The sequence below is a fragment of the Saccopteryx bilineata genome, chromosome 6, assembly GCF_036850765.1.
Source record: "Saccopteryx bilineata isolate mSacBil1 chromosome 6, mSacBil1_pri_phased_curated, whole genome shotgun sequence".
Classification (NCBI taxonomy): Eukaryota; Metazoa; Chordata; class Mammalia; order Chiroptera; family Emballonuridae; genus Saccopteryx; species Saccopteryx bilineata.
The window spans coordinates 167,009,555-167,081,249 of NC_089495.1; the positions used below are offsets into that span (position 1 = coordinate 167,009,555).

General features: G+C 46.8%; 1 protein-coding gene and 1 pseudogene across 1 annotated transcript; one reads left to right on the forward strand and one right to left on the reverse strand.

The window, feature by feature from the left end:
• Positions 1–29,324: 29,324 nt before the first annotated feature.
• Positions 29,325–30,244, reverse strand: LOC136309419 (protein KPLCE-like; annotated as a pseudogene).
• A 23,678-nt stretch (positions 30,245–53,922) lies between these two features.
• NKX2-2 (NK2 homeobox 2) lies at positions 53,923–56,522 on the forward strand. The gene is made up of 2 exons (XM_066235712.1): positions 53,923–54,226; positions 55,136–56,522. The coding sequence occupies exons 1-2, from the start codon at positions 53,968–53,970 to the stop codon at positions 55,696–55,698; spliced, it is 822 nt and encodes a 273-aa protein (XP_066091809.1). The 5' UTR covers positions 53,923–53,967; the 3' UTR covers positions 55,699–56,522.
• The last annotated feature ends 15,173 nt before the right edge of the window (positions 56,523–71,695 follow it).

Genomic DNA, 71,695 nt, shown 5'->3' on the forward strand with positions numbered 1-71,695 from the left:
GGAAGCATTAATTCTTCAAGGTGTTTGTGGATGTTTGAATGGACACTACCTTATAATCAAGTTATTTTTCTTTTTCTTTTGTTTTACTGCAGGCCATCTCATAGCCTTTAATGTACTGTTTTGCATTAAGGTTCACTGTGACGGGCATCACTATACACAGCACTTTTATGAAAAGATCCCCAACCTCCCCTACTGCTTTTTAAAATTCAGAACACCCCATTACTAGTGTTGGATTCGTGTTTCATGGAAGGCAGGTGGGGAAAGTATACATGTGACAATTCTATGTCAGTGTGTCTCTTTAGCATCTGAAATTGAGCATGGTGTCATCCCCAGAGGCACTCTGGATCCCAAATCATCAGGTTCCCCAGTTTCCCCAAGGTCTCCCCCACCCCAGCCAGCTCCCCAACCTTAAAAAGCTGGTCTGTAACAATTTTTAATTTTAAATGGTTGTTCTGAGAGGTGCCTTAAATCTTTTCTTCCTTCCTTCTTTTCCCAGGGGAAATACCCAAGAAAACCCCCCTCTGCCTCTAGTCGGGGTCCCCTGGCCCTCTGCTTTGTTTCCTGACCTCCAGCCTCTGCTTAAACCCAGTCTCACATACCTCAGCTTGTCACCATCCTGTCCTGGGGCTGCCTGCCTGCCTAAATTAAGTCAAATTTAAAACTCTTTTTCTGGACTTGATCAACTTATTAATTCACCTGCCTTCTTGCACCTCAATCCTAGCCAACTCACTGTTTCCTCTCATTTTCCAGATGAAATCCCTTCTCCAGATATATGTTTGTAGTTCTCCACAAAGTTTGGCCCTTCTGAAGCAACAGACATTCTGAAATCCTATGCTAAACCAATATATTACCTGTTTGGTTTTTGGTGTTTTAGTGATTGTTTCAACCTCATCGTGAGCCCATCATAGCGGTGCGCCCTGCCTCTGCTTTGGATTTAAAGGTGATGGGTCTGAGATCTTTCCCATCATGCAAATAAGGAAACTAAGGCTTAGGGAGGTTAGTGCTTCTCCAAGCTAGCATAATAGTGGCTTTTCACTTGCAAGTCTTCTGAACCCACATTCGAAGTTCTTGCCACCACACCAGGAACATTCAGCGAAACACAGGATAATTTTAACTGGTCCCCAAAAGATCTATTCATGGTAGTTCTATCCTTAGTTAATGTGTATTAGAAAAGCAACAAAATGACCGTGTCCAATCTTATTTCTAAGAGACCATTGTTTAGAATAATAGCTGTCAAAATACAGCCTCAACACCAGCAGCAGCAGCAGCATCAACTGGGAAATTGATAGAAATGAAAATTATCATCCCCTTCCCGCACCTACTGAACCCTGAGGCTGGGGCAGCAATCTGTGTTTTAACAAGACCTTCAGGTGATTCTGATGCACACCTAACTTTGAGAACCACTGGCTATAGTAAGGTAAATAAAAAATTGATTTAAATTCTATTAATGAAAAAACATAAAGTATATACAGGCGATCTGTGAATATAGCAAACATTTAGTAAGTTGTGCAGGAGTGATTGAATTTGAGAGAGTATCATTCTATCTCGCAGAAGCGTCCATGTAGGTAGAAAGGCCTGTCCAACCCCAGGCAGATTAATCCCACCCCTAAACATTGCAAGAACTCCCTGTGCTCTAAGGGGGCCTCTATCATTTTAGTTTGTTTGGCTTAGAGACAGAGTTTAAATGTTCAACTCTGGTCTCTTAGCTCTCATTATTTGGACAACTACAAAAGTGTCCTCTCTTGTAAAGTGATCTATGCAGACAACTTCGAACTTGCCTATTATCATAAAGAAATATCCAAAGATGTGGATATTTTTCAATGAAGAACAGCTGCTGTGGGTTATATAAACCCAACTCACCTTGAGCATGCAAGAGCTGTGGCTTCCCCTGATCACGTGTGAAGGGTGGGCTTGAAAGAGCCTTCACAATCACAGAGCATCCATCTGACCTTGAACACGGATGCTTAAGAACCACCGGGGACTCACGTGGTTTCCTTGATAATGAGAGAGCGGATTTCACACGGGGGCCCTCAGAATGCTTAAACCCAGCTTGCCATAGGCCTCACTTGGGTCTTGGAGAAGTCTGATATATCTGCTCACAATAACCTTGACCCACATCTGCGAAAAATACGTTGCCACCATTGGACCCACCTTCCCACCGAAACGGTAAGAAGAATGCTTTGTTCAACCCCCTTCTCTAAGGATATATCTGTGCATTTTTTAACCAGGTCTAGTGGAATTCTCTGACATTTACAAGCCAGCATACTTGCATTTAATTAATGATGATAGCATGTAACATCTCTGTGTAACCTTCAGTTCCAAATGTAAAATGTTACTTGGGAGCATAAAAGCTCTAAGGAAACTTCAGCCACTGATGAGCACAGTGTAAAAAGCACCCTAAGGTGCTATCTCCAGATGAGGTTCATCTGCTTTTAGCAGTGAAGACACAATGATTTTTTTTTTTTTGCATTGGGAGGTATTTCAGATATTGCATAATTGGTAGAAAAATTATGAAATGCATTTTCTTGTTCCTTCATCTTCTATTTCTTTTTGTTGTTTTTATTTTCCATTTTTTAATTGTGGTCAAATACATATAACATACATTTTAACATCTTAACCATATTTCAGTGTGCAGTTCAGTGATATTAATTATATTTTTATTGTTGTGCAACCATCATCACCATTTATTCGCATTAACTCTTTTCATCTTGCAAAACTTAAGCTCTATATCCATTAAACACTAACTCGCCATTCCTCCTCCCCTGGGTCCCTGGTAACCATCACCCTACCAACAGTTTCTATGAATTTGATTCTGTTTCTGAGTGTAACATTTATATGACTCATTGTTGGGTAAATCCTGATGAGAGTAAAAATGTCTCACCCATTTGGATTTTTGGATTCCAGTGTCTCTGGGATTCTTAGTCTGACCGTAAAGAAAAATTCACAAAATGGGGCCACAGGTGGCATTTTCTGTTTCCCAGTTTGTGCTCCTGGTTTGTTTATTGGAGTTTCCCTGATATAGTGGCAAGAACATTAGATTTCAATTCAGAAGACTTGGTTTGAATACCTAATACTGTGATGCCTTAGAGAAGCCACATAATCTCCCTAACTCTCTTAAACTGGGTCATATTTTAAAAAATCAATATCCTGTATAAAAATGTCAATTTCTGAATTCTCTTGGAAAATTCCAAAGAACTGGCATCAAAACAAACAGTACAATTTTTAAAAATGGGTTAAAGATTTGAGTAATTGCCAATTACAATATGCAAATAGCCTGACCAGGTAGTGACGCAGTGGATAGAGCGTCGGACTGGGATGCGGCAGATCCAGGTTTGAGACCCGAGGTCACCAGCTTGAGCGTAGGCTCATCTGGTTTGAGCAAGGATCACCTCAAGCAAGGGGTTACTCAGTCTGCTGAAGGCCCATGGTCAAGGCACATATTGAGAGAGCAATCAATGAACAACTAGGGTGTCACAACAAAAAACTGATGATTGATGGTTCTCATCTCTCTCCATTCCTGTCTGTCTGTCCCTATCTGTCTCTCTCTCTGTAACTGTAAAAATAAATAAATAAATAAATATATGCAAATATCCAATCGTCTCCTCCAGAAAGATGCTCAACATCATTAGCCATTAGGGAAATGCAAAATAAAACCATAATGAGATACCACTACACATCTATTAGAATGACTAAAGTCAATAAAACTGACAATACTAAGTGCTAACAAGGACACACAACAACTGGAGTTTTATACATAAACGATTTTCAGTTTTTTAAATCAGATTAAACATGCTTTTAACATATGACCCAGTTTCTTTTTCCTGAGTGTTTATCAAATAGTAATGAAAAATTATGTTCACACAAAAACATATACATAGATGTTCATAGTAGTTTTATTCACAATCACTTGGAACCAACCCAAATGTTCTTTCATGAGTAAATGTAGAAACAAACTAGTCCATTCATACCGTGAAAAACTACTCAGCACTTAAAAAGAACAGATTAGTGATATGCCAAATAAGATGGGTGAATCTCAAATGCCTTGTGCTAAGTAAAAGAAGCCAGACTCCAAAGAGCGTGTACTATATGATTCCATTCATATGACATTCTGGAATAGGCCAATCTACAGATCAGTAGTCACCAGGGGTGGTGTGGAGGGAGATTTACTTGAAATGGTCATGAGGAAATTTGGGAAGTGATAGAACTATTCTATACCTTGATTTTTGGTGGTGGTTACATGACTACTGCATGCATTGGTCAAAAACTCATCAAACAGCACACTATAATGAGTGAATTGCACTGTTAATAACTTACACCTCAATAAACCTGCCATATATATACACACACACATCATCCCCAAGCACACCTCTGCAAAGCCACATTGGCCAAGCAGGGTAGAGCTGGGCCCTTGGGCATAGAAGCTCACCTCTCTTCACCTTTCTTAGTTTGAGTTCCCCCTGGCAGGTCCAGAGATCAAGACTTGGGTGCAAGCAGTTTATTTGGGAGGGGATAAAAAATCCCCTTTTTTTTCCAGAAAGCAGGAGTGAGGAAAATGAGACAAGGAGGGAGGAAAGCTGGTAAAATATGGGTTAGTGATCTGGCCCATGTAGACACTGGGGTGGCCCCTTTATAGAGCTAGCTTCCTAATTGTTCATTTGCAGGATTGGAGGACGCTGTATCTATCAGTGTCACTGTCCACGGTATGAACAAACCAATAGCAGTGCTCAGTTAAGTAAAGCTCCCTCTGCTTAGGAGAAAATTGAGGCGTGGCAGCAGGCCAAGCGAGTACAGAAGGGAGCAGGGCATGTAGGGCCAAAATGGGAGATGGTCATCGCAATGTGACAGATGCCACAGAGCATGTGCCGTACCCCCTTCTGGGAGGAGTGCTCATTCTCACTCTCCCGGCTCATTGGTGCCCCGCTCAGCCCGGGAGATTATCGGAGCTCATCACTGCTGCCAGATTAGACGAGACTATTGTTCATAATATTATTTTTATTTATTACGTATATTATTAAATCCTGTATAACAATAAAAAGAGGAGACATAAGGGGAGAACACTAGGCTAAAAATTAGTAAACCTGGTACTACTTCTGCTTCTTCCAACAACCAGTTCTCAGACTTGAGAGAATCACTTCACCAAAATGGGTCTCAGTTTTCTCGTGGGTAAAGTGAAAAACGTTAGATCAGCTTTCCGGAGTCTCTTATCCCTAAAACTCCTGCCATTCCACCCAACTCACAGTGTCTCCCCTTGCAAAGTAATCACTTCAGAAAGTCTAAAGAGAGTCCCAAACTCACTCTGGAAACAATTCCCAAAATGTTTTGAGCCTCCTCTGAAGGCAACACACAGAGAAGTCCTGCCAGACTCCACCTGTGTGGCAAGTCTATTCTGCATGGTTAAAGGATCTCTTTCTCTCTCTCTCTCTCTCTCTCTCTCTCTTTCATACACACATACCACTGCTTTCTGCTGCCTCTTTAAACTTCCCTCTCTCAGTCACCTAAGCCGGTCTGTGACCATTGCCCCTGCATAGAGTAACAAAAAAAATAAAAATAAATAAATAAATAAATAAATAAATAAATAAATAAATAAGGTGATACATCCCTGCTTTTGAGTCTGCAGAGAACAGAAAAGGATCTGGCGGTGGCAGCAGACTTCAGACTGCACACAAGGATGAGCTGAAATAAGCATCCCCTTGGGCAGGGAAGGAGGCAAGTGATTGAGATATTGGATGCCTGAATTGGTCCCTAAGTGTATCCCTGAGCCCTGCCCTCGTCTGAGGGGATGACAGAAACTTCAGAGAGCTTTGGGGGTCCTGGAACAGGAGGCAGACATGCTTTAGTCCTAGGGAGATCCCTTGGAGGTAGCAGTACCTGTGGTCAGTACAGTGGCGGAATTGAAACAGCCTCGCCAGTGTGACATCAAGGCCTCGGAGCCCGCACATGGCTGAGATGGCTGCGAAGACTGCATGCCCGGGTGCCTGCATGGGGACTAGAGGTAAGAAAGAGAGATGGGTGTTGGGTCAGGAGTGGAGAATGGTTAAGTAGTTTCCTCATGGGCAGATGACTGACAGGAAACAATGACACTGCAGAAAGTGACCTCAGGCCGAAGGCTACTTGTAGACCAGCAAATAGACTCTGAAATTAAGCTACTGCCACCCAATGGAATGAGGGCCCAAATACAAAATAAATGCATTATTATAAGAAAGACTTTCTGTTTCTTTCACACTAAGTTTATGGATTGAGTGCCTACTACTGTAAGTCCTACATGTTTGTAAAAAGAACAGTTGGCTGGTGGTTGCACTGGGCCTTCCTTCCCCTAGGCAGTCCGATGCTCACTGAGAAAGTACACCCGGCGATCATAGTGTGCAAGTAGATGACCGCACCAGGGCACAGCAACTCAGCTCTACGACTCTGAATGGTGCATCCACACCCTTCAAGCCTGAGAGGTGCTGGTGACAGATACAAAGATGAGGACGTGTCTATGGCATCTTGGAGGAAGCTTGGAAAGATGCAAGGCAGAATGTCCTAACGTCTGATGAGAGGGGTCTTGACCTTGGGAGAAGAAAGACATTACATTTCATTTGAGGGGAGGACTGGTGCCATGAAAGAGGTGACAACTGAGATGGACTTGGGAGGAGAAAGAAAAATCTCAGGTCAAGGCTACAGATGACAGAACAAAGTAATTCTGACAGAAACAGAAAGCTGAATGTGGTCCTCAGGGCAGCATGGGGGAGGAACCCTGGAAGTAAGACAAGGACCTGGTGCCTGGAGACTTGCGATTGGAAAACAAAGTTTTCCGCGTTCTACTAGTCACTGACATGGGAGCCAGAAAGGGGTTGGGAAGGGGAACAGCACCAGCAAGCCGCCTTTTTAGAAAACTGTTCCTACGTTTTCTGAGAACCCCTGCTTGGGCTTCTCTTGCCTTCACCCCTCCCCCGGGCTGTCTGGATTTCCAGTCCACTCTCTTCATTCATTCCTTTCTGTCTCTGCTTTCCCTCCTCATCTCCTTCCTGCTCTCCCAGGCAGGTGGCTGTGAGAGTTCTGAACTTATTGGGCCTCCAGCCTTTAACTCTCTTTCAACATCAAGCTTGTTGCCTAAGAAAGCCCCTGGGAGTTACTTCCACAGAGAGAAAGGAGAGAGGGCTGGGCTGGCTCAGATGCCGCCATATGTAATGAGTCAAGAGTAAGAAGGATCAGCAAAGGAAAAGGAAAAGTGCTACGGGGTAAGAAAACAAGAATAACACAGGCAGATAAAACTCCTTTGAACTAAGAATGACTTTTCTTTTGGGTTAAAAACATGCAGTTTTAGAAAAATAATGCAGTTTTGTGTAGCTATGCATCTGGGTCAACCCAAAGGTTCTGATTCTTTGATCAGATGGACAGTTTTTTATGGCCTTACGGCCTGTGCTTAATCACAAAGACACCCTACTTTGTGCCGGCGCTGGTCTCCGAGGGCCACGCCGAGTGAACCAGAACAGAGGGACGTCTTCGCATGTTTTTCTCCAGTGAGGGGCAGAAAGTAACATGATCAAAAACTCAAATATCACCTCCTTTCACTCTGTCTCCTCACCCCGAGCCCGCAGTCACAGAAGGAGCCAGACCTCCCACAATGTCTTCCCTGCAGCAAGCTCATTCGCGCTGAAAATCTCAGTTTAAGGTCGAAATCACTTCAGAATTCTGAAGGGCTCCATCTCGAAGGCCCTTCTTCTGAGAGCAAGGGACCCGGGTAGTCAGAAAAGACCCCTCCAACTGTATTGTCCAGCTCTGTCCACCTGCCCTGGTGGCCCAACAGGTCCCAGGCTCAGGAGTGAGCAGAGATTTCTATCTGCCCAAGTGCTGGACCAACACCAGGACTCTGAACAAGTTCTTTGAAGTCAAAGACACCTGGCAGTACCATTGATTACACTGCTGAGACCCCTGCATTCATTTTCTGTGAAAATTATTAAGATATTTGCATCAAAACCACAACAGCATTTGACCTGAGGGAAGAGGAAGGAAAAACAAATATGATGATTTCATTTTATTTTATTCTGCATTTCTCGCATTTTAGAAACCAAGAAAAGAAGCAATCCTCGCTGCAGCTTAAACTTTAAAGATTATACTATTCAAGAAGCAGCCTATCAGGGAAAAATAAATAAGGATAAAACCACACCAGATGAACTTAATGTCAGTGGGATGCTTTTATGGAATCACTGACGTTTGCATTGTTCAGTCTGAATTGCCCATATTTTTGTATTCATTGCAGACAATGAGTTCTTGTGACATTCTGGCATACATTATGATCGGGGGAAAAAACCCAACTAGCTTTATTTGTTCCATTTTCCTCTTTCAGACATAATGGAAATGTTAACATGCTTAACATTCGTGGCCTCTCTTAGAGCCTCACTTCACTTTTCGTAGTTATCTCGAGTCGCGGCGAGGGTAGACCGGGCTGCAGACAAGGGAGAGCGCGCTAATGCGCCCCGGGCCGCCTGTTGTGTCTCCCGCGCCGAGCTAACTCCCTCGCTTCATTCTTTTCAAGACTTTCGCGGCATATAGTCTCCATTATGATGAAAATAGTCTCAACTGTCCTTCAGACAAGAATGTAAGGCTTTTGACTACATGAACCAGTTCAAGGAAAACCGCGCAGGAGTCCAGGATGCAAGGATCACATTGTTGAACCCCTTTTACATGCAATCAATTCCACCTGGCTTTAAAGCCCCTCACTCCTGTCGCTGGATGGATGTCTCTTACATTAATTGATAGTACGCTACGTGTTTAATTTAAAGTTCACACTTTAAATAAGGTAAGAGCCATATAAATAAATTATTTTAGCTCCATGGGGGGGAGGAGGAGACAAAATGACTCATTTTTTTAAACCCTGTGCAGGACCAGAATTTGCAACAGAATGGTCATTCCATCTAGGGAGCTTGTCTTTCCCAAGCTGTGTATGTGAATTATAAAAAAAGAAAACGTGCTTAAACTCTACTTTTTAAAAATAAAAAAAAGGCAATTCCCACTTAGTAATAGATATTTTTCCATTATGGCCACCCTTTTCACCCATATTTGTTATTTCTGTACTGTAACAAACCCCACCACCACCACCCCAGAGAAGAGAGAACCTATTATACAGAGAAGCCATGCAGATTTGGCTTCTGATCTGGCTCAGAGGAAGTACAAGCACACTTCTTGGGCCCACCAAGACTTTCCGGGTGAAGGGATCTGGAAGAAGACCGTGTTCCCTTGGGGACCCAGGAGGCACAGATGTAGAGGAGAGTGATGGAGGTAGAAGGCTACGAAGGTCACACCCCAAGATCTTTTAGGTAGGTTCTCTGGCTTCCCGGCACAACTCAAGCGTGTCCATGAACTTAGAAGGCCTCATAAAGCTCCAAATGGGACCTTAAGAGTAAACAAGAATCTTATTTAGCCTTAAAAAGGAAGAAGAAAGTCCTGATACATGCTGGAATTATGATGAGCCTTGAGGGCATTATGTGGAGTAAAATGAGCCCGTTACAAAAAGACAAATTCTGTGTGGTTCCACTTTCTGAGGGACCTGAAGTCATCAAATTCATAGAGACAGAAAGTGGAAGGTTGGGTGCTGGGGCCTGGAGGAGGGACGAGTCTGGATTTATTGTTTAATTGGACAGAATTTCTGTGTAGGATGATGAATAAGATCCAGAGATAAATGATGGTGAAGGCAGCACAGCACTGTGAACATCCTCAGTGCCACCGCCCTGTACATTTAAAAGTGGCTAAAATGGTCAATTTTATGTTACCACAATTAAAAATATTTTAAAATAATAATAATAATAAACAGGACTGGTAGCCAGCCATGAAAAAGGTATTTTCAGCAGCCTTTACAACGATGTCTGAATTCCAAGCACATCCATTTGTTCCCCTGGGATGACATACAGCTCCAGCCTCAGAAGTCATCCCAGCCTTTAAAAGCAGCCAGAGCCAGCAAATGCCGCCTGCAGGAGGGAGGCTGGGTGCTGCTGCCTCGCGGGATCTCGGGATCTTGCTCTGCCTCCCTTGGCGCCTCTACCGCTCAGCCCCATGGGCCCTTGACTTCCCAGCAGGCTCCTCTGCTACAGACCTGCCAGAGCCTAAGGTTACCTTCTCATCAGTGTACTAGAGTTATTATTTTCCTTCAAGAGGACAAACAAGAAGGGACAATGTTCTTTATTTTTTGCCATAGGGCCTTTTTTATGCAACACTAATTTTATATGATTATAATAGTAAAAAAATATTAAGCATATTTTTAAAATACAGTAACGTTAATAAGAAAATCACTTAAAATTAACATACCAACCTGGCATGAAAATTCTAACTGATCCTCTGTGTTGTCAAGAGTGCAGAAACACTATCGCTCCTCATAAACCATGCTGGGGTAAGACTTCTGGAGGGCGTGACAATATGTGTGAAAAGCCTTAAAAACCTGCACAAACTTTGACCCAATAACTTTATAGGAATAACTTGTAGGAATATATAGTGAGAAAATTATCAGAAATTATTGAGAAATTTATAGACAAGGGTGCTGTGTAAGGTGCTATTTGAAATGGGTTGAATGGAAACAGATTGAAGATCTAAAGCAAGTAATTAGCTAAGTAAATCATGACATGTTCACAGGACTGATTATTTTGCAACCATTATATCATGTGATATTTTCCAGATTAATCACTAATTTTTACCATTACAATCAAAAATCTAAAAGAAGAGTAGTTACATTTTAACTTTAAATTGTATCTGGAACACTAAATGTGAAGAGGAGCTCATATTTTCCTTTAAAGAACAATGCGGAAGAGCTGTCCTATCAAATGTCAAAGCCTACTACAAAGTTACTACAATTAAAAGTGTGGTGCTTCTGCAGGAAAAAATTCATGGGTCAATATAACAGAACTCAGAACAGGCAGGTGACAAAAGGGGGCTTGAACCTAGCTGAAATGCCAGCCAAGCCCAGGCCGGTGGGTGAAACAGAAGGGGAAGTCAGCTAGGGACCTCTGGGGAAAGGGCACACAGTCCTTGACCTTTTCATTTTCTTGCTGTGAAACCTTGTGAAGCTGGAACTAGTGCTGCCGTCTTGCTCCATGAAGCAAAAACAGGACAAAGACACAATCTGAAGGATAAAGTGTGGAAAACCAGAGACGCCTGGAAAATTGATGGCACTGTGAGCCTGAATTTCAGCCCCAACAGCCTCCCTGTGGGATATGGAATTACAGGGGTCCTTGGGTTACGACACAGTTCAGTTCCTACAACAGTGATATAACCTGAATTTTGGTGTAAGTCAAAACACACCCTAGCCTAAGTCACTTACCTATCCTAACACAGTTGTAAAATCATAATCTAGAACATAAAAACACAACTAAGATACAGGAAAAGGAAAAGGACATAAATATACTGTACTGTACACCATACGGTAGTAACAGAAAAAGTGACCAAAAATGAGTGTAAAAAAAATTCTTTACCTTTGTTCCTATGGTTGGCTGGCACACTGGAAGGGGCATTGCAAGGTGGGAGAGAACGACCTATTGGGAGGAGGAAGTTAGAGACGCAGGAAGACCTGCAGAAGGTGAATCAGCATTGCCTAAGAATGGGCAGGAGATGCTGGAGAGGATCCTACCTGTACTACAGGTGTTTCATCTCGAGAAGCAGCTGATGTAGAGGGTACAGGATCTGCTGCAGGCCTCTCTACATTCTTAAGGAATTGTTCTAGACTAATCTGGAAGGTTGATGACTTCTCTTCCAAACTCTGCCTAAAGCATTGCAAGGCATGCATAACAGCTCTGTAGACCTTACTGAATCTGTCATCGCTGGGGTCCTCAGCCTGAAATTTTGTCAACCCATCCTCTACCATAGAGAAACCTTCTGCCAAACCCTTGGTAGTAAATCTCTTGGGTTCTGGGGTTTCTATCTCTTCCTCTTCAATCAGCTGCTTCTCCAGCTGAATGAGGTACTCAGCAGATAGCTCCTCGCCAAACAAAGCAACACAAACCGGACACTTGTGCTTTTAACAGTCCAAAATGGCGTAGGTAAGCACACTGGGGGACACCAACTCCCTCACTCATGCTGTGTTACTGAGTATTTTTCTGCCATGCACAACCAAACTAGTTCGTCCATGTAGTCTATAAGTATGGTGCTAACCATGTAAACCGAAACACTCACATCTCAATTTTTTTAAGTTCTTATGGGAGTGAGCATCATAAACTCAAAAGGTAGTATGTTGAGACTGTTGTAACTCAAGGACCCCTGTACTTACAAGTGACATGATAGACTAGCCTACCAAGCCACCTTTTGTTTTGCTATTCTCCTATTGTTAAAAATTTAAATTGTATCCAAATTTGGTATTACAATTACTGTTTGCATCTCTTTGAACATAAAGTATTGGGCACATCTCTTACTTAGATAAATTCCTAAAAGTTGAAATTGCTGAGTGAAAAATATTTTTTAAAATTTAAGACACGTGTCCATTACTGATCTATAAACATTGAAGTTTATGAGAATGTTGATTTTACTGTTTCCTTGCCAGCATGAGCAATAAATCCATTTTTCATTCATCATTACCAATTTTATATGCACATTTGTTCCTGTGGGAGTTCTTTATGTCTTTAAATAAGGTGATTTTTTATTTACTGGTCTATTGTATTTCCCCTTTTGTGAATCACAAATTAATGTCTTTTCTCATTTTCCTATTAGAAATATACATTTTTTCAATTTTCTCTTTTCTATTGAAAATCCTTAAAAATTCTTTTTTTATTTGTAATGTATTTCTACATATTAAGGCTCTTAACCTTTTGTCTATCATATATTCATATATTTGTATGTCACAAATGTTATTCTTAGATGGCCAATGGCTTTTAATTTATAATATGATGGTGTTTAAGTCATTTCTTTTCTTCCAACTTTCTTTAATAAGGAAATCTGTCCTGTTATGAATATTTTGGTCCATTCAGAAAGGAACTTAGCTGTGATTAGAGAGCTCAAGCTCTGGAGTTGGATAACTGAGTTCAAGCCCTGGCTCTGTCATTTCCTGAGACCTTCAACAAGTCACTTCACTTCCATGGACTTCAGTTTCCTCTTCTCTTCAGGTTCCTCAAAGATAACCATGCCTGCCTCTAGAACAAATGTGTAAAGTTAAATAAAATAATGCTTATTATACCAAATGACACATTGTAGGTCTCAAAAAATATTAGTGTACCAGCCAGGATACTTTCACAATTCAAGTCACAGAAAATCCAACTCAAAATGGCTTCAACAATAAAGAAAATAAATGCTCTCAGCAAATCAAGTGGAAGTAAACTAGGGATTGCTACAAAAAAGAAGACATGTAGGAGAAGGAAGAAAGTCTTCCCCCAAACAACCCAAGCCCACCCACCAAGCCTGCCTGCAGTCTCATTGGCAGGAATGAGGTCACATGCTTATTCTAACCCATTATCTGGCAAATGGGATCAGAAAACCATAATCAGAGTTTACCCATAACCTATGTTGGAGCTTTTTATACTCAAACTGCATCAACTATTTTGCAGTTACATTTTAGTGGTTCAATCACAACTGAGGTGTTTCCATTTTATAAACAAATGAGTACAAATATGGCAAATTTAGCTGAAAAACTAGCCTCCATCTGCTTGTCTACAAAATTCCTCTTCCCAAATATACCCAGAAAACACAGACACCCACCTCTGTTATCTCCACGTGTCCACACCTTTGTCCTCCAAAATGAGCCTCTTGCTCTCAAATCCTGGTCTTAGGAGCTGTTTCTTGGCAAAGGCCTACAAATGCCTGATCAATTCACATAAAGACTGCCCTATCTTTCTTTACTGCTTAAATCTTTAGTTCCCTGTGCATGAGTTACTGCACATGAGATTATTATATAGCATTAACCAAGTACTTTCTTTTCAATAAAGTATAACAGAAAAACTAATTTTTGTATTTTTGGAAAAAAATTCACAGTTTTCAGGATTATGAATAAGCAATAACTTGGCAGTATGGGTCAGAATGGTACAAGAGAATTGACATGTTGACATGGGCTTGCCTCTCTTGTGCTGTGTGTCCAGCACCAAGCCATGTGCCCAGCAAACAGTGTGCTCAAGAATTGTTTGTACAATAAATATTGTTTACAAATTACATAAATATATGTTTATATATCTCATAGCTCTATTAAACGTTGAAAATGGTTTACAGAGGCACATTCATTACCTTTATTATTATAGCAGATATTATTTACCCCCCCCCCAAAATAGCAGCTGCGTAATAAACCACAGTTTTTGAAGCAGTTCCATGTAACTCACCTCCTTCTCTCCTTACAACAACAATGAGACTGTTACCATCCCATTTTAGAGATGGGAAGACTAAGGCCTCAAAGAGATTAAGTGACTGGTGAAATACACTTGAAACTGAAAGGTCCTTAAAATGACTTGTTTATCCAGTGCCAGTCGCCCCGGGCCTCCCCATGGCCTGGGCAGTGGGTTTTGTCCACCTCTTCTTTAAATCAGCTCCAGGTTCCTAAACGAAGCCAGCCAGCACCCGACCACCATTGCAACCTCAGCCACTGCCTGTTAGGAGGCGAGCTAGGCTCCCTGGAGCCAGCCCGTCCACGTGCTCCCGCAAATTCCCTTCCTTTCTGCAGCACGAGTTCACCAGCCTTCCCATTCCCTGGACTTAATTTGAGAATATTTGTTCAATTTGAGTGTGTTTTGACCTGCCAGGTGTCTGTGAAACAAAATAACTCTTACTGATAGCTTCTTATAAAGAGTAATTTAAAACATCCATCACCTACTGCTGAATGTCAAAATAAAGGTTGAGAGAAATTCCTCTTTCCCTAAATATGTTTTCTTTTCATTCTCGTCAGCATCATTGTCAATCCTGAAATTATAGTGTGCCATGGAAGACCTCAGAAATTGAGGCTTCAGAAATTGTTACAATGAGAACATACAAATCAGCTTCTGGTGCCCAAGGCCCTGGGAAAAATCGCCCCAGCAGAATGGCTGAGCTCCCACCTGTGCTACGCAGCTCTGTGGGCTCCAGAGGGCTCATTAGGATCCAGAACAAAATGTGTATCCTGGGGAGGCACGCCCTCCCTGCCACCCTGGTAGAAGTTTAGCACTAAATTAGTGATTCTCGGCCTTTGCCAACATACAGACTATTCTATAACCCTCAGACATTCTGTAACTCTCCTCAGCCTCTGAGTAAGCAGAAAGAGGAAGAAAGGGACATACATACCCATCAAAAAACCCTGCTATTTAAAGAGACCTATGATTTTTATCAAGTGGAAGTTACAGGGTGTGTATTTTTTAGTTCATTGTATCACTACATCAGCTACTGAGTATATCTGGGTGCACCTGCCAACATAGACCTAACAAGAGACGGAAGATAAAGGGTAAGGCATGAGACTAAAGATTCAAGCCATAAGAAGGAACTTACATGAAGTGACGTGACTCTCTCTGCCATCATGAAGAAAAGTCGTGTTCTTATGTTCTAACAGAAGCACTCCCATTTTCCATTGTCAGTGACCAGCCCTGAAATAGTCTAGAATTGTCTTTAGATAAGAGAGGAAAGAAACCCAATTCTTTCAGGAAAATAAATATATATTAAGCACAAACCAAATGCAAAGCCATGCTGTGCCTGAGGGTATATCAAGATATGTAAAATTTCTACTCTGCCTTTAAGAGATATGTCATTGTAAAGGGAACTGTTGGGTGTAGAACCTGGGAAGTGGCTGGTAGACATGGACCGGCAGTTCAAAGAGGCACTTGCAAACTTTCCCTGCCATCAGGGCGGAGCTCCCTCCATTTCTAGCTTATTATATTCTGGTAGGCAGTGGTATGCAGATGGTGTCCATTAAATGAGTGTGTACCACTTTAAGAAGGTGACTGATTGGCTCTGGCTGGTTGGCTCAGAGATAGAGCATCAGCCCAGCTAGTGGAAGTCCCAGGTTCAATTCCCGGTCAGAACACACAGGAGAAGCGACCATCTGCTTCTCCATCCCTCCCCCTGCCCTTCTCTCTTTCTCTCTCTCCTTCCTGCAGCCACGGCTCAAATAATTCCAGCAAGTTGGCTCCAGGCACTGGGGATGGCTCCATGGCCTCACCTCAGGTGCTAAAAGAGCTCGGTTGCCTAGCTACGGAGCAGCAGCCCAGACAGACAGAGCATCACCTGGTAGGGGCTTGCTGGGTGGATCCCTGTCAGGGCGCATGTGGGAATCTGTCTCTGCCTCCTCACCACCCACTTAATAATAATAATTTTTCTTTTAAAGTGGCTGATTGCAGTAGACTCACAGACTGTGAGCCAACCCACTCCAAATGCCCTCTTCTCCCAGCAACTTTGCAGCTAGAGGTGATCATATGACAAGATTCTGGTGCTGTCAAGTGAGATGTCTACAAGGTGGGGCTTCCAGAAAAGTTTTGCATTCCTGATACATACACAAATGTCTGGTATATATCTTTGCCCTTTAGTGAGTCCTTCTTTCTCCCTACCTGGAAAGCAAACAGGAGGCCTGAAAGCGAGGGAGTAGCAGCCATTTAGTTCATAATCCAAAGGTGTTAAAACATAGAAGAGGCCTTGACCAACCTGAACTCCCTCCTCAAGGCTTCTTGCTACGTAGGGGAAATCCCTATTCCTACTGGCCCAGCAGACAGGTGTTCTGTTACTTGCCACAGAATTCATTTCTGACAGATACCAACACACTTAAGTTATGCAACCAACCGACACAGTAGAAGGGAGGAACCCATGGAAGGAAGCTGATGGTTGGTTAATCTCAAGGTGATCTCAACAAGAAAATGACCTCCCTCTTCAGCATAGAGACTGTGGGCCAAAGAAGAGCATTTGAAAATTCTCGGGGTAAAAACCGACAAAATGGTTGGCAACTATAGGGTTTGATTTCGTGACAAGCATGTGGCACTTAAGGCACTGAGGTTCATTGCCACCCATGTAACGTGGTTCGATCAAATGGCAAGTCCTCTGATAAACGCATAGTGGCTTCCCAGCTCGGCAGCTCCAACCAAGCAATGGAGACTGCCGTGGGCTTTCCTACAGTGGGAACCTGCCATCCCCAGATATTACTCCTTTTCCTCCTTCAAGGGGTCTCCTGACTCCATTCTCACTAGAAATAGGGCTCTGAGCTAAAGGCACAGAAGTGGCACGGTGGGCACTGGACTATGGGGTCAGAGCTCTGAATGACAGTACTGCACTTTTAACAACTTGATCAAGTTTTTTTTAATTGCATTTTTTTAACCACACATAAAATTTACCATGTTAACTAATCTCTTAAGTGTACAGTGCAGTAGCATTAAGTACATTCACATTTTGCCACAGATTTTCAAAACTTATTTATCTGTCAAAACTGAAACTCTATGCCATTGAACAACTCCCTTTCTCCACTCCCCCAGCCCCTCGCAAACACCACTCTACCTTCTGTCTCTATGAGTGCGGCTACTTTAGACACCTCATGCAGTGTTTGTCCTTTTGTGACTGGCTTACTTCATTTAGCATAATGTCCTCAAGGGTCATCCATGCTGTAGCTTGTAGCAGGATTTCCTTTTTGTCCAAGGCTGAATCATATTCCATTGTGTGTATAGACCACATTTCCTTTATCCATTCATCCATCAGTGGACATTTAGATTATTTGTTTAATCAAGCTTTTCTTTCTTTTATCTTTCAAACCATTCATTCCTTCTGAAAATATCATTCAAAGGTCCTTCACTTGGAAAAAAAAAACCCTACTGATTGCCATCTATTCTTTCCACTTGAGCTTAATCATATATAATAAATATAAAATGCCTGGACATTTGAATGTGTTCAAGATTGTATTTTATTTATCACAGGCCGAAGTGAGATATATACAGAGGTTAAAACATTGTGAATGACTGTTGTAATGATTCTTTTTTCTTCCTTTACTTCTTTTTCCAAGTGAGAGGAGGGGAGATAGAGGGCCGATGCTCTGCCCATCTGGAGCCAACCAAGCTATTTTTAGCAGCTGAAAAGAAAACTCCACAGACCCATCCTCAGCACCCAGGGCCTATGCACTAGAACCAATCAAGCCATGGCTGCAGAAGTGGAAGAGAGAGAGAGAGAGAGAAAGAGAGAGAGAGAGAGAGAGAGAGAGGAGGGGAAGAGAAGGGGTGGAGAAGCAGATAGTAGCTTCTCCTGTGTGCCCTGAACAGGAATCAAGCCTCAGACATTCACATACTGGACTGATGCTCTACCACTGAGCCAAACAGCCAGAGCATGATCACTTAATTTTTAGCCTTTATTTTGTTTAAGTGATGAATGATGTTTATTGATTTGCAAATATTGTACCAGACCTGCCTGCCCGGAATAAATTCCACTTGATCATGATGTATGATCTTAACGTATTGCAGGATCTGATTTGGTAAGATTTTGCCGAAAATTTTAGCATCTATGTTCATCAGGGATATTGGCCTATAGTTTTCTTTCTTTGTATTGTTTTTACTTGGTTTTGGAATTAGGATAATGCTTGTCTCATAAAATGAGCTTGGAAGTCTTCCCTCCTCTTAAGGTTTTGGAATAAGTTGAGAGGATAGGTGTTAGTTCTTGGAATGTTTGGTAAAATTTACCTGTAAAGCCATCTAGTCCAGGATTTTGTTTGCTGTGAGATTTTTGATAACTGTTTCAATTTCATCTGTTGTAATCATGTAATCGGTCTGCTCAGGTTTTCTGATTCTTCCAGATTCTGTTTTGGAAAATTGTATATTTCTAGGAATTTATCCATTTCACCCAGGTTGTTCAATTTTTTGCCATATAGTTCTTCATAGTATTCTAACAATACTTTGTATTTCTGTGATGTCAGTTGTTACTCTCCTCTTTCATTTCCAATCTTATTTATTTGGGTCCTCTCTCTTTTTTTATTGATGAGTCTGGTTAAAGGTTTGTCAATCTTGATCACCTTTTCAAAGAACAAGCTCTTGGTTTCATTGATCGTTTATATATTTTTTAGCCTATATGTCATTTATTTCTGCTCTGATCTTTATTTCCTTCCTTCTACTTTCTCTGGGCTTTGTTGTCCTTTTTTTGTTCTTTTAGATGTAGAGTTAGTTTGTTTATTTGAGCTTTTTCTTGCTTCTTAAGTTATTCCTGTAATGCTATAAACTTCCCTCCCAGGACTGTTTTTGCTGTGTCCCATAGGTGTGGGGTTGTTGTACGTTCATTTTCATTTGTGTCAAGAAATTTTTTATTGTTTTTCTTGATCTCATTGTTAACTCATTTATTATATATTTAATAACATGCTATTTAGGTTCCTGGTGTTTGAAAGATTTTCAGTTTTTCTATTGTAGTTGATTTCTAGTCTCCTGCCATTGTGGTCAGAGAAGATGCTTGATATGATTTCAATCTTCTTAAATTTATTGAGACTTGTTTTCCATCCAAATATGTAGTCTATCCTCGGAAACGAACCATGAACACTTGAAAATAATGCATATTCTGCTACTCTGGGGTAAAATACTTTTAAGGTATCAATTAAATCCAGTTGATCTAGTGTGTCATTTAAGGCCACTGTTTCTTTGTTAATTTTCTGTCTGGCAGATCGATCCATTATTGATATTAGTAAGGTGTTAAATACCCTATTATTATTATATTATTGTTGATCTCTCCCTATATGTCTACCAAACTCTGCTTTATATGTTTAAGTGCTCCTATATTGGGTGCGTAAATATTTACAATGGTTATATTCTCTTGTTGGATTACTCTCTTTATCATTATGTAGTGACGTTCTTTGTCCCTTTTATTATAGCCTTATTTTTTTTCCCATCCCTTCCCTTTTAATCTATGCATATCTTTTGTTCTAAGGTGGGTCTCTTATAGACAGCATGTACATGGGTCTTGTTTTCTTATCCATGCAGCTACCCTATGTCTTTTGATTGGAGCATTTAATCCATTTACATTTAAGGTTATTATTGATGTGTGCTTATTTATTGCCATTTTATTCTTTAAACTTATAATTCTCTTTCTCTTTATTCACTTTTTTCTTTTCTCTTCTTATAACAGGCCCTTTAACATTTCTTGCAGTACTGGTTTGGCTGTAATAAACTCCTTGAGCCTTTTTGTGTCTTGGAAGCTCTTTATTTCTCCTTCAATTTTAAATGATAGCTTTGTTTGATAAGTTCTTGTTTTGCATCACTTTGAATATTTCTTTACAATTCCTTCTGCTCTGAAATGTTTCTGTTGAGAAGTAAGATGTCATCCTTAAGGGGCTCCTCTGTAGCTAATTAACTGCTTTTCTCTTGCAGCTTTTAGTATTCTTTCTTTGTCTCTTATCTTTGGCACTTTAATTATAATGTGTCTTGGTATGGACCTCTTTGGGATCATTTTTAATAGGACTCTCTGTGCTTCTTAAACTTGTGTGAATTTTTCCTTCATCAATTTAGGGAAGTTTCCAGCTATGATTTCTTCAAACAAGTTCTCTATCCCTTGTTCATTATCTTCTCCTTCAGGAACCCCTATGTTGCAGATGTTGTTTCTCCTCATGTTGTCACAGAGCTCTCTTAGAGTTTCCTCACACTTTTTGAGCCTCTTTTCTTTTTGCTGCTCTATTTCCATGCTTTCATTTATCTTGTCCTCTAAATTGCTGATTCAATCCTCCACTTCATCCAGCTTACTGTTGAGTCCTTCTAGTGCCATCTTAATTTCAGATATTATATTTGCCATTTCTGACTGGTTCTTTTTTTATGGTTTTAATGTCCTTTTTAATGCTTACTAAGTTCTCATTGTAATCATCCATTCTTACTCAAAGATCCTTGAAGATCCTAATAACCATTAGTTTAAACTCTGTGTCTGATAGTTTGGTTACTTCCATTTCATTTAACTCTTTTTCTGGGCTTTTCTCTTGTTGATTCATTTGGGTCATATTTCTTTGTTTGGCAATTTTGTCTGTGCATTAGATAGCTTGGCTCTGATTCTCAAATTTGTTGTGATAGCCTTATGAGGAAAGTGGACTCAGTGGTACTAACCTCCAGTCCACCTGACCTCCTTTTTCTAGGAATGTTTCTTGAAGGTTATATAATATTTACCATCCTATAATATGTGAATTTTAAATGCTGTTGGCCCTTTTATAGGTGGTATTAACTCTTCAGACTGGCTAGCTCAAAGAGCCAACCTTGATCATGGGTATTAGACATTGTGCAGGGTCTGTCCCTATGGGGCATAATTATTCTCATCAAGGTCTGCTGCCTGCTAGACTCTTATTTTAGGTATACGCTTGTGTGGCTAACTGAGTCTAGTGTTGGTGTAGTCTGCTATCCACTATTGGTTGTGTTAGTTCTGGGTCCTCCTGGATGGGGATCAGGTATGGATTGATGTCAGATGTTGTTTGTAACCCACCATAGCCAATCTACCTGGAGCTACTGCTCTGTTTTTTACTTGTGTCTGCATTTTCTGTGCCTGGGTGTGTGGGGGAGAGGCCAACCTGTGTATAAGAATCAGCTTCCTCCTGCTTAGAGCTGACAGCCACTCCGTAAAAGTTCCCAAGTTCTGTAAGGTTTGCTTCCACTTTTCAGCTGCTCTACCTCCTCTTGCAGCTGCCTGGTCTTCCCACAGAATCTTCTGTAGAAAGAATGCAGTGTGGGCTCAGATTGGCCTCACCCCACCAACCCCACCATAGGTTGCAAGTTTAGTGGGTTAGGGCATTTGAGGTCAAGATGACAATGTTAGTGACATTCCCTACTTCAGGGGTCTTTTGGTCAGAAGCTCAGTATGGAGAAAGTGACCCTTACTCCAGAACCTAATCCCTCAGACACTGCTGGATACTCCAATTCTATTTCTCTTCAGCAAGGTGAGCAGCAGGTTCAGATTGAGTGGGGCCAACAATCCCTTGGCAGAAGTTCTTTCAGCTGGTGAGTCCCTGGTCTCAGGGAGAAAGACTGAGAGAGTCCTTCACTGGGGCTGACTGTGCCCCCCCCCGAAAGTGACTAAGGCCCAACAATAGACTCAAAGGAACTTACACTTTGAATGTCTATGCTCTAAACCTTTCTCACTTCTTGTGGAACTTAGCCCTCCAAGGAAAGATATCCAAGACTTGGACCAGCTAATTATGAAGCTCTACCTCATCTAATGTATATGAGCTGCTGTGCAGGTGCTAACCACAGAAAGTGGAATTCACCTCTGCTAGATTTAGTGTCTGACATGTTCTCTAGTAAGGCTTGTTAGGTCCTGATCTGATGTAGTCTATAGCTGGCCATAAGATATGTTGGTTCTGGGCCTCTTAGAAGGAAACCTGGTGGAGCCTATGACTGGCCCTCACAACCTTTTTGGAGCTATAAGAAAACCAAGTTTATGGCTGCCTATGATGGTCTTAAGTGCACATGGAAGGACCAAGGTGCACACTTATGCTGATTTTTACCCACACTGGGCCTGGGGGATAATCAGCAAAAAGCCCAAGGTTCCCTGAGCTATGCCTCCTGCTGGCTCAATCTGCTAGCTGCTTGTTGGGCTTGACCCCTGAAGAAAATCTCTGGTAGAGACTAGGGGCTGGGGCAATTTGAGGATTAGGAAAGATAGTGCATGTGGTTCCCACTTCAAGGCCTCAGGTGTCAGTCTGTCCTGAATTTTTTCACAGACCTCAGTAGTGTGTGGACACTAGGAGTCTGGTGGGCATGGCCTCTGAAACCCAGAGATTTGGTCCTCCCACAGTCCCAACAGTTTCTATTGAATCTCCTATGAGGCAGAAGCACCAGTTATATTCTCAGGTTAGTGGGTGAACAGCTCCTGCCTCAACACTAGACAACTGAATCACTGTCATGCCACCTGCTTCCTGGCCAAGGCTGCTTACTTCTCACATAACTCACCCTCCCCAGGGTAGGGCAAGAGAGATTCCCGAGGGTGAGGCAATTGCTATTCCCCAGGCTGATGCTGTACAGAAGGGATTGCTCCATCCCAGAAAGATGCCGACTGCAGTATTAAAGAATAGTTCAGCATGGGGGTTCCAGTGGCTGTCCCCCCCACACACACACATCTCTCCCAGAGGCCACCAATTTCACACTCTCCTCATATGACTTTGGTCCTCTCAGCCCTCCCCCCACAAGCACTGAGGGTAAGTGGCAGTGAATGAGATTTTCTGTGTTGGCCTTTTAAAGGCCCTCAAAGTGTTCCTACATCTTTGGGACCGCACATTTCTTTCTTGTAGACAGAAACCTCGCCTCTTTTCACTGCCAAGTGCTATGTGGGCACCTCTTCTAGGCTCTGGTGCTCTAGGCTTAGGGTGCCCAGACTCGGGCTTGGGACCCACACCTCAGGGAAAACCTGTCTGCAGCTGAGAGTCCCTTCAGATCTTCAGCCACTACACACTCTTGAAGAGGGGACAGCCCTGTTTGCATCTCTGTTCTTCCTACTATTTCCAATGTGGCTTCTTCTGTGAATCCTTGGTTATAGATTTCCCTCTGTTTAGTCCTAAATTGGTTTTTCAGGTTGATTGTTCTTAAATTTAGTTATTACCTCAGTTTGGTCCTGGGAGGTGGCACTAGAACATCTGCTTACTCCGTCACCATCTTGGAATCCCCCCCAAAAAATTTTTCCATCTGTTTCAAGAGCTGCAGACTAAGTCTTATTAATTGTGTGCTTAATTCACATGGTCTGGTTTTAGTCTTTCTTATTTAATAATTAAAGTGCTAAATTTCTACTTTTTTGAAATTTATGAGGGCTTTCTTTTTTTTTTTTTTTTTTTTTTTTTTTTGTATTTTTCCGAAGCTGGAAACGGGGAGAGACAGACAGACTCCCGCATGCGCCCAACCGGGATCCACCTGGCATGCCCACCAGGGGCGACGCTCTGCCCACCAGGGGGCGATGCTCTGCCCCTCCTGGGCGTCGCTCTGTCGCGACCAGAGCCACTCTAGCGCCTGGGGCAGAGGCCAAGAAGCCATCCCCAGCGCCCGGGCCATCTTTGCTCCAATGGAGCCTTGGCTGCGGGAGGGGAAGAGAGAGACAGAGAGGAAGGAGGGGGGGGGTGGAGAAGCAAATGGGCGCTTCTCCTATGTGCCCTAGCCGGGAATCGAACCCGGGTCCCTCACACGCCAGGCCGATGCTCTACCACTGAGCCAACCAGCCAGGGCCTATGAGGGCTTTCTTTGTGCCTTAAAATGTGGCCCATTTTTTTGTGATTGTTATATGGTGTAGCATAAAATTATAGAGGATTTGTTATAGATATATAATGTGACCAATCTATCACATGTAAAATGGATCTATCTTATTAATTATCAATATTTTTACTTTTTTCTTTTTTGTAAATATATTTTTAATTAAATTATATATGTTTCAGGTGTATCATTCTATTAGACATCATCTGTAATATTTTTACTTTTATTTTGAAAAAATTCAGAACTGCAGAAAACTTTCAAGAATAATACCAAGGAACTCCCATGTATTCTTCACCAACTACTAACACTTTGCCATTTTGCTTCTGTGTGTTGTATGTGACCATTTGAGAGTAAGTTGCAGTTATGATGACCCTTCACTCCTTAATTTTCCAGTGTGTGTCTCTGAAGAACAAGAACTATCTCTAATATAACCAGAGAGCAAATATTAAATTCAGAAAATTGAGTATTGACACAATGTTGTTATATAATATCAAATACATCTAATATTATCTTTATTCACATTTAATCAGTTATTCCAATGTTGTCCTTCAAAATAGTATCTTTTCCAACCCAGAATCCAATCCAGTATCCTTACTTTTTGTTCTTCATAATCCTTACAATTGAGAGAGACTTGACAGAGCCATTTTAGGTCATGGTGTTTTGTGCATCTCCCCCTTGTATATTTTGCAGGCCTTGCTGTCTTTACTTTGATAACGATCAATATAGAAGCATTGGAGGGGGAGGCATTGAGTCCTTGCTTTTTCTAATCAGAAGTGCACAGAAGGTGTGCCTCAGCCATAAGGACACTCTTCAGGATGGGACCAGTTCTGAAGCTGACTTCTGCTAGGGCTGCATGGTGAGCAAACAGGTTTGGGGCCTGACGAGTGCAGCTGTGGGGCCACCACCTGTCCCCTGGGGAGCTCATTTTGAAGCCTAAGGGATCCATGGATCTGGAACTCCATTTCCAAAGCAAAAAAGACATACATCTGTGGATCTTCTGGGAATACTCTCATTAAGACATTTTCTGCCTAATATGGATAATGAGGACAACTTTTTAAAAGGGGTAAAAAAGTAAATTAAAACAGCCTAAAATAAACAGAAACAAATATACCTAACTGTATTTCAAATGAATAACATAACCACATGGGAGAAAAGAATTAAAAATAAAAGAACCTAGGTCACTTGAGTATAGTACCGTTTTTCTTTCTTCGGTCTGATTCCCAGAAGAACTACAAATATACATTGAGCCCTAATTAGAATGTCTGATCCTGTCAGTATAGCTTCACAATACTGAAGCTTTGTCTGCATTACGTAGGAGTGAGGAAATAATGGGGCCAGCCCCCCACTGTTGGGGAGGGGAGTTCAGATAGTCAGCTCTGTGCTGTCAGAATGGGGTAGGAGGTCTCAGGGTGAACATCTGGTGTTTAACACAGATAGACAGATAGACAAGAAGAAAAGAGAAGAAAGGAAGGATGAGAAGAATGGAAGGTGGGAGAGAGAGAGAAAAGGAAAAACAAAACAGAAAAGACAGGAAGGAGAGAGGAAGAAAAGAAATTTCACAGTTCAGATGGCCTAGAAACCATGAGCACCTCTATGTTCAGAGCTTGATTTCTGACTATCACTCCCCACTGGAAGGAACCAGGGCTCCTTGTAGAAATGGTTGATTTTAGAGAAAGTAGGAGATGAATCTGGAATACCTGGCTGTGCCAGGACACATAATGAAGTGCTCAAAAAGTAGGGGATGCATCAAAGTGACACAAGAGCAGCTTGAAAGAACACCTCCTGGGAAAACTATGACAATCTGAGCACCGAAATATAATAACGGCTTATAATCCTTTGAATAAAATAAGACTATATGAGTCCATATGGATATTTTTTAATTATTTATATCTTGAGATAAGTCAATTAAACAATTAAAAACTTCAATTAAACTATTAAAAACGACTAGAGTAGCAAGAATCTCTTTAAAAGGCCCTTTAGCCAGCCAGCTGAAGCTCTCATCAGTGAGAGGGCAAAGCTGGATACTTCCGCTCCCGAGAAGTCCTCCTGAGGAGCAAGGCTACAAACCGAGGTGCCCAACTGTGATCTCGAGGAAGAAGGCCAAGGCCACAGAGCTTCAGGCCCTGCCTCAACCGGGCCCACTGCATCTCTGCAAAGGGTGGGTACTTGGCTTCATTCCTGACCACCCTCGTTTAAAGGGATCACCTTATTTAGTCAGGTTCACCCAGATAATCTCCCCTGTGATGAATTCAAAGTCAACTGACAGTAACCCAATCATAGCAGAAACATCCCATTATATTCATAGTCCCACCCACACTTGACAGGAGGGATCATAGAGGAATGTACAGCATAGGGGCTAGAATCTTGGGGACCACCACAGAATTCTGCTTACTACTGGTGACAGGAGAAAATGAGCTGGAAATACAGTATCACTATGGATAATCTACCATATGAATGATCCAAAGTGACTTACACGCTACAACCTAGCTACTATGTTTAAAATTTTTTTTGAAAAAGAACATCAATAACACCTGTAATAATTTATCTTAAGAATATGATTTAAAATATACACAAATGTATGTACAAAATAATGACTACAATGTTGGTTATAAAAGTGGAAATTGGAAAGTAAATATCAGTCAGCAGGGGCCTAGTGAACTAAATGATGGAGCATGATTTTAATGCCGGGTCTAGATTTACTGATATGGAAAGGCAACCTAGAGAGCTACTCAAATGAAAAAGCAGCCCACAGAGCAGTGGATACAGAATAACTTCAGTTATTTTATTTTATTTTATTTTATTTTATTTTATTTTATTTTTTAAGTGAGAGGAGAGGAGATAGTGAGACAGACTCCCGCATGTGCCAGACCAGGATCTATCCCTCAACCCTATCTGGGACTAATGCTGGAATCAACTGAGCTATTTTTAGCACCTGAGGATGACATACTGGGACCAATAAGCCTGGGCTGATTTTCAAACCAATCGAGCCACTGGTGCAGGAGGAGAAGAGAAAGAGAAAGGGGAGAGGGAAAGGGGGAGAAACAGATGGTCGCTTCTCCTGTGTGCCCTGACCAGGAATCAAACCGGGACATCCATATGCTGGGCCAACACTCTATCCACTGAGCCAGCTGGACAGGGCCAGTTATTTTATTTATACACACTTATATCTATGCATTTGAAAATCAAGAAGCATATATATATATATCAAACTATTAATAGTTTTAATCTCTGGGGGTGGGAGTACAGAGGTGCCTTTCTTATTTTACTTTATACTTTTGAATTATTTAATTTACTTTCAATAAGCATTTAATTTTCTTATAATTAACAGCAAAAATTAAGCTATTTCTACTTTGAAGAAAAAAATAGGGAATTTTAGGGGAGGATATTATTTTTTCTTTTTGTCACTAAATTACATTCCAACCTTTTTCTCTCCCATCTTCAACTTTTCATGCAAACTTATCAAGAAATACTAAATTGAGTGTTTTCTAAGAAAAAATAATTTTAGTTTTTTGCTGATGAGTGAAATGTCCCTGAAATATATCAAATGTGTGTAACTACAGAACATGTAGCATAATTTTCACTGAAAGTAAAAGACCACAATATATATTTCTAGAACAACATGGTGATAATCTCAAGCTAAACCAAAATCATTTATGCACTACAAAACTATTACTTGCTTATCAGTTTCTGATTAATTTACTTTTGAAATTTGCTTATTCCTTCTGTTAAGACATTGCTAAAACCATCAGCCAGTTCATCTTTAAGAAAATGAACACTGGCTCTGGTGTCATATTGATTTCTCAACGTGTCATTACAGTTAAGTTATTCTACGCCAAACAATGCTAATACTCTGAAATAATAATAGATTTCAGCCTTGCTAGAGTATTAGCTTCCAACATGTGGCTGTCTTTGCATGTTAAGAATTAATACAACCTGCCAGGAGCTTCTCATCAGCTGGCCTCCCAAGTTTTCTTACACAGGGTGTGTGCTTATCATTCAGACCTGTTTCATCCAAATAATTTTGCAAATTAATCATGTTTTGGAAAAAAAAATTTTTAAATATGTATATATATGACCTTAACGTGTGCAAGATGCCAACTCTGACTGCTGTGAGCAATGGGTATTCAAGATCCAGACAAGCAGCCGCTGTCCTCCAGGAAGCTCAGACAATTCAGTGATGCAGGCAGTGCCCTGGAAATCAACCATTAAAGGTCATTATATAAATACTGCTTCTGCAAAAGCTCAGTTGTCCTCACTTCCCCTAAGATGAAGAGCCATACTTGACTCCATCGAGATGGTGGAATCCTTTCTTGGGTGACACAATACTGTGTAACTGCAACAGTCTACATGCTGTCCTCGACTGTTCAGCTTGCCATTCGGCTAGACTGTAAAGTGACAATAGCACCAGGGCACCATCTGTCCCGCCCAGGTGTGTGTGTTCTGCGCTGTGCTCAGCTCGCTGAGGGAGGTGGAGGGCAGGGGAAGGCCAGTGTCTCAGCTCCTGTCTGTTTCCATCATGGAAAGCGCCTTCCGAGTCTCTAAAATCGGGTTTTGTACCAGGCACCCTTGTGCCATTATGTGCCACTCAGCAAGATGGCAAGCTGCCTATATGTGTTTGTGTGGGAAACAAACAGCATTTTTGCCTGAAACAGTTTAGTCCAGGTGAGCGCAGCCCTAAACAAGGGTTGCCTCTGCTCCTGGTGAGAATTCCTTCGGGCTGAGAACTCCATTCCTTTAGGTTCAGACTCTACATGGAGAACTAGACCTCAGTGACAAGCAGCAAGGAGAGCAAACGTCCAGCCAACTTTAGAAAATATTTGAGAGCCAACAGATGTCTCCAAGGTTCTCAGGCTGCTTGTCTTCTCCTGATTTTCTGTAAAGAAACAGGCCTGAGCCAGCAGATGTTGTGCATATTCTCACAAATAGTCCATAAAACATGCATGTATCCTTTGCCTTAAAATGGCAGAGATGGGCATTTCAATGGTTATACATGTATTAAAGAAAGGTCGTCTAGTTGCCCTACCTAACATTCCAGGTGGAAAAAAATGATTAAAATCAGAGTTTAAAGTAATTTCTTTTTTTTGCATTCAAACTTTATTCTTGCCAAAGTTTGGGGGCTGCGCTAACTCTGGCAGGCTGCCTTGATAAAGAAGCAAGTGCAGAGATGAACCGATGAGGTTCTCCGTCACTAGGAAAACAGGGAGGGGCAGGGCTGGTGTAATTCCAGAAGGTAAGGCAGGCAGTGAATTCGGGGCCAGAGCTGTTTTTCTGCATTTAAAGGCAGCAGTCATCCTCATGATCACGGCACGCAGGGTCTTGGGACCTCATGGGAATAATTCCCAAACAGCCGCACCCAGAGCAGCAGCGCCCATGGCTGCAGCACCTAGACCCCTCACAGCAGCCAGCTGATCCTGAGCTGCAGCTCTGGGGCCGCTGGGCCCAGCGTCTCAGGGGACTCACCCCGAAGGTTCAGGGAGCCAGGCAGCTGTGGCTGATGGAACAGGGAGCAGAGCATGGATCAGGGACGCAGGCCTGGGTGGCCGAGCCACTTGCAGAAGCCTGACTGTAGTAGGTCTGGCAGGGAGAAGGACCCTGAACATAGCATGTCTGTGTCTGGCAGGGAGGTGGGCATTTCACGTAGGTCATCTGGCATGGAGCTGGGCACTCCACATACGTAGGGCAGGGAGGTGAGCATTTCACGTGGGTCATCTGGCATGGAGCTGGGCACTCCACATACGTAGGGCAGGGAGGTGAGCATTTCACGTGGGTCATCTGGCATGGAGCTGGGCACTCCACATACGTAGGGCAGGGAGGTGAGCATTTCACGTAGGTCATCTGGCATGGAGCTGGGCACTCCACATACATAGGGCAGGGAGGTGGGCATTTCACGTAGGTCATCTGGCATGGAGCTGGGCACTCCACATACATAAGGCAGGGAGGTGGGCATTTCACATAGGTATCTGGCATGGAGCTGGACACTTCACATACGTAGGGCAGGGATCTGGACACTTCACACAGGTTTGAGGTGGACATGGAGTTGGGCATTTCACACAGGTTTAAGGTAGGTACAGAGCTGGGCATTTCACGGAAGTAACGTTGGTACTTTGTACATCCCCCAATCCAGAACCTTTTTTTTTTTTTGAACCTTTCAAACAAGATGGAGGGAACTGAACCTGCTTTTGCTGTTCACACATCTTTCTTTGGTTCTGAAAATCCGGGGCTCTTGCGGGGGAGAGCTAAGAGGACTGGAGTTACAAGAGGAGAGTGTAAAGTTGGAGGCCCACGGAGAGACACTGTGGGGGACAGCCCCCAGGACCCCCGTGCTGAATCATTCTCTAGTACTGCAGTCGCCATCTTTTTTGGGTGGAGCAAACCCCTCTGAGTGGCCTAAAGTAATTTTTTTTGTTTATTTGACTAATACAGTTTGAAGCAGCCAGCTGCAGGTTTGAAATTTCCTGGACAGGTATAGTTTATCATAGAAATTAACATGAATTTTGTCCTGTATAATATATCTGTAGTGTTCGTTTCAAAAATGCAATGTCAGGGGAAAAGAGGGGATCCCTTACCTGTTTTCTTGCATAACCAGCAGGTGCTATCCTTACACACTCTGTGGGTTTTGGAAAGCCGGCCCCTAGCAAAGACAACTGCGGTGCACGTCAGAGCTGTCAGCTGGCCATTTCTCCCTTTGTCTGGGCATTGCTATGTTTTGAGAATCCAAACTTACAAATCGTGCATTAAGATAATTATCCTGGAAAATGCCTGTCTGTGCAGGCACACACATGCACCTGCACACACACACACATGCACACACACACACCTGCATGCACACGCGCACACACCTACCTTGTACTCACACCACAAATGATGTCTACACCAAGTTGGAAAGCCTGGCAATAAAGGACACCAGAGAGCAGCAGCATTTGACTTAACGATAAGTGAACTCAAACCAAGCAGACCACATTGATCTCAGACCACACCTAATTATAAAATTGCCATCATCCTGTCTCCTGGTATTGTCCCTGCCATTGCTTTTTGGGTGGTTTTTCTGATGCCTCCTCTACAGTCTGATTTTTGCTACAATACCATTTTTTAGAAGTTCCTTGCTTTCCAGTGAACACCTGTCCCATGGGTTCCTCGCTCTTCCTGTCATCTTGTATATGAGCCTGGTCTCATTTTCTCAGGTCGCCAACTGCACTTCAGTCCCACTCCTGTTCTTCTCCCCAGTGTCGCAATGTCATGTCCATCCCATGCTCCTTGGGCCAGAGCAGCAGTTCTCAACCTGTGGGTCGCGACCCCAGTGGGGGTTGAACGACCAAAACACAGGGGTCGCCTAGGGCCAGAGGATTTCCCACAGATAGAGAACTCTCTCCTCACCTGAGTGCAAGCCTGGTAGAATCTGTGCCCACCATCACTATCCTGATATCCTCTTTCTTTTGGGAAAACTTAAGAAATTACTTAAAAGGGCAGTGAAAGTTCTTGCCATATTTTACCTAACCAGCAAAATATAAGGTAGAACTGACTGTCGCAGGCAAGCGCCAGGTCAGGGGTCTTCTAGAAATACTTGCCTCCTGCAGATGCCCCCAGCCCACTGTCTGTGGCCAATAAACACTGATCCGGGCAATGAGAGTGTGACCCGCATGGTTATGGGAAGGAGGAAAGAAAGTTCTTTTCAAAGGCTACGATGAGATGTTTAGAACACGTGAAGATTTTATTATTCAGCCTTTTAAAGATCTGCTTTCTCCAAGAGCCCCATTACTGACTGACAGATGGATGCACAGACAAATGTCTTACACTGGCAGTGGGATTTAAAACACTAAAGAAAGACTTTTAATCCAGAAATACCTCTTCTTAGAAAATATTCTAAATAATTAGTCTTGTATTAGTTCAAATATTGGTACAAAGAATTTTTGCTGAAGTATTTAATATAGTGAAAGTTTGTAAAAGATTTACTGTCCCTCATTAAACGATAAGTTAAATAAATTGTGGTGCATTAATATTTTGAAATATTATGCATTCGTTAAGAAGAATAAAGGAGAGATGTACAAAGATCTTTAAAATATATTGGTAAGTAAAAAAAGGCTAAAATATATAAGCTATTATGTAGAGATACTAGCTGTGAATATAGGCATATATATGTGTGTGTGTGTGAATGTAGACCCTGTGCTATCCATATGGGGCTTTATACAAATTAGAAAAGTCATTCTTCTTCAAAATATTTTACTTCAATCTTTTGGAGGAAATGTCATAATAAAGTTAAAAATCTAAATATAAAAAATGCACTTTTCTTTTGAGACTATTTGGGAAGTGATATTCTGAATGATAGTCATGGCTGCAGTGGAACTGTAATTGAGTGGAACTAAAGTAATCGGAAACCATCAATTTCAACATGGCACTCCTTAGAGAAAGGTGGAAGTCCATTGAAGGGCTGGACGGGCTCAGATCAGGGTTAAAGAATCGATCCTCCCACTCCCAAGAGGGAATCCTGGTTGCTTCCTAATGTTAGACCACAATCTAACTGTCCACCCTGTTTGTCTTACAAAACTGTACAATCCAGAAATTTTAAGATCCTAGAAAACTTATTAAAATGATCAATTATGCTTAGTACACTATAATGACTTTGGAAGAATTTGGGCAAACATAGTCTAACAGGGGTCTCAAACTCGTGGCCCGCGGGTCTAGAAATACTTCCAACTACAGATTGAAACTAAAATTTATATTATCTCTAAATTAATTTTTAATTGTTATAACCATAAAAACCCAATTCCTCAAGGATTTGTTATGATATAACTTTTACTCTTAAAGTATTACTGGCTAGCAGGAAATAAAATAAATATCTGGTCCAAAATCCCACTAATTATTTATAGGGTGGGTTAAAAAAAAAAAACTTTTTGTGTGTGTGTGTGTGCATTTTTCCGAAGCTGGAAACCGGGAGGCAATCAGACTCCCGCATGCGTCCGACCGGGATCCACCCGGCATGCCCACCAGGGGGTGATGCTCTGCCTATCTTGGGGCGTCGCTCTGCCTCAATCAGAGCCATTCTAGCACCCGAGGCAGAGGCCACAGAGCCACAGAGCCATCCTCAGCGCCCGGGGAAACTTTGCTCCAGTGGAGCCTTGGCTGCAGGAGGGGAAGAGAGAGACAGAGAGGAGGGAGAGGGGGAGGGGTGGAGAAGCAGATGGGTGCTTCTCCTGTGTGCTCTGGCCGGGAATCGAACCTGGGACTCCTGCACGCCAGGCTGATGCTCTACCACTGAGCCAACCGGCCAGGGCCAAAAAAAAACATTTTTTAAAAGCTCTGAAAATTTAAAAAAGTAGTTGGTGTTGGTGAACTCCACACCATCTTTCCCCAGGAAAAGCGGTAAGTGGGCTTTAAAGGCTCATAATTCATAAACCACGCCAGGGGTGTTCTTTCTCTCCCTCACTGTCTCACACACAATCGGAGGTTCCTCAGGCATCATTTTCAAAGTCAGTATTTATTAACCAGCCTAGGGGAAAGGCCATGGGGACATCTTTCCATATTTATCAGCCTTTGCTGTTAGAACACCTTGTCACTCCACACCCTTCATGCTGCCCCAAAACGAATTTCCTTTCCCTCTGATCACACCAAAGGGGGAAAGCTAAAGTCACACTCTTCCTGCTGGTGATCTTTCATGTATTTGAAAATCATTAATAAGTTTTCATTATTCCCCCAGAAAATAAACATCTACCATATCAAAGGGAACATGGATATGTTTTGCATTTTCTGCATATCCTCAGAATCATATGATGGGAACAGTAACCCACCTCCACCATCCATAACAAGTAAGAGGCATCTCTCCTGTCTGGCTGGAATGAACAGTACTGGATGCTCTCCTGGACAAACAGTCCCTGCAAAGCCCAAGGGGCATTCTGCATATGCATCCTTCTGAGGCCTATCAATATTGATGCCATGTGTACAAAGTCTCCCTTCCCCTCTGTAGCCTACCATATGTAAACACCTCTGCAATTCTAAGTGTGGCCTTTCAGTTGTGTATAGCAAACATTCACTCCTGCCATAAGAAGGCCTAAGGCAGGCAGCACAAGACTGTCATCATACCTTTTCCATGTGAAAACCTTGGCCCTCCACCTAAACCAGCTCTAGCTCTGCAGACTTGGGACAAGAGAAAAAGCATGTTTAACATCTGGCTGCAAACAAGTCCTCTACTCTAACAATGAAGTGGTATTTCCCCCAGGATGGAAACACGTGCTTGGGAGAATAAACAAACCTCTGAATGCTATCTGTAACAGCTCCATCTGCTGGTTCCCAGATAATGTTACAGATCTGACAGGTGGACATCGATCATATTGATCCAATAATAAACAGTGCATTATAATAGAAGTCTTGTCGTTTTTCTTCTCAACTCATCCAGAACTGCTCCTGCCCCGGACACCAGGCAGCACACACAAACAGCAACTGGGGATGCTAAAACAGAGCATAAGGGTTGCTTTGGAAGACAATCTAGATACAGAATGTTCTAGAATAAAGGCTATGACAAAGGACAGTGTGGCCCTTACTATCCTCTTTGTGCGATTAGACAACAGACTTTCCTATGCTGCTACTTGGGTTTTACCCCCAGCATGTAAGCAGTGATACTTGCAACTGAGGTCCAAGTGACGGTAAGAGGATTCTGTCATCCCCTGTAATGAGGCTCGACATTGCTGAGAGCACCGAAAAGTTGTAAGTCATATAAACATCAAGGCACTACAATTACATCTTAATATTCCCTGGAAGCTATTAGAAAGTCCTAAAATCTCTCATTAGTTCAGAGAGAATTAGATATTTATCAGAGACTTAGTTAGATACTTCAATATCAAAAAAAAAAAAAAAAGAAGTGCTGGATGTTTGGCTCAGCCTAGCATATGGACCTCCCAAGTTCAATCCCCAGTCAGGGCACACAGGAGAACTGACCATCTGTTTCTTTCCCCCTCCAACTCTCCCTTTTTCTCCCTCTTCCCCTCTTGCAGCCAGTGGCTTAATTGGTTCAAGCACTTCCTGGGCACTGAGGATAGTTCAGTTGGTCTGAGCATGTCAGCCTCAGGTGCTAAAAACAGCTCAGTTGATTCAAGCACCGGTGCAAGACATGGTTGCCAGGTGGATCCCAGTCAGGAAACATGCGGGCATCTATTATGCTATCTCCCCTTCTCTAAATTAAAAAAATAAAAAAGTAGGGATGAGAAAACAAAAAGATGTGACAGAGAGCCAGTTGGCAGAGTTCAAATATACACAATTTACAGTTGCTTCATCAACAGAAAGGACAGTCCCAGGTAACTTGCTTCCTTTTTGTATGTGTGTGTGACAGAGACAAAGAGAGACACAGAGGGACAGATGGAGACAGACAGGAAGGGAGGCAGATAAGAAGCATCAATTCTTTGTTGCAGCTCCTTAGTTGTTCATTGATTGCTTTCTCATGTGTTCCTTGACTGGGGGGCTACAGCAGACCGTGTGACCCATTGCTCAAGCCAGCGACCCTGTGCTCAAGCTGGTGAATGTTGCTCAAACCAGATGATCCCACACTGAAGTCAGCAACTTTGAGGTTTCAAACCTGGGTTCCAGTCCAAGGCTCTTATCCACTGCACCACCGCCTGGTCAGGCAACTTTCCTAAGCTATTTAATACATATATGCCCATTTTCCTGATGGGATTGTTATTCTAATTATTATTTCATTCATTTAAAAGTCATATATCTTGAGAAGAAAATTCATATACCTGCCAAATGCCCATCATCAACTGCACACCAACCCCGAGGCCTTTATACTCAGAGGCAGGTGCTAGAATTAGATTAAACTTTGGCATCACAGGGCATGGGTTGGGGCTCTGGAACTTCCATGATCTTCATCACTCCCACCTAAACCCATCGCAAGTGTTGCAGGTTGAATTGTGTTCTCTTTAAAAGGATATGCTAGGCCCTGGCCGGTTGGCTCAGCGGTAGAGCATCGGCCTGGTGTGCGGGGGACCCTGGTTCGGTTCCCGGCCAGGGCACATAGGAGAAGCGCCCATTTGCTTCTCCACCCCCCACGCCCCCTCCTTCCTCTCTGTCTCTCTCTTCCCCTCCCGCAGCCAAGGCTCCATTGGAGCAAAGATGGCCCGGGCGCTGGGGATGGCTCTTGGCCTCTGCCCCAGGCGCTAGAGTGGCTCTGGTCGCAGCAGAGCGATGCCCCAGAGGGGCAGAGCATCGCCCCCTGGTGGGCAGAGCATCGCCCCTGGTGGGCGTGCCGGGTGGATCCCGGTCGGGCGCATGCAGGAGTCTGTCTGACTGTCTCTCCCCGTTTCCAGCTTCAGAAAAAAAATAAAAATAAAAAAAATAAATAAATAAAAAGATATGCTAAAATCCAACCAGAGAATGTGACTGTATGGGAATAGGGTCTTTACAGAGATAATCAAGTTAAAAGGGGTCATTAGGGGCCATAACCCAATATACCTGGTGTCCTTATAAAAAGGGGAATTTGGGAACATGGGCACATGGGCATAGAAAACACAGTGTGAAGAGACACAGGGAGAGACAGCCATCCACAAGCCAAGGAGAGAGGCCTGGACAGATCCTTCTCTAACCACCCTCAGAAGAAACCAGCCCCACTGACACCTGGAGTTTGGACTTACAGGCTCCTGAACTGCAAATAAATGTCTATTGTTGAAGCCACCCAGTTTTTGGTATTTGTTACTGCAGCCCTTGCTAACTAATGCACCAAGTAAACATACAGTTTATGTAAAAACAAGCTTGTTCATTGGTTGACTGATTGATAGAATAATTTTAGAAGAAATGAGAGCCTGTGAAGAGAATATGGCCGTGCCATTTTCTCTGGAGTGAAATCCTCACAATATAAAAAGTTAATACGCAAAAAATTTTAAACCTTAAGTCCAACAAGATTTATAAATTCTCAGATGATTTTTAAACTGACAAGAGAAAAAAGGAAACTTTTTCCTCCGTGCCAAGTCCTTTATCAAATTTGCTTCCATGATGCTTCCCATTGAAATTGAAAACTGTCAAAGAACCACTGAGATTGATGATGAGTTTCTCCCCAACCCCAACGGCAACATCAGCACGGGTTAAAATCTGACAACCACAATCTAGATGGCAATTTTGTGATTGGGTCTGAAAGTAATTTATTCTTCCTCCACCGCTGTAATTGCCCAGACCTTATCACTTCCTGTACTGTGATATCAGCCATCATACCTTTTTTCCCCAAAAGATCACCCAAAGAGCTAACTCACCAGGATCAGATAAATATTAACTTCTCCAAGAAAACCCTAGAAGGCTCAAAAGCAAATTTGTAATTCGGCCGATGGATTGCCCGTCACCTATGGAAAGCTGCTCAGGATGGAGAAAGTATAACCGAGCATCTCATAATCTCCTACCTTTGTTCTCCTATTCCTAACATATGAACGTGTCAGGGAGCCAGTGACTGTGTCTCCAGAATAATTAAAGGAAATGCCAATTCACTCACTCTCCATGTCTTGTTCTAAAGTGTTTTACTTCCAATATTCATCGAGGTCAGACACCTTCTAGGAAAACCAAAGCCAGTTGTTTCTTCTCCAAGTAGTAACGGGCATTAACTTCCATAGTGGGGGCTTCATCAGCCTCAAGAGGGATACAGGACAAAGGAGTGAGTGGGAGCGTGGACAATGATTCATGGAGTAGAGGAGAGGAGTTAACCCACAGAAAACCCAAGGTGGTAACAGCTGGCCCCACCTAACCAGAAGATTTGATTCAGCCAAGTCCTACCCTGCCTAGTGGTCGCCATGAAGACAAATCCTCTAGCCAGGAACTAAAGAATCACACTTAGCTTACATTTAAAATGCAATACTTCTCTAAACCAATGTTACTTGAAAAGGACATGATTTTTCATCTCAAACTTCCAGAGTCATCTTCTGCATAGTGGAAAGCAATAAAACCATCCATGAGTTCATTGTTTATTTAGCCCAAAATGCCAGCAGCCAAGACAGTGTCCTGCATTGCCACCAATATAATAGACCATGAATCAAAGAGAAAGAAAACATTACAAGGCAGAGAAATCAAAGAAAAGGAAGTGAACCCTGGCCAGTTGGGTCAGTGGTAAGAGCGTCGGCCCAGCATGTGGAAGTCCCAGTTCAATTCCCAGTCAGGGCCACAGGAAAGGCAACCATCTACTTGCCCATTCTTCCTCCTCCTTCTCTCTCTTTCTCTCTCTCTCTTCCTTGCCCCTCCAGCAGCCATGGTTCAAATGGTTTGAGCAAATTGGCTCCAGGCTCTGAGGATGGCTCCATGGCCTCACTTTAGGTACTAAAATAGTTTGACTGCCCAGCAATGAAGCAGCAGTCCCAGATGGGCAGAGCATCATCCCAGACGCGGGTTGCCGGGTGGATCCAGTCAGGGTGAGAGTCTGTCTCTCTGCCAAGCTGCCTCTCACTTTTTAAATAAATAAATAAGAAAAGGGAATAGAGAAGAAAAACCAAGAAATACTCTCTGGAATATCTCTAGCTGCCACTCAGAGATAAAGTCCTGTGACATGATGTGATGGTGAAAAGCAGGACCTCTGAGTTCAAGAAGATCTAGATTGAAATCCCAGCTTTTCTGTAACCAGAGCTAATAACGACAGTAAGTAGAATAAGAAGTTATAGAGTCTCTACTATCCACCAGGTACCAACAGACTCTGCACTTTGCATAGATTATCTCCTCTCACCCTTACTCAGAACAGGTTCTGTCATGAGCTCCAGTTTACACAGGTGGGAAACGAGGCTCAAAGAGGTCATGTAATTTGCTGAGGTCATAAAAAGGGGAAGGAACTTCGGCCCATGCACTGACTCCAGAATCTGCGTGCAATGTCCTTAAAAAGTCAGTTTATCTTTAAAGATAATAATTGATCTTTCCTAACTCATGGGAAGTTGTAAAAATTAAGTGAAATGACACACATAAAGAGCCTTAGCACAGTGCCAGGGAGTTAGTAGGCATACAATAAAATGCATGTTGTAGGATCCAACCCCCTACACTGGCTGGAAGTTAAGTGGTAGCTACTCACAATGGGCCAGAGCTGTAGTTGACGCCCATTTCACAGTGCTCATCTTTCTCTTTCAAAAAAGTAGCTCAATATTAAGGATGACTTACCCCAAATTTACATGGTTCTTGGAATCCAACATCTCTTTGGAAAGAAGGCAGCCATATAGCCTTTAAAATGTTGGCAAGCCTCTTAATTAATTCAGAAACTCAAGATAGAAACCAATATTGTTTCAAAGTATCCCACAAGGCTAGGATGATTGAAGACTTAGGGATCCATAAAAAAGAAAAAAAAAATTAGGAATCTTGTGCATTGAGCCGCCACAGGGCCAATTTGCTCTCCAAACCCAGAACAAGTCCCTTGATCCTTCTTCCACCCACAAACCACTAGGTATTTTTATGGGCTGCAAAAGGTATTATCTTAGTTAAATGCATTTGTCTTATAGGAAGTGCTTCCAATGACTGATTCAAAAGTCTGAATTCTAATGAAGTATTTACCAGGAATGTCATCGTCAGTGCCCAGGCCAATGCTAAGAAACAGGGAGGGCAAGATTTGGAGCAGAGGACATGGTGTCTGGTGGCATTGGTAGCTGCTCAGAAACTTAGCTCAAGACTTTCCAGAATCCTGGAGCAGAATTTCCAACATCAGTTCATCAGGGGCATGATGATTAATATTATGTGTCAGCTTGGGTGGGCCATAGTACTCAGATATGTGGTCAAACATTATTCTGGATGTTTCTGTGAGGGTGTTTATTGATGAAATTAACATTTAAATTAGTGAGATTTGAGTAAAGCAGATTTCTGTCTGTAATGTGGGTGGGCTTCACCATTCATTTCAAGGCCTGAATAGAACAAAAGATGTGTATCCCTCCCCCATGGCAAGAAAACATTCTCCAGCCTAAGGGTCTTCAGACTTGAACTACAACATCAGCTCTTCTCTGGGTCTTCAGCCAGATTTGCCAGCCTCTGTAATCACATGGGCCAGTTCTTTAAAATCAATGTTTTATTTTAATGGTATAATACTTGATAAGTATCCCATATTTTGATTATTTTTCATCTATAACACATTTGAGCACCCTGGAAATGTGAAACAAGAGTTTTTGTGGTTGGTGATGAGCTCTTCATTCTTGGTTAGAAGTATACTGTATACAGAAGTCTCTGTGATAAAGTGAGTTGCTGAGACCCACTAAGAATTGCTAATTACAAAGGTTCATGGGCTCCTCCAAGTTTTTCATTTTCTGTGTCTGACTTTTCCTCAGTAATTTCTAGTGCATTGCTGTGCACTGGACATGGGAGATCATTTGAACATCGAAAGAACAATGTTAATTGATTACAATGTATTAAAATTGTTTAATTCTATGAGCCTATGATGGGAGTTTAGGGAAAAGAAGCTTTTCTTTGCTGAAAAATATCAGCAAGTTATGTGGAATGAACAACAGAAGTCAGACAATGAATGCCAAACACCACTGGAAGGAAAGGGAGGAAAATTTATTGGAAAATATGGGGAATATGTACACAGTGACAAAGAATATTGAAAAAATGCCAAAGCATCACTTACCCCTCAGATTACTTTCTAATCACTTACTAATTCACGTGGGACAATCTGGCCATCACTACCTTCACAAAGTGACCAGACTTAGCTTCACTTATAGGAGGACATGATTTGCTTCCTAATGAGATGCAATGTGACATGCTATACATGTGGCATTTCTATCACAAATGTATAGCACAGGCTTAATGCAGACTCTGGATCTAACATCAAGTCTGTGACTGTGATGGGGGTAGAAGAACAAGGGCAATGACACCAGGAGAAAACAGTCAGACAACTCCAGAAGTGGGGGAGTACTCTACAGTGGGTTCTCCAGAGTCAAAGCTAGAGAGGATGGAAGGAAGGAAGGGAAAAGGGAAGAAAAAAAGAAAGAAAAAATGGAAGGAAGGAAGGAAATAGGAAGGAAGGTAGGAAGGAAGGAAGGAAGGAAAGAAGGAAGACAACAGATAGGGCATAGTTATAAAGAAAGAGAATATGGACATTAAAAAACTACAAAATAACAATAATGAAATGTAATGAGGCAGAGCATAAACCTTCAGTAGGTTCTGGTTCTGAAAAAAATAACTGGCTATAAGAATACATTTTCGGGGCAAAATTTTAGAAATTTGAATAAGGGATGAATATCAAATAAATTATGAAATTATTGGTAATTTTCTAGTGGTGTAATTACATTGAAGAATTTCTAAAAGAAGACACATGCTGAAATATTCAGTAGGGGAGAATTGTGATGTCTATAACCTTAACGCCAAACACTTTACCAAAAAAAAAAAACCCTTGCATTTATGTACAGTGATAAAGCATGTGTAACAAATATTAACAACTATGGAATCCAAGGAGAGAGCACAGAAACACCCATGCTACTCTTCTTTCAACTTTTCTGTGTGTTTGAAAAAACTCAGAATAAAAATCGGGAAAAGGAAAAACAACTTTTAGGATCACTTGTCTTCTCTCAACTTATCCATCCCCTCCTAGCTTCTAGCCCAGCACCTTCTAGCCCAGATTCAAAAAAAAAAAAGTGTCTTTGGTTTTTGTAAACAGCTCTGAGCTATAATTCACATACCATACAATTCACTCAATTTAGTGTATACAATTCAATGGTTTTTAGTATGTTCATAGAGCTGTGCAATGATCAGTACTCTCATTTTTTAGAACATTTTTATTACCCCAAAAAAGAAATCTCCCACTCTTTGGCCATCTCCCCAACCCTAGGCAACCACTAATCTAGTTTCTATCTCTAGATGCATTTGATTTTTACTCCTTGAAGACTTGACACATATTGCCAAAGCTTTAACCAAATGACCTGTGTCCTGCTGTGTTTGCTCACCCAGATTCTCTGCAGGAGGTAAGAGGAAGCTGTTATCATTCTCAGGCTCTTGGGTCTCTGGGAGCCCCATAAGATCATACTGTCTGCCTTCTGGCTCTGCTGAAGGACACACTGGAGAAAAAGAAGCAGGTCCGCTTTCAAATATGTCAGATGAGCTCAGCTGCCCCTTTTACCAGTTGAGGACACTGGACGTTGCCCCTCTACAGACTCCTCTCCTCACCCCATTTTGCACTCCGAAGATATGTGCAGATACACAGAGCTATTTTACAGCTCCCCGTTGTCAGGGGTGGTGGGCAACGACTTTCCTTTAAGTCCATCTCAGATCTTACTTCCATTTAGAGCCACTCTAGCCATCGTGGCTCTAAGTGACACCAAGGTAAAGCGTGAACAAGGTGTCCACCTTCCTGGCTGACTGGACTGCGCAGAGGCCCAGGCAGCTATGAAGCGGGAGGAACTCTCTGGGGGACCCATTGTATAACTCCTCTCAAGACAGTGCAATTATATCCTAGCTTGGTTCAAAGCAGTCTAAAGGGCTTTTTTTGTTTTGGTTGACGTCTACTTGTAAACACCGAGAACTACCCACTCACAGAAGAAAATAATATGAGCACCTTGCAACTGATGATACCTTTTAGGGAACTTCATGGAGGGTTTTCCCGGGTGAGAAGTCCATGAGTTTTGAGTTCATGAGTGGGATGGGAATGTCTCTGAGGTAATGATAACATAAATGACTGCAACTAAGCAAAGACACTGCATAAGATCTGAGGATGCTTAAGTGCATGAAGTTTAGCACTGAATTGCTAGATAAGCTCAAAGAGAGGACATATGAGTTGTATCTAAGTACTATATTTTATTTAAATCTTGTTCCCAACTGCATCTTTTATAATGAATTTGTATTAATAATTACCTAATTGATGCCTAGTACATTTACTATTTTTTTTTTTTAATTTATTGCATTTACATAGATTCTAGTGCCCCCCCCCCAACATTTACTATTTTAACTAGGGCTTCCTTAACAGGGAAAGATATAGAGACTGACTTGATAATATCCTTTGCTTCCCGTCTCTGTTTTCCACTCCAAGACTACCACATGTGGACTCTCTAAGCTTGTTGTTTTCATCTCTGTTCACCGCTTAGCAGGCATTAGTGATACTAGCAGGGAAAATACAGGAACCTCTCTACAGGGAACTTGTTAGACAGAGACACCCATTCCCAAGAGAGCTACATAGGTGAAGGTCTACTTTCCAATCCCTTTGTCCAATTTTGGGCATGAAGTAATATTTTCACCCAAAGAAGCTGCTACTCATTGGTGATTCCAGAATTTACATTTGGAGGTAATATAAACCCCAAAATATACTGTAGCCTTTTTTTTTAGCCACAAAGACTTAAAATAAAATTTAAAAAACAGTGAAATGCCGTAGTAATTTCCTAAGATAAACAACTCCTTCAGGCTTGCCCCCCTCCCAGATTTCTCTACAGTGACTAAAGATTGCTGGGAGCTCATTCTAAGGCCCAGGATAGCAGACCTGGAGAAGCATTGTTTGTGCTTAGCATTTAGGCACAAAGTTCTTCTTTGCACCTGTTGGCTGGGTTCCTCTTTGCCACCTTCGCCTATATCCAGTCTTCTCTGCTTCCCCACCCCCTTTCAACAGCATCATTTTCCCACCCTTACCTGCCACCTAAGGACAGTTATCTAGTGAACACAAACCCAGGGTAACTGGTAATAGTGAAGTCAAATGTTTATGTTTTTCCCTGCAGTAGGGCAACATTTTTCATCTCTTATTTTCTTTGGCCAGATGGAAGATGTCATTCAGGGGACCCCAGGTGTTTTGAAGATGAAAAGGAAGGTAGGGGGCTGAGCTCAGTGCTTATTAACCACAGAGAGAATTTGGTTCACTTCAAGAAATAGTAAAATAATGGCACAGGAGAGACAGTGACTCTTAATGAATTCATGTGAGTAAAGTGTGAGGTGACCAGTTTGGGGACATGCAGTCCAGAGGCCACCTTACTTCTGGAGGAGAAAAATGAAGCAATTGTTTTCTATTGCTACACAGTATTTACCCCGCTTTCCGGAAACACACAGGGCCACTGGGATTTCATGTCCAATGTCAGGGCTGCTTGAGCGCCTTGGCTGCCACTGGTTTTAAATAAGGTGTTCAACATGTGACAGTGGAGTGCACAGTCAGGCGTTAGGTAGAAATAGTCTCAGCTCCCCAAGCTAGAGCTAGGTTAACTGCTGCACTGCCATCTCTTCGTCTCCCCAAAACATGCCCCCCTCCAGGGTCAGAAGGCCCCCACCCTCAAATCCCACCCACGCACAGGCTTAAACCTCTTCAGCTTTCAAATATCATCTTTCCTGTTCAGATCCAAGTTCCATGGAAGGTAGCAACCGCCTGGAGAATAAGACAGCCTCCCCTGCCCTGTGAAAGAAAGGAAACAGAAAAGCTGCGGAAATAAATCACAGAGGCTGCCTCTAATCCTGGACAGGTGGCACCTTGGCACAAGGGCACTGAAATCACTTTCTTCCTGGGCTGCCGAGAGCTGACTCCCTTTCCCAGAAAAATCAACACCGCTCAATCTGGAAAGAGAGTGTGCTGGAGGGAGGACGAGCCCCAGAGAGGTCTGTGACCTCCCGTGAAGTAGTGCTATCAGCCTTGGGATGGCGTATCTAGTGTAAACTCGGTTTCACACATAAATAACGTGCCACATCTGGCCCTTCGGTTTTATGGCGTCTTAGCGACCGAGCAATTTATAGATGGCGACCTTGTTAACCAGCAGCCTGGGCTCGCCAGTAGCGGCAAGGTCCGAGGCACCGCAGGGTAAGGAGGAGGGACGAGGGAGAGGGGAGACCTAGGTCACAGATCTCCAGATCAGAGGGACGGTAAGGAGAGGGAACCAACCCGCCTATTTAGGGGTCGGGCCCACGCAAGGTGGCAGTCCCCTTCCCCCAAGCCGGCCGTGTGGCAGCTGAAAGAGCCATCGAAGCCCAAGTGTGTTTGCGCTCATACCCAATTTATTACCGCTGAACATATGGCCAATATTTTGACTCACGTCAGTCGGGCAAGAAAAACAAACAGCGCACAGCGCCGGGGAGCGGCCCCCTCCGCTGGGGCCGCGCGGCTGCTGGGCTGGGGCCGGGAGGTGGGGCCGCACGGCGGGGAGCGGGCCGGGAGGGGGGCGCTCGCTCACTCGCTCGCACGCCGCGCCTCGCCGCCGAGCGCCGCGCCACTGCCAGACTCCGCCGCTGCCCACGGCTCAGGATCCTGAGCGGACCGGGATCTGCGCGCTCGCCCGGCCCGCCCGCCGCACTCCAGGTGAGCCTCCTGCTGGAGCGCGTGGCCGGGTGGCTTGCGGGACGCAGGGAAGGCGGCGGGCCGGGAGCTGCCGCGATGAAGCCCAGAGTGGCCACTCGCTGTCAAGCACGGACCGGCGGCCCCTTCTGCCCCAGCCCCGCGCGGACCTCCGCCGCCGCCGGGACCTGGACGCGCTCCTGGCTCTGCCTCTGCCGCGGGCCGGGGGAGAGGAGTCCCCGGCACCGCCGCCCCCTTTAAGCTGTGTCAGGGTGCGGGGTCCCCGAAAGACAGGTTGAGCCCCCCTCGCTCCTGCGACTCCAACTCCTCTCCCCTCCTCCAGCCGCGGAGTCCGGAAGCAGCAGGTGGGCAAAGCCAGGCGTCCGAAGTCAGCAGCGGACTTCGCGGGTCCTGACGAGGGTCGCTTGGAAGGAGCTGGCCCCGCACGTCGCGCCCGCGGACGGGAAAAGTTTTATTACCTGCTGTCGAGGCCAGGTGCCCGACGGCCGCTCCCTCTCCGGCGCTACTAGAGGAGCGGGCCAGCCGGGGGCCTGGCAGATGCGGGGCGGAGAGGAGCTGGCAGCGGGGTGGGTGGGGGAGAGGGCGCCCGGAGCGCTCTGGGCTCCAAGCCCCGCCTGGAGCGCGCGCTGGGGGAGGGGCGCGTGGAGAGCGGCCCGGTAGGTGAAGGGCTAGATAAAGACGCGCCTGGAAAGGCGGCGGGGTTGTCGCTGCAGCGCGGGGGACAGGAGGCGGAGCGCCTCGCCAGCGTTTCCTCGCTGCGGGGTTCCGGATGCTCCTCCGCTGCCCGCGGCGCTGTAAGAACGGGACCTCCTCTGTACCCACCTTTGCCGGGTGAGTATCCCCCTGTGCGTCACGGGAGGTTCACAATTGCGAGTTCAGACAGAGGCAGAAGTCCCGAAGGTAATTTGCAGATAGCGCCTAGTGGAGAAAGGGGTTCGCCCCAGGTGGAACTGGGCCACGAGGTGGGAAGATGTGGGAAGGGGGAGGGTACGGAAGGACCAGGGTCGGGGTCCGACACAGTGGGCCGGCGGCTCCAGCTCGGACTTGAAGGGGCCCAGTGTCGCCTGGGCCGCACCAGGAGCCGGACAGTTCTCGTTTGCGTCAGTAGAGATCGCCAGAGGATCAGAAATGAGCCTCGGTGGGGTCAGCTGAGGTCCTAGTCTCCGAGGGGCGACCTGTCTTCTCCACCACCCCCCCCCCCCAGACACACTGCAAGGAGCCACTTTGGTGGCGCTTGGGTGGAAAGGGGGCGTTGCGTGCTGGAGGAGGGCTGTAAACCTCTGGTGCTGAGATTGGAGAAATGAAAGGGAGGTGCCCCAAGAACCCCCTCTTCTTGTGCCCGAGGACCCTCGTGGGTCGGTCCTTGTGCTTCCAGGCCCCAGCCTTTCCCACTGCTGGCGGAGAGCGCGGCTTCCCCGAGCGGGCGATAACCGCATTTCACATCAGCCCGCCTGGGACAGCTTTAAGTGCTGAATTTTAACCCGTTAGGACAGGCCGCTTGTTTTTCGAAGTCCTATGGTAACGAGTTTGTCACGTGTTAAGAAGTAAATTCAGATAAGAGCGTGCTTTCAGCGCCATGTTTCCTTAAGAAACCCAAATCTCCTGCGTTGAAATCGCCCTTGTGGGGGAAGGTAGGGCTCGGGTGGACGAACGTTCCTGGAGGCGAGGTTGACGATGCGTAATCTCATTGTAACATATTTAATCATTAAAGCAGCGCGAACGAATGAAGCAAAGGGTTTTTGCCCAGGGGGACGTTGCGTTTGGTTCCCCCAATAAACCGTTGACAATGGATTGGCTGGGACAGGCTCATTTGGCCCAAGGGGGGGCTTAGAGCTGGGTTTTAAAAGAAAATATTGGAGGGAGGCCGGTTCCATTTTGTAGCGCGCCCCGAGCCACATTTCGTGTTCAATTTAACATCCATGAAAGTTAAACGGCTTTGCTTGCCTTTTATTTTATTGGATGTATTTTCAAAGATCTCATTAAAGTGCATTTATCAAAGTCCTAACATATGTCCGCGGGGGTCTTACGCCAACGCAATGAGGCTGATTAATAAAGAGAGAAATCCTAATTTCTATTACAATTTATGTCCTCAGGAGATAATCTGCTTCTTTCTTTTTTTCTTACTTTGAGGCTGATAATTGGGGAAATGTATATTTCACCTTGCAAAAAGGAAGAGGGAGGTGCTAACTCAGATGCCTGCGTCCTGCACCCACAATTAATTGCAGGGGGACTCCAGGCTCTAGATCCCAACATCAGTTCTCTCCAGGGCTTCAGAGTCCCTGAGTCCCCAAGGAAGGGAGTAGAGGAGGGGGGTCGAGGAGGGTTTCCCAAGACACAGAATCAGAGCTTTGTCTCTGGTTCTGAGAAACTTAACTGCCCAACACTGCCTCGGTGACCTGGGAGGACCGTCCTTATGGGAGGCACCCACTCATTCTTCCCCTCCTGGTGCAGTTTTAAGGGTTAGCACAATATTGGCCAAATAAAGAAAACATTCACCTTCAGTTTGAACCGAAGTGGGCTGAAATTTCCTTTTTCCTTCCCATTAGCCCTCACTTTCTGCTTCATATGTACAATGGCTGTGATCTCTGCTGCCCAGACCCTGTCGTGGTCTGGCCTCATTCAAATTGCACAGGGACAGGGCTTATAGGCCTCCCCAATCTAGTGGCTTCACTCTGCTGCCCCACAGGCCGCAGGAACTTCGAGGGACCTCATCTTTCCTCTCCCAAAGGCAGAAGGCGATGCCAGTTGGTGCTTGGAGCCAACGGAGATCAGTTTCTATTTTCTGGTTAGGAAAGGTTCCTGCTTGGGGTGGTACCCTGGGGCCACACTCCTGACTTCTTTCATCTGAGACGCCAGAGCGACACCCACGGTTCTTGCAGCGTTTGCTCCCCCACCTGAAGTTGAAGACGCCTTTTGGGCCATTTTGGAGGCGCACATCTTAAAGGTGAGCCTCTTTACCGCCAGGCTCAGTGACCAGATTGGGCAACGTTTTCCTTCCCCATTGATTTCGAGTGCATGCCACGCTTCAAGTCTCCAGCCCGAGATAAAATAAACCTTCCCCCTTCCACAAAACCTTTGTGTCCGCGCCGCTAATCCACGCTGGAGCAGGAAGGTGCTACGCGCTTTGTTTCGGGAGTGAATGAAGACAAATGCTTGCACCTTGGCGCTAACCAGACAATAAACTAATCCACTTGAAGGCTGTTATCTAAGATGGGATGTGCGAGGGTGGGGGTGGGGGTGGCCGAGAGCTCAGCCACACACTGTACCAGGAAAGGAGTTTCTTTTCAACCTCTTTTCATTCCAAAAAAAAAAAAAGAAGAAGAAGAAAGAAATGAAGTCAAACAAATTAGTGTTTCCAAATAAAGGGTAAGGACCTTGTATTTTTAATGATTGGAAGCGCTTTTGTGGGTGGTGAGGTCGAGGGGCGCCGCCGAGGGCTGTCCAAGCTTTGGGCTCCTCAAGGCCACCTCCCCTTCAGAGACCGTCCCCAAGGTGCAATCCCCCCTCCCAGCCCAAGACATTTTCTGCCTTAAACTCCAAAGGAGGCTCACCTTCCCAGCAAGCTTTCACCAGCCTGAAAGAGGAAGGATGTGAGCAGAGCGCCTCCCATTTGGCCCTGAAGCTCAGAACTGAGCAGATGCGAGGGGCTGAGGGTTCGGATGCCACCCCAGCTCGCCCCCTTTATCCACGGGCCCACCAAGCCAGGCTCCCAAGCATGGGCTGTGCCCAGGATTCTCCTCGCCAAAATTATGTTTCTTGCTGCTTTGTTTGCTGCTGTTTAGACCTCCCCCTCCCCCAGCAGGGGGCTTAAAGCCGCGACGTGGGGAAGTGAGGAGCTGGGGACGCAGGGCAAGCCAGGGCCGCCCCCGGGCTCCGGCGCTTCGAAAAGGCGCTCGTGTTTGAGCTACCTGGGAAAGTAAACAGGTAAACACTGGGCCCACTTGGAGGGCCACTTGTCCTCGAGTGGGAACACTTAGCCTGTGTACATTCCCCTCCCCTCCTGGGCCTCAGTCGATTGTTCGGCGCCCTTGCCGCCCTCTCTAGCCGACTATGCTTCGGTCTCTTCGAAGCCTGGAGCGGCGGAGAACAGCTTAACGGCCTAAGGAGCCTCCCACAGGAGGTTCCCTGCAGCCTCCGGGCAGAAAGAGTTTGCCTTTCCTCCCCACCTCCCCTCGGGGTCTACAGCTCTCTTTGCTCCCATCCTAAACGTGAGGAAAATGAATACAGAGCTCGAGATTTGTAAGGAACTGGAAGCCCCAAAGCTAAGAATAAAGACCAGGAGCCGAGGACCCCCGGGGACTCAGGTGACCCTGGCAGGGGTGACCAGTGGAGTTCTCACACCAAAGAGATCCACACCTGTTTCCCTCTGGCCTGGAACACGCTGCGATCGAACTTCCAGAACCAGTCACAACTTCGTCCCCAAGTTTGCAGCAGACAAGCTCACGACAGAGCGCTTAGGATGCCCCCAGAGCCGGCCAAGGAGCCCCAAACCCACCCCCAGACCTGATGGAACGCCCGGTTTTGTCTTCTCCCTGCTGGCTGGAGCGTGGGAAGAATTGACTGAAGAAGTCGAGTTGAGCGGACTGGTGTATATCCGAGAGAGTGGAAGCTGCAGAGCAAGGGGACACTAACACGTTCAGAAACGACAGAGTGGGAATGGCGGGGACGCTGGGCGCGGGCCTGGGCGCGGGGCTGGGTTTCCTCGGCCTTCTGGGCGTGCAGATCTCGCCGAGCAGAAGATCCCGGGCCCGAAAAGGCTGAGAAATGCTGCTTAAGGAGACCTCTTAGGGAGTCCTCGAAATGCAATCACCTGGTTAATTTGTGTGGAAAGGTGCGTTTGGTGCCTGGTCCCCGCTCTTCCTATCGCAGGAAATCCGGGAGACTCTGAAGCTGCTGTGGGCCCTGGACCTGCCCTCTGCAGCCAGCTGGCCTCGCTCTGGCCTCCCGGAGTCTGCAGCCTATTCCTAGGGGACTTGCATTTTATGATCTTCCTCTAACAAGCCGAGTTTCTCCCCTTCAATTATGAGCCTCCCAGGGGTCTCCCTGCACCATTTCAATTGCAAATGTCAGCGCTTTGGAAGCGGACGCAGGAACAACAGGGGCGAGGAAGCGAGGGGGGAAATGGACTGGCGAGGTCCCTGGAGAGAGACCCTGGGCGCAGCGGATCCCGCAAGGCGCGGAGAGCTTCCTCGGGAGGCCAGGCGGAGGCCACCTCCAGCTCCCTCCCTCCCCCGCTGCCCCAGGGCCGGGGGAAGGGGAACACTGAGAGCACGGGCTGGGTGAGGGTGGGGTAGGGGGCAGGGATCCCAGCGCCGGCCCGCGGGGCAAAGGAAGTGCGGCCTTGCAAGTGCTCCTGGAAGGGGACCCGCGACCTTCGGCGTGGAAGGTCTCGGACTGGCTGAGGCCAAGGCGTAAGGGGCCTGGCGTTCGGTGAATTGGGCTGGGGCCCTTCTTCCCAAGGCGCCATTGTCAGCACTCCCTCTCCAGGATCAGTTCCAATGAGCCAGGATTCCCACAGGAAAACGGTCGTCTCTCAGGTGCTCTGAGGCCCAGAGCCCTGGGCAGAAGAAAGGGAGGGGCTTGGTCAGCAGCGGCAGGACTGACCAGGTCCGAGGAGTGAGGCCCACTGTGCTGGGGGGAGGGAAGGAGAAGCTGGGAACTAAATGCAATCAGGTGGTTCCAAGGTGAAGAACTGAGCAGGCTCCTTCGAAGGCCTTGGAGTGGACTCCTCACCCCACCCCACCCTCACCCCCCAGCGATGGCTCCGGACACAGGCAAACAGGTCCACTTCTCACCAAAAGACCATTTTCCACCCAACTTAAGAATTGGCCTGCTCCTTCCCCATCCCTGGAGCCTGCCCTGGTTCTCAAGACTCAGGAGACAACACACCCCTCCCCCCTTGAACAGAGGAGTGAGAAGAGGGACCATAGGAGGATCTTTTCTGCAGTGCTTGGGATGAGGAACTTTTTCTGGCCAGTTATTTATTCAGCGGCTGAGTAACAATGGCTGGGTAGGCCCTCCCGCCCCCCCCTCCCCGTTTCAACCCCCCCCCCCCAAAGAACCAGCCTCCCTCCTCTGACTGGACAGGACAGAGAGCTCCCACGTGAAAGGGGGAGGGGGAGACGAGGAGCAACGAGGCTGAGAAACAGACTGGACAGAGAGACAAAAAAAAAAGCACGAAAAGTAATGGGTTCGAGGAACACGACTCAAAGCAATTCTAATTCTTGCAGGGAGAAAAGAGGAAGGAGGGGGAGAACGGAGAAAAGAAAAAGTAGGAAGAGAAAAACAGGAATAGGAGCGTCGACTTGAAGGGGTTTCCTTAATATTGTGGACGGATTCAGAAATGAATGAAGAGATAGTCCATTGAAAAGGGTTGAATGCCATGACAACTAGGAACAGCCTTAGATTTATTCCAAACAGTTAGGACACATTGAAAGAGAGCGTCAATCATGTATTATTTCGCCACTGAAATAAATGCAAAAACCGAGCCGGGACAAAGGCTTCCAACGGGAGCGGGACATTTGTCTACATTTCGCTCATTGTCCGCAGCTTAGCAATCGGTTTGTATTTGTGTTTGCCCGGGTCCGACCACCCAGGACGCGCCGACGAGGAGCTCGCTCTAACCTGGGCCATTGTCACCCACGTCACATACTGAAGGCGAGGCAGCGAGGGCTGCAGAAAGCGGCGGAGAGACTCGGGGAGAGGCGCCCTCGCCCGGCGCCGGCAGGCCGGGGGCGACAGGGGCGCAGCGGCGACCCGAGCTGCACGCGAGAAGGACGCGCCCGCGCCGCGGCCGCCGGGACTGCGGGCGGAGGGGGAAGCGAGAGCCGGACTCGGCGCGCGCGGCCTGGCCTTTCCCCCTCCGACCCCCAAGCAAAGCACCTTCCCGAAGTTCTGTGAGGGGCGCACAGCAAAAAGTAGCAACCTCCCCCCTCGCTCCCGCAGCACTGGAGGGAGGAGCGGGAAGCGGCGCCAGGAGGAGGTGCTGTCCTAGGAAAGTTCTGTTTCTAGGCTGGCGAGAGGCTGGGAACGTCACCCACACTTAACGCAAGCTGGGAGCCGGAGTGTCCTCGGAATGCGTCCCTGGAGCGTCCAAAAGCCCTCGCTTAAAACAGGGAAACGCAGCATCACCCGCCCGCCCTGCAGCCCCCACCCCCGCGGCTTTGGGGGTCCTCAATCCGGCTGGAGACGGAGCCCCCACCCATCCCCTTCCCCTCCCGCCCTCCGCCACTGCGGGAGGCTTGGGAAGGAGGGGCTGGCTGGAGAGAGTGACATAATAGGGGGCAGAAAGGTGGCGGGGCCGTCAGCCCTACCCTCCTCCACCCGGAGGACGCGGCCAGCGGGTCCCTGAGGCGTCGGAGCTGGGGTCCCAACGCCACCCCGCCCTTCCCGGGAGGCCCCCAAAGCCTCAAGTGCATTGCGCAACCCTCCTGTGGCGCAGAGATGGAGGGGGAGGCGGAGTGAAGGAAATAAATAAGTCTTTAGCAAATAAAGGTTGGGGTGGGGTGGGGGTGGGGTGGGGGTGTCGCCCGGCGAGGGCTCGGCTGGCCCCAGCCCATCTTTCTTCTGGGTTTCGGGCTCTTTCGGCGTTAACTAGAATCAATTAGTTGCCTTGTCATTTCTAGTACTCATCCTTAAGCCTCAACCAAAATATTGACCTAGGAGGCTTACAGAAGTTGGGCTCTTGCCATTTGAACCGGATCTTGTTTAGGGAGCCACCAGCGATGCGAAGGCGAGATTTCCGAGGCTCAGCTTCGCCCCCTCCCCCTTTGCCAAAGGCGTCACAAATCGCCAATTTTCTGGCTTGCTCGGGGGCGGGAGCGCGGGGGCGGGGAGGTAGGAACCCGTGAATGCTAAGGAGGAATTTTTTTTTCACTCCTCTCAATTTCTGTTTTGTTTTCTCTCCTCCTCTCCGCCTTTTTTAAAGATGCAATTTGTTAAAACGGCGCTTTCAAGTGTATGGACTCGCGAGCGACGCGGTGGTCCTTTGTATGTAAATACTGGGTTAAAAAAAAAAAAAAAAAGGCTCGTCCCGTCTTTGCAATTAATTGACACATTACACCTCTCATCTTGCTCTAGAGAACCGTTCGCTGGAAGCGCGGAGCTCCCCAAAACCCACAATTTCAAATCTGCAAATACTGTCTTCATCCACTTGACTTCCAAGACCCGCCCACACGTGTCCAACCTTTGGGTTTTAATGTCTCCCCCCCCCTTTTTTTCCACCCTTCTATTGCTCCCTCCCTCGCTCCCCCTCCCTCACTCCCTCTCTATTTCCCTCCCTCTCTTTCTCCCCCTTTCCCTCCCTCTCCCCAGGTTCGCGAGTGGAGCCCAGCCTTATATGGACTGATCGCTCGGGCAATGGCCCATTTTTTCCTCGCCACCAGCCGCCACCGCGCGCCGAGCAGCCGCTGGAGCCTGAGCTGACGCCGCCTTGGCACCCCTCCTGGAGTTACAAACGAGGGCCCGGCGCGCAGGCCACCCGGCTCCCTGCTTCCATTTCCTCTTCTTTTCAAAGAAGACAAGGCGCTGCGTTGGGTTGTCCCCTCCCATTCCCCATAGTTTTTTTCTTTTCTTTTCTTTTCTTTTTTTTGCTCTTTTTAAAAATAATTATATCAATAATTAAAGCCCATCCCCCTTCCCCTCCCCCGACCCCTCCCCCCCCCTTTACCCCCTCCCCGCCCCAACTGGGGAGCGCCAAGAATTAACCAAGTGAAGCTACAACTTTGAGGCATAAATTCCGGGTCCCGAGCCATGTCGCTGACCAACACAAAGACGGGGTTTTCGGTCAAGGACATCTTGGACCTGCCGGACACCAACGATGAGGAGGGTTCGGTGGCCGACGGGCCGGAAGAGGAGAGCGAGGGGCCAGAGCCCGCCAAGAGGGCCGGGCCGCTTGGGCAGGTCACCTTGGACACAGTGCAGAGCCTGCCCCTGAAGAACCCTTTCTACGACAGCAGCGACAACCCATATACGCGCTGGCTGGCCAGCACCGAGGGCCTCCAGTATTCCCGTAAGTAGCGAAACTTGGTCGCCTTGGTCGTGGCGCCTCTATTCGCGTGGCCGCAGCTCTGGACGCAGTGGGCAGAAAGGGGAAGGGGCCACTGAGCCCGGATCCCTCACTCTGCGCTCCTACAAAGATTTTTAATACTTGTTTAGGATGCTTTAACTCTTTCCTTCTCATCAAGCCCTCCTAGTCCCATAAAAGGACTTGCTCTCAGATAATTTTTTTTTCAAAGAGAAAAATTAAGAGGAACAGGGGAGGGGATAGTTGCAGAAGTCACCGGGACTGATGGCCCCCGCCGTAGCCCCTCAGCCCCGTTACAATGGCCGGGAGAGACTGGCCTGTGGCGCAGGAGCGAGCCAGCGAGCCTAGGGTACCTACAGAGGGTGGGAAGACTCCTGCGGCCCGGGTATAAATAGCTCACCCTGCCCCCCTGAACGATATAGAGGATAGAGGACGCTTTGTGCGGGCGGAGGGTGTCGAAAAAGTCCAAAAATAAAATACGAAAACCCCCCAAAACCTGCCGTAAATGACCGAGCCGATCAATGCCCGGATTGTAGGGTTTTCCTTTTAAAAATCTGCCCACGTCTCTCCAAAAAGAAAACTGCTTAAGGGGGCAGCAGCCCTAAACCCGCGATGACCCTCTACGCGCGCCACTCCCCACAGATATGCACCCACACTGTTCCAACCCTTTGAAACACACGTCCCGAGTCCCCACTTCTGCTGCCTCTCCTCTTTCGCCTGGCGGGCTCCCACGGCTTCGTCAGGGGTGGAGCAGGGCTGGGGGGACGAGACGAAAGCAGTGGGGTCGGGCTTCGGGTCGCGGAGGGCCGAGGGCGCACGGAGGATCCGGGCGCGCAGGGTCTGGCCCTTCCGGCGCGCGGCCTCCAGGCGCCTGACGCGCTTCTTTCCATGCAGTGCACGGGCTGGCGGCCGGCGCAGCGCCCCAGGACTCGAGCTCCAAGTCTCCGGAGCCTTCCGCCGACGAGTCACCGGACAATGACAAGGATACCCCGGGCGGCGGGGGGGACGCGGGCAAGAAGCGGAAGCGGCGGGTGCTTTTTTCCAAAGCACAGACCTACGAGTTGGAGCGGCGCTTCCGGCAGCAGCGATACCTGTCGGCGCCCGAGCGCGAGCACCTGGCCAGCCTCATCCGCCTGACGCCGACGCAGGTCAAGATCTGGTTCCAGAACCACCGCTACAAGATGAAGCGCGCCCGGGCGGAGAAAGGTATGGAGGTGACGCCTTTGCCCTCGCCACGCCGGGTGGCCGTGCCTGTTTTGGTCAGGGACGGCAAACCGTGCCATGCGCTCAAAGCCCAGGACCTGGCAGCTGCCACCTTCCAGGCGGGCATCCCCTTCTCGGCTTACAGCGCGCAGTCTCTGCAGCACATGCAGTACAACGCCCAGTACAGCTCCGCCGGCACCCCCCAGTACCCGACAGCACACCCCCTCGTCCAGGCCCAGCAGTGGACTTGGTGAGCACCGCCCCTCCGAGACTCGCGGCCCCAGGCCCAGGCTCCACCCCTGCGGCGGAGGCGAGGAGGACTCGATCTGTACGGTGGTTAATATTATTATTATAAGGGAGTCGAGTGGACTCTTGGCTCCGTTTGGGGAGGCGCCGGGAAGTTGCCTGCGCTTCCTGGGCCAGGCAGATTCCATCCACCCAGCGCTGCCCCGTCCCCCTCTCCTTTCGAACCTCTGGAGAGGGCTGAACTGTAAGCGGTGTTTACAGAATGTTTGCGCAGCTTCATTTCTTTGCCTCTCCCCGGGGGGGGATCAAATCGACCCAGCGTTACCGTCCTAACTCAAGAAGGAGAAAAAGACCAACTCCCCTGTCCCTCCTGCTTTTGTGAATTTTGTTAAATATGTTTGTGTGAGTAGCGATATTGTCAGCCGTCTTCTAAAGCAAGTGGAGAACACTTTAAAATATAGACGATTTCTTTTCTTCTTTTTTTTTATAAGAAAATGCTAAATATTTATGGCCATGTAAACGTTCTGAAAACTGGTGACAGATTTCGCTTTTCGTTGTAAATATCGGTGGTAATTGCTGCCAAAATGACCTTCAGGGTGGGCCTCTTCTCCCCAGAGGCCCAACTTCTTTCTTTGTGGTTTATTTTTATTTGCTTATGTTTGGTTACCTCTGTTTTCTTCTTTCCTTTTTTTAAATTTTGTTCAGTGCAAGCATTTCTCAAATACAAAAACAAAAAGGAAAAATGTGTAGGCGCAAAGCCCCCTCCCTGCCGTATCGTCCAGGTCCTGAGCCCCAGAACCTGGAGCTCAGTGGTTCTGTGAGGTTCCCCAAGAGCGCCGGGCGCTGAAAGCTTTCAATTTTTTAAATAAGAATTTTAATAAAAATTCTGTGTTTAAAAAAAAAACAAGCCCGGCCCTCCCGGTTGTCATACTTTGTCGCCCTGCGCCTGGCCGAGGCTTCGGGCAAGGACCGGGCCAAGGCGCTTGCAGCTCTTCGTACCCACGCTCTTCCTCTGGGCGGGGAGTGGGGCCTGGGCCCGGGGCACCCGGGGCACAGGAGAGGCTCCCGGACCAGCTTCACCCTGGCGGACAGTTCAGGCCCCACATCTCGAACCCCGAACCAGGGAGCGAGCGCTTGGCCTCGGGCCTGCATGCTGTCAACCGGAAGCCCAGGGTCGCCTGCCTTCACGGGAGCCTCTCTACGGGCCTAGCACGGAGTCTGAATCCGGGGCGGCGGCGTCCTGGCTTTGGCAAAAAAAAAAAAAAAAAAAAAAAAAAATGACTTTGGAAAACGCCAAGGCGAGGGAGCAAGCCCCCCTCGTTCGCCCAAATCTAAGAGTGGCTCCTTCAGCCTGAGAAGCTGTTGAAGCGACTACACTTGATGACTTTCACTTTGTTGCATTTGATTTACCTCGCGCTAAGAAGAGGGGGTGGGGGCTGAGGCTGAGACTGGTCGGCTTTCTCTCTATTCCCCACCCCTTTTTCAAAATCCTCGGACCCGAGGCGGCCTAAGGGACCGCTCCTAGAACTGGGTTGGGGGGCGAGGGAGGTGTAAGGAGGGGCGCTGGGGAGGGAGTGGGGTGCTGCATCTCCTGTAGGCTCCTGGGCCTGGGAGAGCCGGTGGCAGTCCCTGTCCACAGAGGCTCCCTCTTCCTTCCGCTCCGGCCTTCCCGGGTCTCCAGCCCCCTGCCCTGGGATTAGACCCCCATCCTCATCTCCTAGCGTCTGGCTGCACAAGGCCCCCTAGGCCAGCTTTTTGGCGTCGAGGTGGACTGCTGGCCAGAAAGTAGGGATGTGAAGATGCAGTGGTGCACTCCGGCCTCCTAGGCTCAGGTGAGAAGAGCGTGTGCAGTGAGCAAACAGTCTGGGGTTCGCCCAGGGGAGGGAGCATTGGCCCTTCTCTGGTGGCCAAATTATTCTATCCCACCCTAGTCGCGAGGAGATCTCCTTGGTGAATGTCGGTGCACACTTGTCCTCGCGGGCGGGGTGTGTGTGTGTGTGTGTGTGTGTGTGTGTGTGTGTGTCAGGGATTGTGCGAACTGGGGAGCAGGGGGGCGTCTCTTTTGTGGCTCATGGATTTCCGAAAATACCTGGGGCTGTGCAGCTCAAAGCCAAGCACATGCTGAGACGCCTCTGCATTGAAAGTCTGCCCCATTGGGGATTTGTCCATCTCCTTCCTTCCCCAGCTCCACTTTTGTGGATGGGTTGGGGAGGAGGCAGGGGCGAAGAGGCTGAGCAAAGGGAGCGGTCCCAGCTGACTTTCTCACTCCCTCTAGTTGATCAGATTTAATTCAATATCTAAAGCAAACATGATTATCCGTGTGACCAAATCTGTGCGTCAATAGCACTCAGCGCTGCACGCCCCGGGACGTGATTACACTTGCACGTTATTCCCGCGTTCCGCACCCGCCCTGGATAATTGAGGGCGCCAGAGCCTTTCTAATATGCTACTAACTGTCCTTTCCCGTCTCCAGGTTCATCCGGGTTCACCCAAGTTTTCCTTAATGCTGTCAAGTCTCCCTTTGTTCCCCATACTAGCTTGAACAGTGTTTTTGCTGCTTGTAAAGGCCAGAATTCTCCCCTAGTCTTCTGTTGTGCAACAAATTCCCAACTGGCCCTGATAACAAACACTCAACAGCCCACTCTCCTAACTTCTCTTGTAATTCCTGATTCCCCCCGGAAGGAAGGTGAGAGTTCAGAGCATCTTGGAGTAGGATTGTCAGGAGGCCTGAGGCACAGCCCCAAGACCACATTCTTGGCCTCTGGGCTGCTAGGGGTGGGAGGCAAACTGATCGGAGCAGCTCCCAGGCTTCCAGGGAGGAGGAAGGCGGAGAGGAAAGGACAAATTCTTGCAGGTTTCCACTGTGTGTGAGTTTGAGGCAGTGGCCAGGCCTGCAGGCCTGCAGTCTGAGTGTGTGCTGAGAGGCAGGGAGCCAGGGAGGTGGGTCCTGAGCCCGCCTCTCTGTGTCTTCGGGTCCCCATGGAGTCAATAAAAGCGCCCGCGGAGCCCTGTGTGGCCCTAACCCCAGCGCCCTGGGAGCGCACCCGGCGCAGGGTCCGCTTTGGTAGTCTATCTTCGCCCAATCTACAGCGGGCCGCACAAAACGGCACAATGGGCGAGCTGGGACCGGGGATGTTAGAGGCGTGCATATTAAAAAGGGACAGAGAATGGATCTTGGGGGACCGAGAGGGGAAGAGGGAGAAGGGGCCCGCCCTCCCCCCATCCACCCCGCACCATTCAGTGCGCTTATCGCGGACAGTGAATCCCGGAGTCAGGCAGAAGTCTCCTTGGGGTTTTGTTGGGCCTGTCACTGGGTCCCTTTGTCATCCTCGGGCTCCATGCTGGATTCCATATGGCCAGCTGGGCCGAGGGAGCGCGAGGAGGGACCCGCACAAAACCCAAATTGTGTCCGGCTTTCAAACCCTTTATTGTTGTCTGTGAAAGGAAGACGCATTAAAAATTCGTGCTATATCTATTGGGGAGGAGATTGGAGGAGGGGAAAAAAGCCACCCTGTCTTTGATGGCTTCAGAGGGCGCTTGCCCCGCCTAGGCCCCATGACACACTGAGACTGAGAGTTGGATTGAGAGAGAGAGAGAGAGAAATAGAGAGAAATAGAGAGAAATAGAGAGAAAGAGATCTCCTTCTTTACCCCCCCCCCCCCCCGTCTTTTCTACCGAATATGGGCTGTAGCTCCGGCCATCAGTGTTTGGAATAAGAGTACACACTTTGCACTTTGCCTTCTGAGCTGGCAACTAGGCTTCTCCTGTCTGGGAGCCCCGCGTTGAAGCGAAGCCCTGAGCTTCTGTGGGGCGCAGAATAATACTGAGCCTGGGCGATGCTTGACCTTCTAGGCCCTAGAATCTAGGGCTTCCCAGGGCCAGGTGAACAACCAGTCCCATAGTTCCCGCACCAGATTCGTCCTGACGGCCTGGCGCACAAAACCACCCCTTGCATGCATTGCAGGAAAAGCTCGGAGGGACTAAGAGGCCCTCCGTCCTAGGCCTACCTGGATCCCCTGCGGGTCCTGAGCCACGTCTCCAGGAAGCACCATTTGGTTACCAAGGTTACCAACCTCACCCCACTCGAATTATGCGCAGGGATCCCACTGGCATCTCGGTGTGCTGGAAAACCAGTTCAAAAACTTCTTTCACCATCCCCACTTTCCCTCTTCACCCTGAGTTGAATGGGAGAGGGAATTCTTCTTTAATTTTTAATATCTGCAGCATTGTTTTGTTAGCAAGATTCAGTAATGCGGAAACAGAGCTTCCAAGGAATTTGCCCATTTTTGCCTCACCTGAGCAGTTTTAGCACGGGGCAGTTGGGAGATCTTTTGGGCCATATCTTCCGCAATAACGGGGTCAAAAGCTCCCATAAGCAACCCCAAATAAAAACTGTGTGCTAAACAGAAAGAGTCCATGCTAAGCACTGTGGAAATAAAACTACAACCCACACATGTCTCCCTTTGGGCAAAGTGACTCAGCCCCGAGGAGTAAAACAGAGATGGTGTAAATTACAGCTAATCCAAAATTGGGGCACTCCCCCTTTTCTCAGTGAGTGCTACTGTCATATTGATTAGAATCAGATAACTTGACAAGAGTAGGAATCCCCTTCTCAACGTCTCCACCCCCACGAGGGAAATACCGTATTTTTCTCACCTATTGACTGTTGGGCTTAGTTGAGACCTGGTGAGGATTGCTCGAGCCTTTTCAAGAGCCTGGTCATTGAAAAGCTAATCCAATATTTACCGACCATAAGGACAGTTCTCAGACGTATTTATTAAGGCCTATGTTTAAGTGATTACTTGGACTGAAAACATAAAACGGGGAGGGGCATCCAGGAGAGCCAGGTCCTGCCCAGGTGGAGCCTCCCAAACTCAGAAAGCAGGCGTCAACTTGAGGTGCTGAGGTTTCCCTCCCATGCTTAAGTGGCATGTGGATTAGATATTGTGTTGGCCGGTATTTCAGGAAATATGTACTTGTGACTTCCTGAGAGGCCAGGCGCAATGACACTCTAAACTGTGTCGCTATATCATCTTTTATCCAGGATCTTCAAATAAACCCTGATCCCCACCCCCAGCATATTATAGCCGCCGCTCTCTCTCCAAGGAAGCGATCTGAGTTTTATTGCTTTCACCAACGCCCCAAGTCTCTTTCTCTCCTCTCCCTCTCCACACGTGCGCGCGCGCGCGCACACACACACACACACACACACACACACCCTTCCCTCCCATCCTGTCACATTTTTAAAGGCTTTTTCTTTTTCTTCCTGGGCCGTCGTTGCTAATTAAAAATCGAATAGGCCTAGGCGCCGCTACGCGAGCAAGTGGGAAGATGCAGGTCCACGCGCGGACCCAAGTCCGGAAGACTGCACAGCCTCGAGCTGGAGAAACGGCCTAGCCTGCGTGCAGCCGCCAGGAGGCGCCCGAGCTCTGCGCTCCGGCTGCGTCTCTGCAGAGCCGCCCGCTCCCAGTGAGCCTGCCAGTGCAAAGGAGGCCTTGAAAGTGCGCGTCAATAGGGGCCATCTGCACTTGGGGACACTTTTTACTCGCTTGTAATTTCCCCCTATGCATCTTTCTCCATGTACGTGCCACCTCACATTTCTACCCCAGCTTCTATCATATTTGGACTCAAGCAGTGAACTGGTCCTCTGGTCCAGTCGCACGCTGGCCACGAGGTAGGCTCAATAGGGGGGCACCAGGGTGCGGCCACTGCGATCCGGACCGATCCCCACGATCATATGGACCCCTGTGGGTGAACGCGGGGTGGGCAGTTTTGCAAGGGTGCCGTGAGTCCAGATAGTTCAGAGAGTAAGAGAGTGATGCTGAAGGATTCTGATTTGGGTTGGAAGAAGTGAGGCAATACTAGGAAGAAGGAACCCTTACCCCTCGGCCACCACCGAGTTGGGGCTGTAGCTACTCCTGCTCATCCCCAATTCCAATTAGGTGCACGTCCTGCTGACAGCAAGTAAAGCACAAACGGAAGCCCTCGCCACTTAGCGCCTTTCCTGGGCCACCGCCAAAGGGCGAGCGGTGTAGTGGCGCCATATGGCCACCGGGGGGCGACGCTAGGCCGACCTCTGGCTTTGGGGTATGGGCAATGGAAGCGAGAAAACACTCTCCACCCCAGCTACGATTACCTTTTATTGAGGCCTCGACTGGAGCGTAGGAGTATCCGAGAGTAGAAAGGAAACCGGATTGTAGATGCCTCCTTCCTCCACTCGCCCTGTTGGCTCTGGGCAGTGGAACAGGAATAGAAAAGGTTAAATTCCTGTGTCCACCCCCCCCCCCCATAATAGGGCCTGAAATTCCAGGTTTCCTGTGGATGTATGAGGTAGACTGCCTCCCATCAAAGACATTCGTGGCTCCAAACGTTGATCCCTTTGCTTTCTTAAGTCCCCCTACCCCCATATCAGTGAATCGCTATTAAATTAGGGAATCTGCAGTGCCCAAGTTGTCCGCCAGGTAGCGCAATTGGATAAGAAAAGACCTCCCCTTCGCGCACTGTCCAGGATGACGCAGTGCAGCTTCAACACCTGCACAATCTGAGAGATGTCTGGGCGAGGTATCCTTCACACCAGGGCTAAGGCGTGTGTGTGTGTGTGTGTGTGTGTGTGTGTGTGTGTGTGTGAGAGAGAGAGAGAGAGAGAGAGAGAGAGAGAGAGAGAGAGAGAGAGAGAGAGAGATTTCGGAGAAGAAAGAACAGTTTGCTAAATCTTAATTCCAGAACAATTAAAACTAGCTGCCTTTGAACCTGGTACCTACATGATGGAAGAGGCTAAAGTTATCCATTCCAGCCCAGTCTCTCTCTTTCTCCCTTTATCAGGCTGCTGATGCTGACACCCATGTAACTGTCACCACCACAGTCAAGACATAGAACATTTCCATCACCCCAAAATGTTCCCTCCTGCCAGAATACTTAACAGTATCAAGTGAAAACTTTCATGAAAATATCCCATCCCTTTTAGTATTTCTGCCTTTGTTTATAAAGTGGTACAGAGAAGGCCACAATTCTCTGCCCCCACAGCTGAAGACAATGACCACCGCCACCAGTTCCTGAGTGTCCCCTGTGTGCAGGCACCCGCTGGGCACTTCTCTCCTCTTGTCTGATTGTCACACCCAATCAGTCCTTCAACAGATGAGGAAACTGAGTCTCATAGAAATTAAGCATCTGCATGTATGAAGGCAGCGTTGTTCTTACAAAGAACAAGTGCAGGCGGTTGTGGTGGGATTTACCAGGGTACCCTATCGAGTTTTAAGAGAAGAGGGGAGGGGTAAAGGAGGACAAGGCTGTTCTTCAGAAGGCAGCTGGGTGGCGGGCTTTTCCACAGAGCAGGACTCTGCCAGTTCCCCTAATTAGCTAGGAGTCCCAGCTAGGCTGCTCTGGGTGGCAGCTTCTTGACTTCTTCTAAGAAGCCCACATACACACACACACCCACACACACACACACACACACACACCCCTCTCTGGGGTACTGTGTGGGGTGGAACGGGCCCACGGGGCCACCTGAGAGCATACTTAGTCTGTCCTCACTGCTGAGCCATCTCTTTGATTTTGGTGACAAAAGCAAATCCCTTCTACCTGCAGAATGATAAAGGGTACAAGAAAAAAATAGGTTTGATTTGTCCATTGATCTTATATCTTTAATAATTATCTGACTTTCGCCTGGTGTAGGGGAAGAGAAAATCAGTTAAAATGTTTTGAGTATAGTGCTAGGCTGCCTAATCTGATGTACAGTAATCTACTGAAATATTTTATTTCAGACCCCTCCATGTTTCTTTAACTCTGCTAACAACAACACAAAAGAATGGCCTCACCATATACCAGTGTAAATGGGGAGTTGGATTTATGAGGTCAAACCAAAGGAATTCCGTTTCCGTGTCTTTGATAGAGACCTGACTGTCTGACTGCTGTCCAGCCCTTCTCCACCTCTTCACGTGACCGGCTCCTCCGAGCATAAGGGACAGAGCTGTGGACAGGAGGGAGGGTTCACTGGAGAGAGCAGCATGGTGCCCACGAGTCTCGGGCACTCCCCGTCCCCACGTGTGTCTAGGGCTGTCTACTGCCGGCACTTGCCTGAAGTGGATGCAGGAGGTTGTGAGCCCTGGGACAGTGGGCAAGTGCTGGGAAGTTCCTGGTCTTCTACCAACTTCAGGTGAGGTTGGTGGATAAATACTGCGGCTCCCTCGGGGCCATGGAACAGCCGGGAGACACGGTCTGTGCTGCCCTCCACAGGCCCCAGTTGCTCTCAGTGGCGATCTGCTCGTTAGCACACACCAGTGGTGGGCGAACCGCGGCTCTCGAGCCACACACAGCTCAATCAGATTGAGGACATTTTTAGCAAAGGCCAGCTTAGGAGTACCCTAATCAATTTAATAACAATGTACCTACTTATATAGTTTAAGTTTAAAAAAATTGGCTCTCAAAAGAAATTTCAATCGTTGTGCTGTTGATATCTGGCTCTGTTGACTGGTGAGTTTGCCGACCACTGGCCTACACCATATCAGCTTCTCTCCCTGCCTTGTCTCACCTCCCCACTCCCTTGTTTGGTCCTTGCCAAGATCCTCTTCCTTATTAACTACTGTGCACAAATCTTGCCCCAGGATCTGCTTCTGGGGGAGCCCACACTAAGAGACACATACTTGAGATCTACTTCTTTCTTTATGCTGGGCCTCTCTCAGAGGTCACCCATGACCTCATGGCCCATCCCAAAGGCACCTTTCCCCACGTGGTCCTTGGGAATGTCCACCATTCATACATCTTTCTGTGTTAGAGTCTGAGGTACCAAGGGATCCCTGAGTCCTGGCAGCTGGGTGACAAGGGACATAGAGACTGACCAGTCACTCTGGCTCCTCATGGTCAAGTCTGGGAAGTGTGGCTGCCCTCACACAGATCCAAAACTGTGGCTCCTGTTCGCTGAGGGTCCAGCCACAGGCCAGGGACCTGGTTTGTCCATCAGAAAGGGGCCCCAGCTTCTCTGAGCACAGCTCACCTCCGCCCCCTGAGAGGGAGACGCCAGTCGGCTCAGGCAGGCACTCTGCACCTGTTGGTCAGTCTCTGAGTCCAAAACACCTGCTGGGCAGCCGGCTTCCCCACAGTCCAGCCTCCATGATGACTTTTGTCTTGGGAACACAGGTCACTGTGACACACAGCACAGCCGCACGGCGTGGCAGCCACATGCAGGAAGAGCCCTCTTATTACTCAGGAAAGATGATGGGGAGGCATACTATAAACTGAATTGTGACCCCCAAATTCATATGTTGTCATCCCAACCCCCAGTGCCTTGTAGTGTGACTGTATTTGGAGATAGGGTCTTTGAAGAGGTAATTTTTTTTAAGACTTTATTTAATTCATTAGAGAGAGAGAGAGAGAAGGGGTAGGAAGAGGAAGCATCAACTCCCATATGTGCCTTGACCAGGCAAGCCTCAAGTTTCAAACCAGTGACCTCAGCGTTCCAGGTCGACGCTTTATCCATCGTGCCACCACAGGTCAGGCTAAAGAGGTCATTTTAAAAACAGGGTCATTAGGGTGGGCCCCAATCCAGTATGACTGGTGTCATTAAATGAAGTAGAAACTAGGACATCAACACACAGCAGGATGACCATGTGAGGACACAGCAAAGAGACAGCACCCACAAGCCGAGAAGGAGGCCTTAGAAGAAAGCATCCCCGCTGACACTGTATTCTCAAACCCCGAGCCTCCAGACTGTGAGGGGAGGCATCTGTGTGTCCACCCTCCTGTCTCTGGTGCTCTGTTAGGGCGGCCTGAGCCCACTCACAGACAGGCCCTGAGAGTCTGGGCCGAGACATTGTCTACCTAAATCTCACTTACCTTAGACTGCTGCATCCTGAACTCCACTTCCTCCTCTGAGCACGGTTGAAATAACCATCCGCCAAGGTTCTGACCTAACGGACTCCTGCTCTCCTGTCCTGCACGGTGAGTCTGTGTTTCTTTCAGCCATGCTGGGCTCCAGGGACGTGGAGCCAGCATGCCCTCGAGACATTGGGTGCCACACGACCACATTGCCCAGAGTCTGCGTAACTCCGAGTGTACCTCGTGGATCCCGCTCTCTCATCTGCAATGTCACGGCCTTGCGGAACCCTGGGGTGTGCATGGACAGGCTGCCCCAGCCTGAGCGCTTTAGTCAGAGTCCTACTGAGATGGACAAGAGGGGCTCGAAGAGCAGCTGTGGATCCCTAAAGAGGTGGACTCTAGGACCAACGGGCTCTCCACAAATCCTCTCCTGTTTCTGAGGCAGATGTAGGAGAGAAGCTACCCTGCCTGGGGAAGGCGCTCAAAGCCTGACTGGAAACCCCTGAGGGGGGAGGCTGGGAGGGTGTGGAGCAGGGCAGGCTCCCTATATCTGCCTAGTTTGGGGGCCCCCGCAGGGGTCCCCAAACTTTTTACACAGAGGGCCAGTTCACTGGCCCTCAGACCGTCGGAGGGCCGCCACATACAGTGCTCCTCTCACTGACCACCAATGAAAGAGGTGGCCCTTCTGGAAGTGCGGTGGGGGGCCGGATAAATGGCCTCAGGGGGCTGCATGCGGGCCCACGGGCCGTAGTTTGGGGACGCCTGGGTTAGAGCATCATTCCGAAGTGCAGAGGTTGCTGGTTCAGTCCCCGGTTGGGGCACATAGAGGAACAGCTGTTCCTCTTCCTCTCCCTCTCCCTCTCCCTCCCTCCCTCTCTGTTTAAGTTCAGTCAATCAACCAACCAATCAAAAGCCTTTGAGCACAAATGAATCACCTGGGATGTCAATAAGAGTCTGACTCAGCAGGCCTAAGAGTCTGCATTGCCAGCACGCCCCCAGGGGCTGCTGCTGCCAGCGCAAGGCTATCTCTGGGGTGGCGAGAGCCTAGATGAGCCTTCACAGGTCATACCAAAGATGACCCTATTAAATTACCAATAAAAAACCTGCTAGAGTGATGGCCACCCCAAAACAAGGGCAAGAAAAGTTTTTTTTTGTTTTTTTTTTTACAGAGGCAGAGATAGACAGGGACAGACAGACAGGAACGGAGAGAGATGAGAAGCATCAATCATCAGTTTCTCGTTGAGCATTGCAACTTCTTAGTTGTTCATTGATTGCTTTCTCACATGTGCCTTGACCGCGGGCCTTCAGCAGACCGAGTAACCCCCTGCTGGAGCCAGCGACCTTGGGTCTAAGCTGGTGAGCTCTTTGCTCAAGCCAGATGAGCCCGCGCTCAAGCTGGCGACCTCAGGGTCTCGAACCTGGGTCCTTCCACGTCCCAGTCCGATGCTCTATCCACTGCGCCACCACCTGGTCAGGCAAGAAAAGTTTTTTTTTTAAGTCTTTGAATAATTTGGGAAATAATCAAGAGCCACACGAGTAAAAAGTAATCCAAAATATAAATTGACTATTAGAGCTGGAAGAAATCTTGGCATCTTAAATTCTTACCTTCCGGAATTTTCCAGATGAGAAAACAGAGATCCCTAGAGGGCAGCGTGTGCCCTGGATCACACAGCGGATGGGTCACAGCAGAGGCAGGCACCTTGAAGCTGGGCCTGTGACGCCAAAGCCCTTTCTCCTGTGACACCCTGCTCAGGAGACATGGAAGCGTGGACTGGCTTACAAGGAAGACCACGTGACCATGACATGTTCTTTACAAGGCACGAACCGTGAGGAGGAGGCTGTGTCATGTGCTCCCTGCACAAATTATCGTGCGCTCTGAGCCTGTCTCCCCGCTGGTTAAAACAACCAGAAAGTATATACCTGCTCTTCCTAACACAAAGAGCACCCCAAGGAGGTAGTAGATGTGTCAAATCGTTTGACAGTCGTGGAGCTGCACTCCCTGTAGGGATCCAGAATGAGGGAGGGCAGAGGTGCTGGGCAAGAAACAGAGAAGGCTGGAGGACAGACCCAGGCAGCTCTGGAGCAAAGGGTGACAAGATGAAGAAGTCCCCAGGGAGCTCTGTCCTTGGATATTTCTGTGGCGACAGTAAGGTCCCATGTATGTGCTCTCCATCATGACAGCCACGAGCCACATGTGGCTCTCAAGCACTAGAAATGTGGCTAGTGTGACTGCAGAGCTGATCTTTAAATTTTATTTAATTATTTTTAAGTGAGAGGTGGGGAGATAGAGAGACAGACTCCCACATGTACCCTGACTGGGATCCACCTGGCAACCCCATGTGAGGCCAATGCTCAAATCAGCTGAGCTATCCTCAGCATCTGAGGCCAATGCTTGGATGAACCAAGCCACTGGCTGCGAGGTGGGAGAGAGCGAGAAGGGGGAGAGGGAGGGGTGGAAAAGCAGATGGTCTCTTCTCCTGTGTGCCCTGACCAGGGATTGAGCCCAGGATATCTGCATGCTGGCCCCGCACTCTATCCACTGAGCCAACTGGCCAGAGCCTAAATGTTATTTAATTTTTATTAATTTAAATTTAGATAACCACATGTGGCCAGTGTCTCCTGTATTGAACAGGAAACATCTAGAGTCTAGACCATGCCTAACATTTGTGTGGAGCTGTGAAAGAAAAAAATATGAGTTAGCCCTTTTTACCACCCTCTAAAATGTAAATTAACATCATTGCAATTAACCACCTTTCAAAGCCACCGTTCAGGGCTCTTCAGCTGCTCTTACGGGACCTCCAGTTCCCTCTGAATGAAGAGCTGTGGCGGCAACGGCTGGGGACGGGGTGGGGTGGGAGCATACTCCCCCCTTCACCCACTCTTTCTGTCCTCAACCACAAATGCCTCGGGCTGCATACAATTCCATAAAAAATTTAGAAAGGTTCTTTTTGTTTGTTTTGTTTTTAAATTGAGAGTCTTGGTTGATTCCTGACTATATATCTGGCTGGAACGCAGCCGGGTAAGGGCGGGCAAAATGCTTTACTGATCAGTCAGCTCTCACGCTTCCAAATCTCGTGTGTGTACCGGAGACCCCCGTGACAGGCTGGAGGGTCCTAAAGAACCCTTCTCAGCAGAAGGAATTTTGGTTATAAAGGAAATTAAATTAAAATATAGTTCTACTCCTTGGGGATGGTAAACAGCAGATTAAAAGCTCCTTAATGTCAGCGGAGGGACCAAGTCTGCTCAGCCACCCCATCTTCTCTCCCACCAGCCGCCCCCTTCGCCAGCTCGGCAGTGGGTGGGACAAGCAGAGCAGCCAGGACTTGCCTCCTTCCCTGGAAGGCAGAGGACTGACTCTCGTGTCAGGGAAGCGTGTCTGAAGCCACCACTAACTATTGATAGTAAGTCCTAGGGAGACAGCAGAGGAGCAGCACGGCGCTGACGCAGAACTGTGGTTTTAACGGGAACACGGGCTGCAGCGTTTGCCGCTGTGATAACCTTCCCCAACTCCTATTTCACTCCTTTGGGCGGACACAATGACATTTCATAAAACTCGGCATGAGGCCCTGGCCGGTTGGCTCAGCGGTAGAGCGTCGGCCTGGAGTGTGGGGAACCCGGGTTCGATTCCCGGCCAGGGCACATAGGAGAAGCACCCATTTGCTTCTCCACCCCCGCCCCCCCCCTTCCTCTCTGTCTCTCTATTCCCCTCCCGCAGCCAAGGCTCCATTGGAGCAAAGATGGCCCGGGCGCTGGGGATGGCTCCTTGGCCTCTGCCCCAGGCGCTAGAGTGGCTCTGGTCACGGCACAGCGACGCCCTGGAGGGGCAGAGCATCGCCCCCTGGTGGGCAGAGCGTGGCCCCTGGTGGGCGTGCCGGGTGGATCCCGGTCAGGCGCATGCGGGAGTCTGTCTGACTGTCTCTCCCCGTTTCCAGCTTCAGAAAAATACAAAAATACAAAAACAAAACAAACAAACAAAAAAAACTCGGCATGATATCAACAACAGGAGAAAGTAACAGGGCAAATTGAAATACCACTCTTGACGCAAACACCCTTTTAAAGTTTACCACCCTGATCCTTCGCAATTAGACACAGCAATTAGGAGTGCTGTTGTCAAGCACCCCAGACCGGCCGGCTGAAATGAAGGCTTTAATGGAGACCCCAGCAATGCGCTTGGTGAGGCTACAGGCACTGAGACAATTATTGCAGCTGAGTTAATTAATCAAATGAAATAGGACAAAAATTCATTTTGCAGCTGTGATCCAGACCTTTCAAATGCAAAGGGTACAAAATCAACAAGGCAATCCATTCTTATCTGAGTCTTTATTTCTAACAACTGTAAGTTGGAGATCAAGCTCTGACCAAGTTCAACTGTGTGGTTGAAAAGCAAAAGAAGACACTTTGGTAACAATCCCTGAATAATAAACTAGTAACAGTACATTTGACAGGAATTATTCTAGTTTTAGATTTTTTTTCCCCAGCATTTATAGTACGCACATCTATGCTACAATATAACATTAATGGATTCTGAGAAAGCTAGTATTAGAAGAAAACTTATTTTTAAAATATTTTAACACCACATAATTTTAAGTTTCTTCATATTTTACAAGGCATGAGAGTTAATCAATATATTTTTTTTTTTACAGAGACAGAGAGAGAGTCAGAGAGAGGAATAGACAGGGACAGAGAGAGATGAGAAGCATCAATCATTAGTTTTTTTGTTGTGACACCTTAGTTGTTAATTGATTGCTTTCTCACATGTGCCTTGACTGTGGACCTTCAGCAGACCGAGTAACCCCCTAGCTCGAGCCAGCGACCTTGGGTCCAAGCTGGTGAGCTCTGCACAAACCAGATGAGCCTGTGCTCAAGCTGGCAACCTCGGGGTCTCGAACTTTGGTCCTCCACATCCCAGTCAAACGCTCTATCCACTGCGCCACCGCCTGGTCAGGCGTTAATCAAATATTTTAATTCGTATTTAGTAATGTCTGCAGTGAAGTTTTTCATGGTTGTGTCAGGTACTAAAGACATACTTTTATATTAAATATCAACATTTTAGAGCTCTTTTATGAAAATTTCAAAAAGTCTGTTTCTAAAAGATATGATAGGTATTTCTCTTAGTAAAGTAACACAATACGCCGTACCATTTTGTACACACTTCAAGTTTTTTGTTGTTGTTTGTGTTTTTTTAGCAAGAGAGAAAGAGAGGGAGGAAAGGAGAGAGAGATGAGAAGCATCAACTTGTAATTGTATCACTTTAGTTGTTCATTGATTGCTTCTCATATGTGCTTTGACCAGGGGGCTCCAGCCAAGCCAGTGACCCCTTGCTCAAGCAGCAACCTTTGGGCTCAAGCCAGCAACCATGGGATCATGTTGATGATCCTATGCTCAAGCTGATAACCCTGCACTCAAGCTGGTGGGCCTGCACTCGAGCCAGCAACCTAGGGGTTTCAAACCTGGGACATCAGCATCCCGGGTTGATGCTCTATCTACTGTGCTACCACTTTTTAAGCTTTTAATAAGTAAATAACTTAAATTCAGTGTGAATAATCATATGCATCTAAAATAGACATAATCAAATATGGTATCCCTGAGGACTATGATATTTAATGGTTTTTTAAAATTTATTTTGTACCTTCTCCATTGTTCAAATATATTTTTCTACATGCATAATAACTCCGGCAATAATAGCTAAAAGTTTGACTTTTCAAATATAGAGCTGAGGATGTGAGGGCGATCTGAAAGTGACATCTGTCACCCCATTGATTGACAGGATTGATTCAGCTGATCTGGCTGGCTAAGCAGGTGTCCCCTCCTCCCTCCCCACTCCATGTGCATCCCTTCCCAAAGCTTCGAGCGGTGGAAGAGGAAGACCATGCCCGATAGAGGAAAGGATCGTTCTCTTGTTCTCTTGTTCTCCCATCGGGCGCAGCTGCGCCCCCTGCTGGCACCTCCAGATGAGCTCTCAAATATGCAGTTGAGCTGAAATCTGTTCCAAATAATTTTGATGTGAATAAAAATTCTTTCCTTTTATATGACTTGAGAAAATTAAGGATAATGCTAACCAAACCTACCCACTAAATTGGATTATTGGTTCTTACCGTAATTTCAAACTCACTAAAGACCATTCTATAATTTAATACACCCTTCAAAAATTATAGCTAACGTGGCATAGATAAAATGTAAGGAAATTTACCCTTT

Excerpts from the sequence above, each read along its gene's own strand:
- NKX2-2 (XM_066235712.1), top strand. The coding sequence starts at position 53,968 with ATGTCGCTGACCAACACAAAGACGGGGTTTTCGGTCAAGGACATCTTG. Across the intron at positions 54,227-55,135 it reads CGAGGGCCTCCAGTATTCCC|TGCACGGGCTGGCGGCCGGC; the intron begins GTAAGTAGCGAA and ends CTTTCCATGCAG.